The following is a 71,020-nucleotide window of genomic DNA, read 5'->3' on the forward strand; positions in this document are numbered from 1 at the left end:
ACACTTAGAATGCAATCATTCAATTCAATCCATAGAGTATATAGAAATTGAAATTTCCCAGCCATACAGGAACCACACATCAACCACAATCCAAGTCTCTAAGTTACTCTTATATGCACGTTGGGTGTGCTCTAAGGTTCTTTTACATAATCATATATATATATATATAGATATATACACTACATATAATTTGCTTGAATTGAAATTGAAAACGTTTCAGAAAAACCTATTTTGATTTTCACCCAATTTTGCTGCAGTTTTTGAGCGGAAGCGTAAAAACAACGTTTTGAATCTAAAACAAATCCTGTTGGTCTTCTGAATCTGTAACAATCTAGGTACTGAATCACATAAGAGACGTAAAGGTCTCATGCACTTCCGATCAAGTCTCCTCCCCATAATCAGAACTAAACGTTGTGAAAACACAACGGCTAAATTTCTGGGTTACTGTTCTTGAGTTCGGATCGGGTTGAGACCGGATCTGCGTGTTTGCAACTGGTTCGACCCGTAAAGCAAAAAACCTCTTTTTAAAAAAAAAAACCTTAAAACGATTTTTAGTTATGCAAACTGAAAATTTTTATGCTCATACAATTGCTCTGATGTCATATGTAAAACCAATTACATGTTATGAGTACAAAACCAAACATCATATGCATAACAATCTAATCGTAACTTTAGAGAATGAGAATAGCTTACCATCATCATGAACACCAACACCATGATCCATTGCTCCTTAGTCTGAGAATACAAAGTGCTAGGCAAGATCTTTTGTTAGTCACAACTCTCTGATTTCTCAATGGACAGAAACTTATGTAATAACTCGTAGTGATAACATAGACCTTTACCATCTATACATAGAGGATCAATAACCATAAGCATCCTTCCATTAAGGATTTCTTGCGAGTTAAGTCATCTTATTTAGATTCTTGATTCAATACTGATTTGTAGTCATTCTTCTAGACCTAGATTAGAATTCCTTACCATAATGATATAATACATGAAATCATTAGGAGCTAAATTTGATACTGTTTTTGTTTCCATGTAGAAATAGATTATGACATTAAACATGATTTTTTTATAATATATGATATGTCCAAAATTGATCTAACATAATATATATCAAACATGCATGTGCTTGATTCATATACTTCTACGTGTTAGTTGGGCTAATACTTTCAATTATTATTTATCAGGAAGTTGAGGATCTAGGAAGCAAGGAATCGCCGGTCTGCCTACGTTTCGCGCTCCCAGAGCGGGAGCGAAGCGGAATCGCCGTGGAAGTGCTCAGAAGCGCGATTTCGCGGAACGTAGTTTTGGAATCGCAAGGGGAGCGTACGATTCCTAACTGGAAGCGCGATTGTACTGAGGTTGGAAGCGGCAGTAAGAACGATTCAATTTTTGTGGGTTTTTGTTGTTCTTTATCTGGGTTTGAAGAAAGAACCTCCGACAACAAAAACATGCACGGTTCAATTCTTGATTCTTAGATGTGATTCAATTCCTCTGAATCGTCCATGACAATAAGAAATCTTCTTCCCTTCTAGATCTGATAATTTGGGACTTGGAAAAGTGAATTACAGACGGAGAGAAATTGAAGATCAAGAGGGGAAGGTTTCTGGAAAAATAGATATAGAAACTGTTAGATTCTTTTTGTTCTAAGATCAGTAGCTCTGGCCTCTGGGTTCATCTCCTTTGGCACCAACTCTTCGACCTCCATACATATTGGGATTTTCAGTTTTTTTTGTCCAAATATTGGGATATATAACAAGTTCACTTTTAATGATGAATATGAGTAATTGTTTTCTTATTTTTCCGTACATGGTTTAAATCTAATTATCTAGATATATGTTAAAACCTGATACATGTTGTCTGCTGGCTGCACATAATTATTTATATCTTCTACTCTCCTCAAATTATTATATATATATATATGATGCAGGATGAAATAATTGTGTATTATTGAATAATATGGGGGCCTATATATAGGCATTACAAAACCACAATCCCGTAGGATTCGGAGTCCTAATCTATTACGGAGATGCTAATCTATATCCTAACAGGAAACCTATTAGGCTAAGACACATACAAGGGTAGAATAGTAATTCTCCCGGAACACTCCCCCTTGTGTCGCATGCCTAGGTTGCATGGTGCACACATCGTTGCCTCGGTAAAAACCTTGTCAAGCAAAATAAAAACCTCTTGGGTAAAAACAAAAGCTTGATCGAAGGGAAAAAGAGCACAACGCACCGTCTACATTTGATAGCATCATGTCAGGTAGACTCCCCCTGAAGTCTACGAAACAACTCCCCTTGATTAGTGCCATAATCATGGAGTACAAAGAACAACGTATACAACGTTCATTACATGCTTCTCAAACGTAGTCTTGGGCTAATGATTAATTATTAATCTATCCACACATCCTTAGATCATACATGCTATACTTAGCCAAACTTAGATCTTAGGAAACAAGATTGCATAACAACTCAAAACAAGAGTTTGTAATGAAAATCAGATTCTCGGGTAGAAGGACCTTCACTCACTTAAACGGCCATAACTTCTTCGTCAAAATAGGTATCAGCGAACCGTAAAATGTTCTGAAAAGTAGACACCTGTGGCTTTCCAGTGACATAAGGTTCACAACCTCATCCGATCGGAGCAGTTCACAATGCTTTGTCGAAGTTGACTGACTTGCAAATTTCCGGACAGGACTGTCCTACTTTTCTAAAACGGCCATAACTCACTCAATATGATAGCTATGAATGAAAGGTTAATGTCCCTTCAAGGTAGACACATAGACCTTTCCAACGGTACTAATTTCACCATATTTCATCGAGCGAGCTGTCCTGTAGATCTCATTGAAGTTGACCTACGAAACTGGACAGATTCTGATTTGTCACTTTTAATGTGTCTTTCGCGAAAAGAATGGGGGAATGGACCAATGAAGGACTGATTTTGGTCCAAGACGAAACCGTACGCATCCTCTATGCTACCAATGTCGACTGCTACACCAAGGCGTACGTTGATATTGCTGGAGCTGCCGGCGGCGTTGGTGTGGATAGGATTTGTGTTGGTTCACTAAGTGTAGAACTAAACCCATGTCAAAGAAGCAATGCAAGTCCAATGACAATGCATAGGCGCATAGTTAATCACGTCATAATGAAAGCAATAGTGTCCCAACAACACTAGCATGCATGAATGTATAGCTCATTGAATCTCTTCATCATCTATACTTACACGGAATAGAGAATCAAGAATTAGCTTCATATGAACACATATGGGTATGAGTTCTTGCAACCGATTGTACTACGTTCTCTCAAACATCGCAATCTGATTACATAAGCTCTCCGTGGTCTGGAGGCATTTAAAGTCGCTCGGGCACTCTCATATCTGCGTCAAGATCCCTTTACAGATATTCTATGACCACTATCATATGCTGCAAATCAGTTTTCATGGACACTACTACTGATCAAGTAGCGGAAAGCAATTATGTCCATAACGAGAGAATATAACTCATCGTACTCAATACTAGGATAATGAGACAATCTTTGCGCCATAAGTCCTGCATATATTGCATGACTTCATCTTTCTCATTACAATTACGAACAACGACCAACATAACAAGTCTAGTTCATCCTGTATTGATTTTTTCCACTTCGGTCAAGTTGCTCATCGTTGATGTTTTACAACGGAATAAGAGCATAAGCGAAAACATCATCAATCATGGGAGATCAATCCATTACACACATGCGCGCGCTGTATACGATCAATTCGTGAGATTTCTATTCTTCTCTAACATTAACAAAATGAGTCTGTAGCGTCCCACATAAACTTAGTTGATACACATGTTTAGAGGATATCTCTTGATGATGGGCGAAATACGTGTGCCTACGCACTTCGCTTCTTTCTAGATTTGATTCTAGAGAATAATGGTCTCTCCCTCATCTAGGCAGGAGCCAAGACCGAAGCTATGACCCTTAGTAGTCCATCTTTGCGTTTGCCGCCCTTGTTTTGTGGTGCAATGCCACGAGCGCCGACAACACCACAGCGTACGATGGTGCCATCGCCGGCTTCCTTCCCACTGTCAGGGATGGTGCCAACAGTGCTAGGACCAGGTCATATGAAATTCTCTCATATTCTGAGAGTCCCAACCTTACCGGCACATCACAGCATTTATGTGCGATCTCGTCACTTTCGCAATATCGGTAAAGTCATTGAGCATCGAATCTTTGACTTTCTGGAGGTCGATAATGCGTTGCACATTTGCTCACTTTGAGTAGTGCGGGATCTTAATGAGACATAGTGCCACACCACGTCAATTCCTGGCGTTAAAAACCAGAATGGGAGCATTCCATATCTCCCCCTAACGACGGGAAGTATGTCTCATCAAAGTGACCGTCTGCTAATATCGCAGAATAGAGATCAACGGTTGTAGATTGGAAATAGCGGACAAGTGTTGGTGATTTATAAATCATAACCAACCAGAATACTTAATCGTTTCAAGTAGACCCATTGAGATAACTACAATAGAGGCACATAAACAACTTTAACCAAATAGGCATTTAAGGAAAAGAACGTTGGGATCGTATCCAGTAACCATTTGGTACGCACTAAACGCTTGGCAAGTTGTGGGTCTAAAACGAATAAGTGTCATTGCATGCAACATCATTACATATCTCCATGCAAAAATCGGCAGGTTAGTACCCATAACCAAGTCCGAGCTCTGCTAGATCGTGCAGTGAATGAACATGAGGAATACTATGTTCAACGACGATCCCAGTAGATATGCAAAACGAAATCATCAAAGGCGTGGAGGTGAACTCTCCAACGATATCCAATCAAATAGATTTGAGAGGATGGGAAGGGTGGTGAGCCCTTAGTATGATGATCATAGCTAAAAACTTTAGCGAATGCAGCGTTTCTTGTGGAAAGCAAAGCGACGTGTGACCAACGCGTCGATGCTCTTAACCTATATCATAAAAATACCGAAAAATGTCCGTATTCGGTTGGATAGGGTCCACTAATGTCACCTTAAATACTTTGTAAGAATGAAATGTTCTCGGTTGGAGCCTTAGCAAATAAGGACTTCCTTGAAATCTAGCAAAAGAACAAGCTTTGCAAAATGAGCGAATGACATCAGAGATTGTCATGGAGGCATTAGAAGACACGGGAGGCATCACAAGCTCCTGTGAAGGAGGGGATGCCGCCACCGACGGCCTTAATGCCATGGAGCCGCCAAAATAGGCAGGCTCGGCCTCACCGTGCATGGCACGGATAGGCTCGGCCTCACCGTGTGGAGCATGGGTGAGGTGGTCCTCCAATCGCTTCGTGAACATGAAAATAGATGATAATGTGAATTTCAAAGAACTCGAATCATCATATCTTGTTCAAAATGACCAAAAAACGATCATGTCAAAACCAAGAAGACAGTAAAACCGAACCCATGATTCAAAGAATCTTGAGTTACATAAAGCTACTGCTGCAGGCAAGCAAAACGATGTCTGCAGGCTAACAAAGCTACTGTCGAAGCTTGAAAAAGATATTGTCAATGAAATCTGACAGATTTATTCCTCTCCATTTTTAACACAAATATCAAGATGAAAATCCATCATTGGCATGTATGGCCTTTAAAACATAGCAAGGCACGAAGATATAGAACACAATCTCCGCACGAGATCCGTAAAACAACTACCTGCGCCGTAGGACAGTGTGGGTGGTTACGCAATTAGCAAGACACTCGATTTCACGGCGGGACATTCTCAAAATGAAGATTAAGAGAGTCAACGACGCGGTGAACTTCTCTACACAATACGCCGTAGGATATTGTAAGAGATGGGATTGAAACAAATGGCAATCCCATCGAATGTATCACATGGCAATAGAACTACATTCTTCAACTCAAGAGTTGGAAAAACATGGTATTGGAGCAGTTGAATACCAAACAATTTAGGTGGTAAAAACCATCCAATTGGTGCGGGTGGTCACCAATAATAATAAAATCATTTGAGCTATGAAACGACTTGGAGAAAACCGGAAAATTAACCGGAAAACCATGTCAAATTAACTCAAAACCGGGTGAATTTTGGACGAGGAAAACGGGGCAGCAGGGACTGCTGCAATATGCCGGAAAAATGATGAGAAACGACGGAAAAAATCGTCAAAAAACTCGTTGGAAAACCGGCGGCACCGATTGCCGGAAAACCGGCCGGCGGCGGTTGGAACTGGCCGGTATGGAGGCCGGAACTTCAGGTCCGACAGGGGACGCCGGCAGGAACTGGGTGGCGGTGCCGGAAACGCCGGGAAATGGCCGGAAGGCGGCGAATACGCCGGTAAAACATCAAAAAACGTTCTGGAAACGCCGGAACAGTAACCGGGAAAAACGATGTCAATATTGACGTTCCGAGGTCCGTTTTCCAAATTTCAAAGTCCAAAATCACAATGTAGTGCTATTGGGGTCCCATGTAACCCAAAAGCGGCCAATTTAAAAACCACGTAAGTTGCAAACGTTGACCATGCATGCTAAGCCAAGGCAAATAAAATTCTCACGAGTTCAAGAAAAACGAGAAATTTTATAGAATATGCCAATATTTAATACAACACAACCAAACTTCCAATTCCAATAGACGACTTAAGCTAAAGTCGAACAAGAAACATGGCAATGCCAACGTCATACTTGAAAAATAGTAAGTAGAAAACGTAGTCAAAATAGATTGACTAATCAAAGGTCCGTAGCAACAAAATCTTGCATATCGGATCGGGCGGAGCCTTAGCCTGAGGCTCAAAAATGTTTGCTTACTTGAGAATGGAAGAATGTTACTTTTCCATCTCCAAAATTCCCTCAAGAAATAGATACAGGTGCCAAAAATGGCATGCGTTTCTTGGATGTGGAGTATGCATCAAGGTCAACTCTGATAATATAACGTCATAGACGTTCATTAAATCACTTTTAAGTGTGTCCCATAGAATTCGTTATTTTTGGGATCTTTTGTCAGCAAATAGTGCTGCTTAAGAGTAATGAATTTCAACTCAAATAAATGAGTACGTAGACCTTGGGATTATCGTTTATAGACATGAGTTTAAGAAAACTCAAACATTCAAATAACAGTCATGGTGACGCATCCATAAGAAACGAGGGTTGTATAGGTTTCGAATAATCGAAACTATTCAAGTATGTAACCGGAATTAGAAGGGTTATGATGTATATGGTCACAAAATAATCGATGCATATCGGCGATTCTCATGATCGCACCCAAAACAGCGGTGCACTCAGGCGACCACACGAAATCGATATCTTCCTTTTTAAATAATAACGTGACTCCCCCAGGACCGTCACACGAAAAATGTCGACCAAGAGGGGAATCATATCCCTCTTTGGTCTCATCGGCGTTATAAGAAAGGCCGGAAAAGAAGACATGAAAAAAAGGCTAATAGCGCCCGATAATTTATATATATCTTCAAAAGCAGCAACTTTAAGAAAAACATACTTGTTGGTCTGCCAAATAGACCGCATATAATTAAATTGCACTGCAAATCGATTGTCATACATGAAGTTGCTTGATGAATTCCTTTTCGATCTTCGTCCGATGACATAAAATCTTGGGAGGATACGATCAAAATCGTATGTAGATGACAAAAGTACCATCCATCTCGGCATGAATGTCATCACCATAGTACGACGAGTGATCACTTTTCCTACGCAAGCACGTGAAACATAGTTAGAAAATGAAAACGTGCAAATAAACGATTTAATAAGCAATAGGAAAATAAAAAGGAAAAAAAAAGAAATAGTTTAAAGGCCCAAAAGGGTAGAGAAGACGGGAGTAGCTTCTCTTGAGCGAAGAGTTTGCTTGTGCAGTTCGCGTTCATTGCGTATATATGCGGGAGGAGCAATTTTGAATCCTCTGATGCGGGGTTTTTCGGGGCAAAAAGATGTTTTTGCAGAGCGAATGCGGAGGATACCCTGCGGGGCTGCGGAGGCTGCGTGCAGGGGCTGCATGCGGCTGCGATGCGGGGGCAGCAGGGGTGCGTGCAGGCGTGCGTGTGAGGCTGCGTGCGTGCGTGCAGGGCTGCGTTGCGGGGGCTGCAGGGCAGGGCAGCGTGCGGGGCTGCGGGGGCAGCATGCAGGGGCTGCGCGCGGGGCTGCGGGGGCAGCATGCAGGGGCTGCGCGCGGGGCTGCAGGGGCTGCGCGCGGGGCTGCGGGGTTAGCATGCAGGGGCTGCGTGCGGGGCTGCAGGGGGGGTTGCGGCAGCGATGCGGCGGCGACGATGCGGCGGCGAGCAGGAGGTGCGCCGGCGAGGAGATGCCGGAACTTGGAATCGACGGCGGCCGGCGGAGAAAAAAAAAATTTAGGGCTCTAAAAGTTCAGGATTTTAGGGCAAAGTGCGTGATAACGTGATGCAGGATGAAATAATTGTGTATTATTGAATGATATGGGGGCCTATATATAGGCATTACAAAACCACAATCCCGTAGGATTCGGAGTCCTAATCTATTACTGAGATGCTAATCTATCTCCTAACAAGAAACCTATTAGGCTAAGACACATACAAGGGTAGAATAGTAATTCTCCCGGAACAATATAAATATATTATATTATTTTGACGCTTTTCAAATCGCACCCGCTTCCGAAAAAATTTCAAAAAAAAAAAACGCTTCCGGATTTTCAAACGCTTTGCTTCCACGTACTCGCACCCGATTCCATGCAGATTAGTTGAGGATCAATCTTTGTTCAACCTATTCGATAATATACGATCGCTAGGTCGCATGCTAAATGAAACGGACTCTAGCTAGCTCTACCTAGTGTATAACGATATCGGTACGTAGTACGTAGAATGTGATATTCTTATAGATTACCTTTCTCGTGTCTTGCAATTGATCTTAATACTGTGGCCTTTTTCATTCTATCCACCTAGTTTCTGCAACATAGGAATCAGTACGTATGGAAAAACAATCTTGTACCACCAACTACGCAGCAGTTCGTAAAATTAAGCAAGATTGATTGCCTTGCATGTTGGTCCTTTCAAACTTGCTCTTCAAGAACTTTCCATGTTATTAACTAAGAATTGAACAAGTATAGACAAAGATCACACATATTCATTTAGCAATTTGAGTGTATATTGTGAAACCAATTACCAAGCAATTCATACTGCACGTTTGATCAAATAATCGAAACTCATAAGTTAATATTACCAAAAACGTGTTGAACAATATCAAGTTGTGACGGAAAGTGATCTCTTTAATTGCAGCGATACTAGGAGTGTTGAGCTGAGAAAAACTATATTGACCAAAAAAAGAGCTGAGAAAAACTATAAGAAAATGAATGATTTCCCTTGTAATCATCGATACTGCACACAAGCAAACAAAACTAAGAGTGACAATTACTTTTAATCTGTCAGTACTCTTGCATGCATATCAAGGACACGAACTATACATATAGGGAACTGTATCTAAGAAAATATGAACTCCTTCTACTCTTTTTGATTTGATCAATCAGAAAGAAAGGATGTGTTTGAATTTGAGATACAAAATATTCAAGAAGAAAAAGAATGATGATGCAGAAAGGAGTGATGGGGAAGAGGAAAGTAGGGGCTTGTTATGGAAGGCGATCGAAAGCTGGAAGAAGAAGCAAGAGATGCATAGTAATCATCAAGGAGATGCATCACCACAGCTCAATCTCAAATAGTCACCCTCAGCTTCATTCATTATTTTTGTTCTTCAAATTCGCCTCCATGAAATTTTCTTTTATACCATAAAAATTGCAAGTTTTCTTGGTCTATCGATCTAGTGTGATAAGTTTATCTAGTTCTGTTTCAGTGCAAAAGATTGTGGACTTCTGTGATATAATTGAGTCATGTGGAAACGAAGTATCTGGTTGTTTTTTTACTAGCGGATGATATTGTTGAGAATACACATCTCCTATTGAGAATTGATCGAGACCTAGTCTGTGGGTTTATAATGATTTGAACCACTTCATCTATTATCAATTAGTTTTGGATGTGAATCTCATATCACTTTATCATGGTATCAAAGTCAGGTTAGTCACATTCACGTGTGAAGCCCAAATGACCACACTGATTCTACGTCATCCAAAATATTGTCCACGTTTATGACTTGAAAATTTGCCACTTGTGGGGGCGTGTTGAGAATACACATTCCACATTGGGAATTGGAACTTAGCCGGTGAGTTTAAAGGGTTTGAACCACTCAATATATTGCTAATTGGTTTTGGATGTGAATCTCATATCACTTTTAGTGTTGAAAAAATCTTGATCGATGATAGTTGACTTTAGTTTGCCTGATTTCTCTTTATATGCTTTCCTTACCTTAATTTCTGCATCTTTCGATTCAATAATCCATGCATGGTTTCTAACAGAAACTACATAATTTTGATTTCAAGGCTCATTTCTAGTCTTTTGTAAAACTGCATTGGAGATGTCTATAGCCTAGAGTTTTCTCTCAGTACGTATCCTCCAATATATGATGGTTGTACTCATGATCTTGCAAATACACCTTCAGGTCCTTGGCAATGAAAGAGCTAGACCAGTTTTCTACGTTTTTTTGCCTAAAAATGATAGAATCTTGTTGAAGGTTAATTAGAAAAAGTGCTAAAATTTTTTGGTTCTTGTATCAAGAAATTGAAAGAGAAAAAAAGAGTATTTATAGTTTTATACTCAACCTGTTATACGTGACTCTAGTATTTATTATATTATTATAATTAGGGCAATTATACGTGACTATGCGCAGCAAGGTATACTCAAGTAGACTCCATGCTGCATAATTAAACCAAAGAGTCCTTGTACTTCTGTAGCATCATATGAACTCCATGCTTCATAATTAACCGAATATTGTTTTAGAATATTCTATTTTAGATATTGTAAGTGGGTGTTTTGAATTTGGTGTGACTAGGCCGAAAGCCAATCGAAGAACGATTCAAGATTGACCTTGTCGTGATGAACTTGACTATAACAGCAGCAAATTGACCTCGCCGTGACAAGTTTGACTGTAACAGCAGTAAATCAAACTTACAATGACAGAACATACAAAAGGCGTGGTAAGGGAACTTGATGCTTGTGAGTTCAGTAGAGATGAAATTGCATGATTTGGGTGAGAATTAAGGTAAGGTGGGTGATGGTTTGGGTATGAGAGATAAGGTCTGCTCTTTTGCTTGAAGCTACTAAGTTTTTATGGGTTGGGATGAGATGATCTACAACAACAACTACTGCCCTCTTTGTAGTGGAGCTGGTAGAGGGAGAAGAGTGTCAAGGACCGCTGGTTTCTGGGATTCTTCTTCATCTCGTCGGAGGGAGAGACTGGTATAGGGGCGACGGTGACACAGCAATAGGCCGATGTTGCTCATACTTTGGTTTTCTAAGTTCCTTAAATCACACTCTAAAAGATGAGAGGATTGGAAATTGGAGAGATCTTAAAGGGATTTGCGCGTGATTGCTTCTTCCGGATTTTCTGGTGCTGCCGGAATTAGTCAAGCACCAGTACCAGCTGCAAAAGAATTCAGCATGTTTTCCACAATGGGGAAGAAATAGCTGACTGGATATGGGTCATGGGTCATATGATGAGTTTTTGGGTTAGAAATGGGCTTGGGCTTCATTGAGTTGAAGATCTCTTTCTCTAATAGACCAATGTTGATTTAAAGCCACATAATGCATGAATTTTAGTTTCCAAGCCCAAAATTTGTTTACGTGATCTATTTCGACAATGGGCCTCACAAGCTTTGTTACCTTCCATACCATGACCCTCGTATAAGCTCCAAACATAGCTTGGGCCTACGTGAATCGCGTGTGGATTGCATGTAAAAAGTGTGGTCGCCGCGACAAATTACGGTCATGAATCGGATGAGTCTCCTTCTTTTAGGAAATCTTGGGCCGAATAAAGCCCAATGTATTACTCTAAGCTCCATGATTCACAAGCGCAAAGAAACGTGGAAATTTGGGTATCAACAGATATATATATATATATATATATATATATATATATATATATATCTTCCACCAAGGGATCTCTTTCTTTTTAAGGGATATGTCACTTAACCAACTTCTCGATCACATTTCAACATCTCAACCGTTCAACATTTAGAGTCTAATGTGTGGATCACCTCCACAAAATTTCAGCCAAAATGAAGGTGTTTAAGACATTCAAAACTGAGATTTAAACTTATATGCATGAACAATTCAAGTTTGATAGATTTTGTGTGTCCATTGCTTCACAAATTTTGATACTTTAACGATCATTATTTTGGCTGAAAATTTACTGAAATGATCACCACATTAGACCTTAAACGTTGAATGGTGGAGATGTGAAAATGTAATTGAAAAGTTGGTTAATGAGTTATCCCTTTAAAATACCAAAAAAATAGATTTCTCATATGAAATTGCATACCCGGACAAGTACTCTAAAAAATATTAAGTTTTCACTATATATTGCAGCGTAAATCTAAGCATGATTGCGATATCCCGGAAATTAACAATTAATTTCTAAAGACTTTTCAGAGATTATTATTTTGGTTGAGGTCCAATTATATAGTACGAGGGAGAAAACGAAAATGTTCACGTGAATAAGTACTTGGAAACGTTATCGTGAGGGGTCAAGAGTTGACTTTTTATTCATTTAGATTTTCAGAAAACTTCTTTCATGAAAGTCGTAGAGCTTATCGACATGATTTTGTGTACATGCGGCACGCGTAATTTAGAGATCATATGAAAAAGTTATAATTAACAAAAATTTCGAGTTTCAGAAATCTAAAATTTTCCCCTTTAGAATTTCATTATTATGCAGCAAATTTTCTTTCCCTTTTCTTTCTCTCCTGCGCACACCTTCACTATCAAAGAAACCCGAGTGACCTGACCCCGACCCGGCCGACCTGACTTTTCTGGTGAACTCTGGCCGACTAAGGCAACAGGACCAGTAGGAAATGCTTCGGCTTCTTCATCCGCCTTGCTTTGTTGTGGTGACTTGCGTCGTTTCTCACTGGTCTGCACACATCAAGGCTCGAAAGCCACGACAGCGACCCGGTTTTGACCTGGTTTCTCTCCAGCCATTTCTGGCGGTTGTTTGACGTGATGCTCCTCATTTATTGATATTCACATCCTCCTAGTCACGATTTTGTAAGTATTGAAGCTCAGTTTGAAGTGTGGAGTTACTGATTTGGAAACTTCTTTATGGCGGCAGTTTGGAGCTGAATCTGGCCAATTTCATGCTTCCTCAGATATGAAAGATGATTATCAAGTCATGATTGTCATGTTTAAGTGTTAGGACGTTGATATTTTTAGAGTTTTAGGGGGCGGGGCAGTCAGTGGAACCACACACTGCCTCTTGTGTCACCATGCGTGAACTCCTATGGAGCTTTCGGTGTTTCTGTAATCATGTGCTCATTAATACGAGTAATTTGACAGTTATTTGTGGCTTTTGGTTGCCGAATGGGTATATCAGAGTTTTTAATCAATCGGTTTCCCATTCTTAGGAATTCAAATTTGAATCAATGTATGTGTGATTAAAATAGATGGTCAAGTGCTCCATTGACCTTGGAGGGTCTCGGAGGAATGGTTGTCTCGAGTGACAAGTCTTCGGGTTAGGTTTTGAGGTTATAGTTCGAGTAAAGTCATTTCGCTTCCGATTATGATTAAGTTGAGATTTTGTTTTCTTAGGTGGTTAATATGTGTAAATTCGACTGCAATTCATTATGTTTGCAACATAGTAATTTTTAGGTAGTTGGAGACTTACTAGTCTCGAATGAAATTGTGTTTGTGGCCTAACTTCAATTTTAATTTAAATCGGAGAAGTAAGACTTTAATGGTTGTTTTAGTACCTCAAGTTTTATTGAGTTGTGACATTGATATAATTATGACTTGATGCTTCGTTTAGAGTGGTTTTCGATGATTAGTGCTCTTATACTTGTGTAGAAGACGCATCTAGATTTCAAGGTGAATAAACCTCATTTGTTACAAATTTAATTTTGATTTGTTAACAAATTTAAAATTATTCTAAAAATATGTTTTAGTTTTAAATCACGTGAATTTGATTGTCTACGGTTCATGCGTAAGTAAAATGATATTTTTAATAAATGATTTTAAAAGGTTTTGGTGATTATGGACTATGGTTAATGTTGAGAATAAAATTGGTTTATGCATGTTGTCATAGATATATTATGGTATATTTAATGGTAATACAATATACTTATACACGTTGCTATAATATATGCTATACTTTTTTATTGTTGTGTAAGTTGTTATTGTTGAAGGAATGGATCAGAATTAAAGAAAATGTACCTTCTGAAAATTTGGGTTATTGAATGCAGTTTATTAATGTTGGCAAAAGGGATCAAAATAGTAAAAAATGTATATTCCAGTAAATTGGGTTATTGGCATAGTTTTATTTATATTGGTGATGAGAATATGGAAGTTGTTACAAGAACTAGTTGTATTTGCTTGTTGGAAGTGAGTTGTTATTAAATTGATCTTCATCTTGTTAGTAGTGGTATATATGCAAATAGTTGAGAAAGATATGGGGTTGTGAAAGTCAAGTGAATTGGTATATGCGTTGGTTTGGTAAACAACGTTTTAAGTGTCGGTTTGGATCTCTCATATGTGGCGAAAGAGATATATGATGTGAGTTGTGTATGGTCTCTCCTAAGTGGTGAAAGAGACCTTCGATCCCTCCTTAATGGCGGAAGGGGATCATGATCCCTCCTTAGTGGCAAATGGGATCTTTAGGCATAAATGACTCACATCTTGGCCTGGTGAGTGGGTACAAACAGAGCTCTAATCCTATTGCCTAAGTGTTTTATGGGTAATGGCGTTGATCATTACGCATGAGTGTGCGTGATTTAGAAAGTGAGGTTAGAGATACCTCCTACTTGCCTAAGAGTTTACTAGTGTTGCAGAATACTTGTGTGCGTGTTTTAGGGGGAGAGTGTTTCCTCTGTTGATATTATTGTGGAACTGTTGCAATTCTCATTGTACAAAGTTGGTTTTGTTTAATCTCATAATTAGATGCAAACTTGTAAGGTTTTTGTTGTCTTTTAGTTTTCGGTTTACTCATACTGGTTTTATAGCTTACTGGGCTTGTTTTTACAACCCGATGCACCAATCTATGGTGCAGGATTTTGCAGGCAGGTAAGGATCATCAGGTTGCAGTGGGGGGATTATGGAGGCGCGTTGGGTTATGAATTTTGTTAATTTGAGAACTCTTTTGTAGTGAGCTCATTATAAACGTTAACTTTACTTGTTGCTCAAGTTGTGTGATAATATAAATGTAAATATTAAATTTGATTCCGAGTTATCACTCTTTTGGATTAATTTAAAAAAATTCGGGGCGTTACAACGATGATGATCATGAAGCTGTATTAAAAAAATAAAAAAAGTATGAAGATGATGAAAAAGAAAAGAGAAAAAAAATTATAAAATATAATTTTATGTAATAATTTAGAGCTGTTGGATTATTAAAAATAAAATTGTATTTTCTTTTAAGAATGACATAATGTGATAATTTAATTATTTATGTAAAAAGATAACGTTATATGCTATATAGGATTAAGACATTCAATTCAGCGCCGCCAAAATATTTTCCATCCAAGAGCAGTATAGCAATCAGTGATCTAGCATTCTAACTAGCTCGATTAACCCTAGTCTAAGACAAACAATAATACAACGAATCCATTAATACATCTTAAGTAATACATTTTATAAGCCAAATCGGAGGACACCTCGCAATCAACACCCATTTTACCCGAAACCTCTTCTTTTTCTTTATACACTTTAGAAGGATTCCCCCCGCCAAATTAACACTTCTGAAGAGTCCTCCTCGATATGATTAGCGTCTCTCGGCATTTTCTCCCTCCCTTTCTTTCTTGCGTGCTTTCTTTCTCCTTCTCGCTAGGACTTTAATAATTAATGAACTATGTTAGGGTCAACACAGTTCAAACTGACACGAGTATCTCGTATATTCATGTATATATTTAATCCCACCAATTTGTAGTGATGTAGTGGTACTAGCTAATTTTCATGCTATTGCGAATTTTTGCCACACCCTGTGCAGATTCAGTGATGCACTATGGGGAAGTCATCTCAGCACTAAGGGTTTTATGCCCTGTAGGTCTGTGACCACTGTCCTCTTCAGCCATCGCCAACATGTCAATAACATTTTATCCATTTTCTTTTTCTTGAGCATTTTCACTCTCATCGATCAACATCCTGAAATCCATTAATGGTTGACCCAATAACTAAATGGAGGAATGGAACACAGTCCGTGAAAGATTACCCAACTCATGATCTTGCGTTTCTTTTTCGAAGTAGAATCCCTACTCTGCCTTTGTCTGGTTATGAAGCTTGATTTCGATTTTTTGATTTTATTGCGAGTTTTGAGCAACTTATCTTTGGCTAAGCTTTCTTATAAGTATTTGTAGCATTCCTCGTTGATGGAAGCATTCCTGGTTAGCAGGTATGTCAAACTGGTTCTCATCATTCACATTTGATACCAAAAAAGTTGTAAAAACCATCTTTATATCGCTGTTCTCGATCATCAGTCCTTCCACGTAATGACGTTTGGTTTTGTTGGAAAATAGAAAAGGGCAAGTCCTACTTACCATCTTGAATCTGGACTGATCCTTGGACTGTATTACCACAAAGCATGTTGTACAGAATAGTTTGCCACAAAGCATGCATCTATGAGATCTACTTAGATCCCATTTGGCTACCATTATAAGTGGCAACTCTATTAATTAAACTATTAAAGTTCCCACACTTTCATTACTATAAGCATGTTAGTTCTACAACTAGACTCCAAAATCGAGTTGGCAAAGCCTGAATCTAACCAGTTCTGTAACCTACATACATTCATTCTTCCAGAGTTGTCATAGGGTTGAAACTTTGTCACAGCTCATAAATCTCATCATTACTAGTCAATTCTCTTTAAAAAAAAAAAGAGTTTCTAAGGTTCAAAGATGAACTTTGCCACTAATATATGGCGATGTTCATGTCTTTCACTTATAGTGGAAGTTCTGAGTTTCACATGGACGTAGAAAGAGACCAACAAATCACGATCTTCAAAACAAATCATATGGGTGCATTACCACCTATAACCAGATTGATTAAGATGGACCAAGGTACAACAAATGCGATTCTCTGCACGTAGCAGCACTAAATTTAAATACTTATATAAGCATAGTTATGAAGGAAGCACAGAGGCACCCACTCATAGAAACACAATTTCCTTTACAAATTTAAATACTACTTATATGCTTAATTTTGACGTACGTTTTGATTTATGGAACTAGAAGTTGTATGTTCCAGCTGCTATTGTTTATCTCAGTTGATGTCTTGTGAGTTAGATCAGATGGCAAGTAATCCAGAGATCCCTACATGCACTAAATCTAGCTTTGAATTCTGAGTTTCTGAGAGCGAAGTCTTTGAGAGCAGTTTTCCTCTCCTTAAATTGGATCGAACTCTATGCTTTCCAGAATCTGTTTATTTTTAAGGTTGGTTTCCGGAATCTATTTGTAACGCGCCTGGTGAATGATACTTATATATGATTGTACTACTCGATCTATGCATGCACCTGGTTTGGAAACAATCAACGAACTTCAGAATAAATCACAATCATACAGGTGGTCTCTGATCATAACATATGTAGAAATTCTCTTTACCCAAGCTAGACTGGCTACAAGATATCTAGCTAGCTGAAGATGGGAATTACATTAATCCATCTCAGCTCCAAAATGAACTTTGAATGGCTAAATCAAGCTCAAACATTGTGTTGCATATGTTGTTAATGAAAAGACAATAACTTTAAGTAGAAGATCAGTACGTGTAAACAGGAGGAACTTCACTTCACACACGACACAGCTATTTCTCACAATGACAAACCATTATTAATTTTTTTTTCCAGTTCCAAGACATTTTCTATATGGGACCCGAAGATAAATCCAGAAGAGGAAAACTCTCCAATGTTATACGGTGGTACACCGTTGCATATCGAAACGGAAAGACCAGTCTAGAAACCGGACATCAGGGTATCCCCACGGCCGAAGGTAATTCCTCTGGCATGAGACTAATTTCTGACGGGGCCTATGTGAAATGATTCCAACCCGGTAGTCCAAAAATCGGGTGCCTTGGCCACAGTAATGTCTTCAATGCCCCAACTCAGGCCCAGATAGAAACAAAGAGGTGTGTAATGCATCCGCCAACGATTGAACCTCTGACCAATGTCACATTTAAGCCCTAGTCAAAGAGTTGTCACGGTCAGAAACCACTACACCACACCCCGTGATTATGACCAACCATTATTAATAAAAGCACCGCCTCCCCAATTATCCTCTTATATTTTTTTTAATAAATAGTTGGTGTGGCTGCCCATATAGAAACTGTCGAATACAAAATGAGAACGTGAAGCCTAAACCTCCGATACAAAGACCTGAAAAATATTAGTAATTCTCACAAACAAGTACTCAACCAACCACCAACTAGTAAAGAGTATTACTTTAATAACGATTATATTTGCTTTGAAACAGTAGTGACATAATTGAAAACACAATAGATATATATAACCCTAATGATAAAGCATAGCCTACATATCCTAAAGTACAATTAACGTCCCGATTATGTTGTCATCGAAAAATAAATACGACGAGACTTATAAGATTTGAATAATGAATCGAGTAGTTCATATCCCAAGCAAGATCAATGCTTGAATAGCTACCATGCATCCTTCCCTTTGACGAAACTAGATACATTAATTAAGAGTATCGTAGTAGCAAAAATACACATATATGAAAGAGCATTGAAACAGCAATGGCCTATATTCTAGCTACTATATATAGGTTTAAAACAAAGACTTCTCTACAATTAGGTGTCACCCATAATATATAACATAATTTTTAATCATCACATTTCCGATGTGATCGAGATAGCTTCTCTATAATAAGTAATAATATAGAGCTAGAATAGTATCATATCATTTTTTCTTTCTTTCAGAAAGTACGTAAAATTAATAATAACATCGACATACTGCTAGGAAAGATAATCATCAAACACCGAACAAATTCTATATGAATTTACACAATTACATATGAAATATATATATATATATATATATATATATATATATGTTTGAATAGTATAATTCACATGCACGAATTCTCCTATGCAGAAATTAACAAATTAACATCAGAGTTGCCGCACCTTGCACTGTGATTAGTTAGTTACAGAAACTAGATATTACATTAAAGGGTACTTTAATTACCTTCATGGCTTCATCTAATAGCCATATATGTAAAGTTGGTTCATAATCCTTGTGATTTCGCTACATATGTCAATGGAGTTTCCAACATGCCAAATTAAGCGGACTCAGTTTAGTGACGATTAGTACTAATTAAGCTTTTAAAATAGGAAAGCTTCTTTAAATACAACAAAGAACAAACTTAGTGGGAAGTCAACTGCACATAAACAATCATCACCACCTCAATTATTGATTGGCACCTCCGAGATACCTGCTATCGATTTCGGTTTTGAAAAGTATGGATTCCCAGTGCCTTCTCCACCGATTCATATTTCATAATCTTTCGATTCTCATCAAAGTTATTCACCAAATATATGCCGAGTGGTGTTGATGAGGGCAAAACTGACTAACTGAGTGGTTCCAAAATTAGAGGATATTTACTATATACTAAGGCAGAGTTCGGGGCTATCCGGCTAATGAATAGTGTCGGCTTCAGCTGATCTATCCTGCGCATTCCCACTTTCTCCTTCTCTTCCACAATTAGTTTCGGCTCAAGCCTTCATGGTTCCTCTCATAGAACCTCCCTTCTGGCTCAGCGCGGCTCATGGAATTCCGAATATATCCTCATATATGTTAGTCGGCTTTCGTCTATGTTCTTCGTGTCCAGCACCGCGCGCCCCTCCATTGTGATTTAACAAGAAGCTGGGCATTTGTATAAGAGGAGCAAGTCTTACCCAACACCTCCATGGTAGGTTATTCTTTCAATTTTTTTCCATGTTTTCTGAGATTAGAAATCAGCGACATGTTTTTTTCTGACGGAAAAAGAAAGAATTGAACCAATTGATTTCGTGCAGCATGAAGGAAATTAAATCGATATTGAGGTGATTGATTGTGTGGTGATTGGAAGAATTTTGAGATTTGGTTTAATTGAATGGGTGAATCAATTCCAGACAGGCTGAGAGAAAGAGAGAGGGAAAGAACAAAGAGAGTAATTCGACAGACTTCTTGGGCGGGGTATCAGTTAGCAATTGCATGTTTGGTTTCTTTGAAGTTTTCATTTGTTTAATCATCCATCAACCAGCACCTCCATGATAGATTATGCTTTCATTAATGAATATCCTGAAGTTTCCCAATTGCATAAATTTTAAGATTTTATTAGATTCTTAGCGATTGATCAAGTATTCTGATTGTTTGGCTTTTCCAAATGATTTGGTTTCAGATTGACAAAACTTTCTGGTGCACCTCAAGGTGTTCTTCATGTACTTTTGCAATATAAATATAATCTAATTGTAGTTTATACAATTTCATTGTGTCATCATTTAGGCTATCTGATTTGAAATTTGTTCACTTGGTGAAAGGAGTTACACATGAAAAGCTGTCATAGTGTGAACGTGACAAAGTCCAAATTTTGGCTTTATAACTCCTTGAATCAGCTTGATGATGATGCCACTTTCCCTGCATCAGGTTATGAATTTTGCTCATTGTAATTATGAGATAACAGCATTCGAAGCTCTATGAAAAGGAGGAAGTCAGTGTCAACAAGAGATTGCATTGTTGCAGGACAAGTTGGTGAGCTTTTCATGGGCTTGCGTGAATAAAATCGAAAGAGTGGGAAGGATCATTTAATAGTTGATCATAACCCAAAATTCCAAATAGCATGTTGAATGGTAAAAAGAATTGGTTCTGAGATAGATTTGTTATTAGATTTTTCATATTTACAGTGTTGTTGTTTTGTTATTATATTTTTAACATAGATTGTTAATTGTTATGAAGATCTGAGATAAACATATTTTTGTATTGGTGGCCTGGTGGGTGTTTTTGATGGAGGGGTAATTCATTAATTGACACTAATTTTTCTCATTCTCTTCATCCTTATTTATTATGGAGTTTGGTGTTTCTAATTGGCTTTTCCTAAATTTGCGTTTGGTTGGGTGGTGATCTCTGGGTTTTTTTACCTTCTCTTTTCTTGCCGTTGTGTGTTCCTCTTCAGTCTGGGATGTGTGCTCTTTAATTAATCGATGTCGTCTGTTATTCTTATTCATGTTCATTGATGATGATCCTTCAAATTGAATTTATATATTTTGATGTTGCTTTACCACAATTGTCTGGATGATAGCTGAAGGTCCGGTGATGTATTGAGAATTATTATGATCATAATTCATGTCAATCACTTTTGTGTATTTGTACATATTTTCACCTGATGGGATTCATTGTTTTTCTCTTTGGTTCCCGCAGATTCCAGTCAGAGGCTAAGGAAACAGAAGATGAACTATCTGTTTGGATACGTTTTGGCACACTAACATCTTCATGACAGGTGCAACTGAAGTCAATGCTCTACATTTTTGGATGAAGTCCTAATACGACCGATCAAAAGGGGAGTTTTTTTTTTTTTTGTGGAAACTCCTCATCAACCTTTAATACACATAAGCAACTCTTTAATTTGAGTGCTCATGTATAGTAGTGTGCTTATATATTATAGTGTGGTAGTGGTACTATTTTGTGAGCATAATACCAATGAAGATGTAACTGAACCCTACTAATATGACATGTACAATAGTCTCCTTATGTACAACACTGTGGTACGGATTTCTAACATACTACGCTTATGTATAATATCTTCATGCTTTCATAATGTCGAACACCATAATTGAGAGCTAACCAACTTTACAAACTTCGACCGTCAATTAGCTATCGAAAAAAACATTTGACCATCAATAACTGCGCCTGGGCGCGGGCTCTCTATCTAGTTATAGAAAGGGTTTAGGGTTTAGGATTTCTATAATTGGTGGCTGATCGGGAAAAATAATTACCTTGAGCATGTATTGCCTCTCTCTTATACGTACGTAAATTAGTATATACTTCACAATTGATCGATCGAGCAGGTTTGTTTATATAAAAGTGTAAGTGTGTAATTATATGTCCGATCGATGTTTAATGAAAATGTTGTGAATTGATTTACAGTGATGAAGATAAATGAAAATGAAGTGTCACAAGTGAACTTCATCGAGAAGAAAAATGGTGCGAATGTTAGGAAAATTCTAGGGTGCGCTGCTGTATGTTATACAACAGATGTATACATCACACAATCATACTACCACCCCACGTGCATCATAATCTTCCCTCTCTATCCACCTCCAAATCTTGTTGTATGTTATACAGCAGCTGTACAACAGATGTACACAAATGTTAATGGAATTGGTACATACTACATAGTGGAAGAATCCGAATTTTCATGAGGGTTTTTTACCGTCCTCAGAGCTGGGTGAGTGGGAGCGCTTTATGAGTTCAGTAGATCTTAAAACAACTACTAAGTTCTGAACCATTGAATTCAACTTTTTGATGGGTTTATAAGGTCCTTCAACTCAATACACTTTGGCATCAAACTTTGCACATCTGCTAGTCCTGTCCTCCATCTTCTGAAAGCTAGGCATATATAGCAAGTTTTCAGGTTTCCCTGAAAACTTCACTCAACAATGTCCTCTTCAGCAGCTGCCGGCAGCGATGCTGAAAAGGCTAATTGGGTGCTCAACGCCCCCCGGCTGCCGGGTTCGTGGCGTGAGTCTGTAGAGTTCTCAGGTGAAGAAAGCCAGAAATATATATTCATCCTGCATGGTTCCCCCAAACACTTCAAACAATCAACCACTACTGATGCCTCATCTGAGGAGAAAATCCTTGACCTTGAGAAAAACAGTAGCAGTGTTGATATGTCACAATGGGTATTGAATGGTCCAGAACCCCCAGGTCTATGGCATGAGCTCATGGACTCTGTGAGGGAGACCATTTCTTACTTTGGGAACAAGTACTCATCCCTCAAGAGCCAGCCGATGCTCAAAAGCTTAATTTCAGTCCAGCAAGAGATATTTCCTATCCTTGTTTGGGGGCGTAACTATAGCATCTCGAAGTTCAAGCATGATTTAATGGCAGGTTTAACCATTGCCAGTCTCTGCATTCCTCAGGTAAGGAAAGCTTATGAACATGCATATACATTCGATCTGGTACAGAAAGATAATGTTGATTTGGCATGCATGCAAATGTTCCGCTACTTCAAATTATAGTCCCACAACACAATATGGCAGTGGTGACAACATCACATATTGGACTTCAATATATGAAATTATTCATGTATACATTAGAATTGAGTTAATTATATTGCTGTCTTAATGTGTGTTATATTCTTTGCAGAGCATTGGATATGCAACTTTAGCTAAGCTTGATCCTCAATATGGCCTTTGTAAGTAACCTATTTACTTAATTAGTCTTGTAATTGTTACCATCTTTTTTGTTTCAAAATTTATATGGGGCAACAACGTTGTTTGTGATCTTTTCAGATACTAGTGTTGTACCACCATATATATTCAGATATATATTCATCAGTCCAATTTGCTTGTGATCTTTTCAGATACTAGTGTTGTACCACCTCTCATATATGCTATAATGGGGACTTCAAGAGAGATAGCAATTGGACCTGTAGCTGTGGTTTCACTGCTCCTGCCCTCAATGCTTCAGAAGTTGCAAGGTCCTGGTGCTGATCCAATTGCTTACACCAAGCTTGTTTTGACTGCAACTTTCTTCACTGGTATCTTTCAAGCAGCCTTCGGGATCTTCAGGTAATACTATTACCCGTGGTCTATGGTCCAAAAATGTAGTTCATGTATCAGTACTAGCTTGATCCTAATAGTGGATATAGTTTGCATAGTACCTGAACTTTAGTCATATATAAAACTAAAATCTCTTTGGTTTTCATCAGATTGGGATTTCTTGTGGATTTCCTTTCCCATGCTGCAGTAGTAGGATTTGTGGCAGGAGCAGCCATTATAATTGGCCTTCAACAACTTAAAGGACTACTTGGAATTGCTCACTTTCCTACCAGTACCGATGTTATCTCTGTCATGGAAGCTGTTTGGTCCTCATTTCACCATCCTGTATATCTTTCCTGCTTTCTTTATGACCTAAGGGATATATAATGTTCCTCTTTGGAAGATCTCACATGTTATATACTTATATTACCACACACATTCAAACCAGTCCCTTTATTGAGTTTATTCCCTATAAATTGGTATACAATTATATATACATATAAGTCTGTGTAGATAATTTCATGATAATAATTCTTTTTTATTGTGAATGTGTGTTTCTTAACAGTGGAATCCTAATAATTTTATGCTTGGGTCCTCATTCCTGTGCTTCATCCTAATCTCAAGACTTGTGGTAACACTCTGAAGTCTTAACCTCAAGTGCTTTTTACTTGTTCCCTTACTTTCTCTTTCATTATTTTTGGTCATTTTATGATACTTGATGATCCTGACAGGGAAAAAAGAACAAAAACTTTTTCTGGTTGCCAGCCATTGCTCCTCTTCTATCTGTTATATTGTCAACTCTTATTGTTTATCTCACAAGGGGAGACAAGCATGGGATTAAGATTGTAAAACATATCAAAGATGGCTTGAATCCTAGCTCAGTTCATCTATTACAGCTCAATAGCCCTTATGTTGGAGATGTCGCTAAAGTTGGACTCATTATTGCAGTTGTTGCACTCACGGTTGTTACAAACTTTCCTTTAAAATTGAAGTACAATTTTTTTTGACTGAATTTATGGTCAATAATGAGTGAATTTGTCTAAGTGCAGGAAGCAATTGCAGTTGGAAAATCTTTTTCATCCCTCAAAGGGTACCACATCGATGGAAACAAAGAAATGATGTCAATGGGTTTCATGAACATAGTTGGATCTCTCACTTCTTCCTATGTTGCAACTGGTAAGTTCGATTTTGTATCTTCTTTTCCCATTATACTTGGGAGCTAAGTGCAACGTTTTCACCAATTTGCACAAGGCATTCACCTATTTATGCTGGCTTGAATTTTTGTTTTTGGTCAAAAAGGCTTGAACTCTTCATGCATATGTTCTTCTCATATTGTAGCGTTCTGTTATATACATGCTACCTTACACCAAGATACAATATATAGTTGAATTCCCTGTCATGTGAACAGGCTCATTCTCGCGTACTGCTGTAAACTTCAGTGCCGGCTGTGAAACTCCCATGTCAAACATTGTCATGGCCGTCACGGTGATCATATCACTGCAATTTATGACCAGGCTCTTGTATTTCACTCCAACTGCAATCCTTGCTTCAATAATTCTGTCTGCTCTTCCTGGACTAATCAACGTCAATGAAATCTACAACATTTGGAAGGCGGATAAGCTTGACTTCCTAGCATTTATAGGAGCCTTCTTTGGAGTGCTGTTTGCATCAGTAGAGATAGGCCTTCTAGTCGCGGTAACATATGAACTAATCACTCTTACTTAGTGTGCAATTAAGAAAACTGATGTCTAGTCTGAGGGGTTTGTAGTTCCAATAATAGAGTATTACGTTTATCTAAAGATAATGTATCTTTGTTGCAGGTAGCAATATCATTCACAAAGATAATACTCATCTCAATTCAACCTGGGACAGAAACTCTTGGAAAACTTCCAGGAACTGATATGTTCTGTGACACCGAACAATATCCTATGGCTGTCACAGTTCCTGGAATCATGATAGTTCGTGTCAAGTCTGCCTTGTTGTGTTTTGCAAATGCAAATTTCGTTAGAGAAAGGTACTAATATTATTTAGCACTCACAAATTTAATCTGAATGCAGAATATGTTTTCTTAACTATATTCGTATTTGTAAATGCAAGAATTATGAGATGGATAACTGCAAAGAAAGCAGAAGGTCTGAAAGAAAATAATACCAAAGATGCCATTCAAGTGGTCATTCTTGATATGTCTAGTAAGTGACTCAGAAAATCAAACGTACATGCAAAGAACTCTTAAAAGATTTATCACATTATCCTGTTGTTTTATATATTTCACAGTAATTTCTACTTATGGCAGATTTGATCAACATTGATACATCTGGAATAGCTACCTTAGACGACCTGCACAAGAATTTATTATCGGAGGGAATTGAGGTAAATGAGCTAGCTTCAAGTAATCAAATTGTTCTTTCATTCCATTTCCGTTCTCAATTTTTTTAAAAAAACCGGTGTACGTTCTTTCTCTGTCTCAGTTAGCAATTGCAAACCCTCAGTGGCAAGTGATTCACAAACTAAAGCTCTCCAACTTTGTGATAAAGATCGGAGGAAGGGTTTTCGTGACAGTTGCAGAAGCTGTGTCTGCAACTTTCACTGGAAAAATTGCTATCACTTGTTAATCATTTTCTTTGAAAATGAGTGTTGATCAGTATCGATGAATCTTATTTGAATTACTTGTTGCTGTGCTTGCCATTTGTGTGATACCACGATCTATAGTCCCAACCTACTTTTGTAAATACATGAAGATGGGACTTAAGTAGTGTGTTAATGATGGTTTTCACTGCAGTTTTAGACAACCAGCAAGGTGAGACGGAGAATAAATTGGTTGGCTACTTCTACGCCTAGAAATGTTTATATGTAATTGCAAATCTGTACTTTGTGAGTTTGTGGGAATTTTCTTTTCGAATAATTGGCTCTTGAAATTAAATCTGGCAGTAACTTACATGAGCAATAGCATAGCTGCATTATTGTTCTGCATTGAACTTTACGTTAGCATTGTGAAATCCAACTTATGGGGATTTCAAAGCGTCAATTAAATGGACAACAAATCAATAAATTTACTCGAAGATTATCAACAGCAAATTCCCCAGACCCCTAGTGTAAACAATTTTGACTAGGCATCTACCTGCACATGCATGTATTGATGTCCATTGGTTAGGTAATCATCATTAGCTTCTCTCCATCCTTTGCTTTGTAAATCGTCAGTTAATCACCGGAGTAGTGACGTAGAATGCTTCAATATGTTACTGAGGGGCTGGTTTCCTTGTGCTCTACACACTAGATTCTTTACCCTCTCTGTCACCTGTTTTAAAAATAAATGCATATTATCAACTGTCTAGCCACAGTCAGACATACTCGGTCTAAGTTACTACATTGTCTTCTAAATTAATTCTGATGTAGATTAACACAGCTGGTTAATTACTTGAGCAGAGGATGTAATAACCTTTTCCAAACTCCCCCTTGGTGCATACGGAACTGCTCTTTGATATCCAATGGAAGCAGTTGTTGGGGGAGATTTTCGGCTTGTTGTTTCATCTCGGCATGCCAATTTTCCATTACTTCTACTCCTAGTTGTAACTGTTGGAGAACTATGCCAGTTGCCATTTAACACGCTAGGAAGGCTTGATTCCTAGTAAATATCAGAGAGAGAAACTTAATTTTCACTTACTCATAAAAGAAAAATGATAATATAAGTTCCAATGAAAGTACCAGAAACAGCACAGTTGCACAATTCTTGAGGACCTCCAGGTTCATCCTAACATCTTCAAGGCTCCTGTTTCATTAATAAACATCAATAATGAATATTGTACACATCTCTAAATCTGATATCGCATTGGAGTATTTAGATAAAAATAATTTTTTTATATCAAGCAAATGTGATTCCTCCTCACCTGTGCTTTTGCTGCCCAAGCTTGAAGTAAGTTGCCAATGATGACATCTGAATATATACAGATCAAGTTAATATTAGTCTACAACCTTCTTGCAGGGGAAACATATAACAAAATGTGAGTATAAATCTCAAAGCACCAATATATAGTTCAAACTTTTCTTGTGACATACCTTCATATTGCCAGCTCTTCTGCCAAACTTCTCAGTCAATACCCCTAAAGAGTCTATCATCCCAACAGGCGTAGGTGCAGGCTTGCCAATGTCCGAAAACGCCTCCTTAATGCGAGCACAATCAAACCTTTGGATGTTATGACCTGCCCAAATTCTGCCATCTAAAATGCTGAATATCTTGTCTGCAACTTGCTCAAACAAGGGTGCATTTGCAACAACATCCTTAGTGATTCCGTCGCTTCGACCAGACCTTGAGGGTACAGCAGACAAGTCTGCTGGCCTAATAAGGGTGCTATAGCTGTCTAGCTCAACAAGCTTCTGAGGGCAAACAACAATTGCTCCAAATTCTAATACCCAGAACCTTTGTCCAACTCTATTGGGTACATTTGTTTCTATGTCAAAGAACACAATCTCTGTTGATGTGCTTTCTCTGCATGGTGAAGATGTAGAAGGGTTGTCCATTTTGGGTTATTTCTGGCTATTACTTCAATTGGATTTGTTAGGATTTTGGTAATTTTCATATCCATTATAGTTGCAGGTTATATAAACAGTTGAGGAAGATGGGAAAAGGAGAAAGGATAGAGAAGAAGAAAGGGAACTCCTCCTATTTGAGATTTGATTGACTTGTAATTTAAGTCAGGTTTTTAGGCTTTGGCTTTTGCTTGAGGAGTCCTTTAGTGCTTAGCTTGTTGAAGATGTCATAGAGAAAGCACTTCCAGGTGGACAGGAATGACTGTTCCTCTTTCTAATTCTCCTTTGCTTTTTGGGAACCTTAACTTTCTGAGAGGTTTTGAAGAATATGTAGCTGAATATGTTAGAACACGCGAATCAATTACGTTGGAACATGTTCCCTTATATCATGAACATGCTTTGTTCCCTTATATCATGAACATGCTTTCTCTCCTTCCTTTCTCTCCTCTTTTTCCCTTCTCCAGAGGAGATCTACCTCCTTTCTGACCTCCTATTGATGAATGGAAACTTAACAAGCCTTTTCAAATGATTCCTCGAAAACTTGCTTCTTGGCTAGATGCAGATTTACTTCATACAAGTCCATGGTTTCGTATCTTAAACAACAATTTGTCAAACCAACATTTTCGTTCTGTTTATCAAACCAGATAAGTACCAGTTGACGGATGCAATTGGATGCAATATTCCGCAGAATATTGCAAGTGTTAAGCGGAATAGATAATGTGGATTAACTAATGTGGGTTAATTAAAATTGTAAATGAGTCTGTCGAGCCACGCCAGGGGAAAGTGAAAACCAATGTGATCAAGCTAGGGTTGTAGGTTTATTAACAAGTTCGAGCTTCTCTCAAAAAAAAAAACAAGTTCGAGCTCAGCTACCCTCGTATTGAATTAAAAACAGATTCACCGTCGGTCAATGTAGTACCCACACTTATAAAACTACCACTGTGGTACCTAAACTCATTATGTCACAGCCCCGAAATTCGAATGATAAAAATTTGAATTCGAAGCCATGAAAACTCTAAAACAATCTCAAATATATTGAAATCATCTTATCATAACAGTGTATCGAAACTGAGTCCACAGCATGACTCAGTCGACTTGAATAGTACATAATCAGTTTATACTTCAGTATTATAACCAATGGAAATGTAAAATTCACTCAATTCTCACCACAAACATAAGAAAGAAATCTTCAGGGTAAACCCTCCGAATCTTCTAATCCCCACCTGCAGAACTATCTCATACACCATCGAATTGGTGCACCGGGTTTGTGTTTACAATCCCGGTAAGCTTTTCAGCCCGTATGAGTAAACCAACAGTAAACATACACCGCATACAAAGGAAATATGTCAAATAACACTTAAAGACAAACGTACTCATGTGACACTGGGCAACCCATCTGTTACCCAAAATCATTTAAACACATGGGTACTCATGAGACTCAGGCAACTCATTTGTTACCCCTCATGCAGTACACCGACAGGCACTGGACAACCCATATGGTTACCTAATATCATGTAAAACATGGCTACTCATGAGATCCAGGTACTCATATGTTGCCCCTCATGCAGTACACCGACAGACACTGGGCAGCCCATATGTACCCAATGTCACTAAAAACAATATGGGTACTCATGAGACCCAGACAACCTATATGTTACCCCTCATGCAGTACATCGGCAAACAGACTAGAGCTCTAACTAAATCGTAACTGTCACCCGGCCAAGGCTTGGTTCCGATACTGCCAACACGTCCGAAGACAGAAAACACGTCCGACCACAAAAAAAACATGTCCGAAGACAGAAAACGTTTTAACAAGACTCAATGTTAAAACCACGTACAATAACAATCTACTCATGTTATTATACTACAACAAAGCGACTCTTGCTTAAATAAAAAAAATATAGTTGCCACAGTATAATTCATTTGGAAATAAAAACGTGACAGTATATAATATAGCAACCCATATATATGTATCGTAATTACCATTTTATACACATACACAACCCATTATATCATATACATCTCCTAGTTTGATCTTTTACCAAAAATAAACGTAACTAGGAGTCACCGCCAAGGGTAGACTTGTCATAGTGAGATTTACTAACATTCATCATAGTCCATAATCACTAAAACCTTTTCAAAATCATTTATTAAAATAGCATTTCACTTACACATGAACCATAGACGATCAAGTTCACGAATTTAAACCAAAACATATATTTTTTTTAATAATTTATAACTAGTGATGCAACGACTATGGTAAGAACTCAAACTAAATTCAATAATGATAACACTAATTCGATCATGATGATCATTGTGAGGTTTACTCACCTTATTTCCCGCGTGCAACTTCCACGACACCGAAAATGATTCCCTCACTCGTTTCGTCGGTCATCTAATAGCATGATAAAATACTTAGAAAACGATACGTAAAATATCAAGTAACGATTTCTATACAGCTAAATGATGTTCATAAAACATTGTTCACAAAACATTGTTCATGTTTTACTGTTTACTAAACATTGTTCGGGTTACTGTTTCACAGAACCTGTTCACAATTACTGTTCATGAACCTTGTTCACAGTAACTGTTCATGTGGCGCCACTGTTTCCTGACCACCATAGCACCACAATCTAAATGACATTCTTAACAACTTTCTAATTAACTACAAAATCCAATTCTAAGCTTAAACACTTCAGTTTAACACAAACCGAAAAACCCCAATTTAAAACCTAGGATTTCTTTTCTTCGATTCTCCTAGCACACAAGGATTTGGGTTAAATTTTTTGGAGGGTTTGTAGTATGGAAAAAGACCTTCAAAATGGGACAAGAATCTCACCGATTGGTTGCCGGAGGAGGGAGATCCGACAAGTTGAAATTCTGCGAAATATGCATTTTCAGGGGAACTTCTGGGCTTCACCACTCCTAAACGGCGGCGAAATGGCGGGTGGTAATGCCACCAATCGATAGGGGACGCAACAAGCTTTCGAACGTGACTGGTGCGCCGCTCTATGGTGGCCGGAAGGCGGAGATCCGGCGGCCAAAAGTCGGCCGCTCGGGGAGAGAATTCTGGATTTTTTTCGTGGTGAACAGTGCCCATGAACAGTACCAATCCGAATTTCTCCTCATGTCCTCTTCTAACATGCTCCTCTCCCTCTCCAACCTCAATGCCTCCACTTTCGCCTCTAGCTCCACTGCGTGCTCCTTCAGCGCCTTCACCTCCTCCTCCGCCTTGTCGCGCTGCCTCTCGAACTTCCCCAACAAACTCCATATCCACCTCTTCGGTCTCGTCGTCCTGTCCCCTTATGTAATGCAGGTAGCTTTGCAATGTGTACTGTTCCACCGGGTTGGAACTGAGAAACACCTTGGAATTCTCATCAAGGTGGTCGTTGTAGCGAACGAGTTGGAACAACCATTAGAAGACAGCGAGGAGATTCAACCACTGATGCGAGTTCACGGTAGGGTTATGGATCATGCACTTGTTGAGGTTGAAAGGGCATTTTAGGGATTTGAGGATGATAGGGAAGTCGTCCTCGAGCTTCGGCAACGACCAATCAAGGCGGGAGACGAGGAACCGGAGAGCTTCGGTGATCTCTCAGCCTGAAGGGATGTGGGATTTGAGGAAGGCTTGGACAAAGTGAGCGGAGAGGTACGAGTTTATGGCGGAGAGGGTGGACTGCTGGTAGGAGCGGTGTTTGTAGAGGTCGATGTTGGAGATGGAGCCGCCGCCAATTCCGATGGAAAAGGGGCAGTTGCTAGCAAAGCTGGCATCAGAGTCGCGGTGGCGAAAGTGTTCGAATGGAGTTGATGGCGTGGAGGGCGTGGGTTCATCGACAGCTTGGGTCTGCGAGCACCTCACATATTGGCGGTGGAAGTTTTCGGGCGGATTTCTGATTGAATGGTGGAGATAGATACTTGGAGATTTTGTAATTAAAACCAAAAATAGAGAAAAGTCGTTGCTGTCCTTTTTTTAATGGGCACGTGAGCAAACTAACGGCTCCGTGCCGGAAAATTGCCTCCGGCCCCTCGTTGATAGCAAATAATTGAGTTTGAGTACCACAATGGTAGTTTTATAAGTCTAGTATCACATTGACCTTGACACCAGAGTTCAAATATTGATGGTGGATTTTTTTCATTGAATTAATCTTAAATTTGTCCAAGTAAAAATGTCAAATAATTATAAAAATGCAAATAAACATGACGCCCCTCTCCTCAGTCAGACCAAGCCTTTCACGTTCATTCATTGATTTACTTCTTCGACAAGACGGCGTATGTGACTAGGAATGTAAGAACAATTTGCAACTTCACAGTATACTAAACCTAATACAAATAATTAACCGTCAAGTACGAATACTGATCCTACAATACAGAGGGCTCTTCTAAAACTTATTTCATGGTTACAACTTTCAACTTTTAAATAAATATGATAACCATAAGTCCATAACAATGATGTTGCCCTTAATGGGATTCTACAACACCCATATTCCACAGAATGGATAGGAGTCCAAAATTCAGATTTTAACAAAATGTACACACCTTTATTTACATGAATAACTAATGAAACAGGACTGGAATCGTTATTATGGATGTCTTGATATTTGACTAAGGACAAAATCAAAAACAAATGCTAGAATACAGAATTTGGAGTCGCAAATTGAGCAATGGCAACATACCAGTGACATTTTGTTTAGATCAACTACGGGCAGCAGGCTTCAACACAATGAGTGACTTCTTGATTCTTTCCACAGCTGCCTGTAGAGTTTGGAGAGATGCTGCATAGGAGATTCGTATGCAGGTGTCATCTCCGAACGCATCCCCTGGCACTAGTGCGACCTGTAAATCAATAACAGAAAAAAAACCTGTGAGAAAACCGAATAACTCGATATGCCATCCACTTCATCATTAGCATTGTAGGGAATCATCAAGAGATACACAAACTATGGGCACCAGTAGGACTGTAGAAATATTGCTTTTCTGGAAAAAAAAAACAAAAATTAAAAAGTAGTAGTGCATTACACATACCTGACCCTTGTCGAGCAGGTATTTGCATAGGGACTCTGAATTCTCTATTTTACCAAACCCATCAGCCTCTGTTCCATAATAGCAGCTGACATCGAGGAAGAGATAGAAAGCTCCCTGAAAATTTGTAGAAAGGGGCAAAAAGTCAAGAGTCAAGAGAAGACAGAATTTGGATCCCGTAAAAAAACTAATTTTTGCCAAAAGGGGCAAAGAAAATAACAAAGTAAAAAGAAGAAACCCGAGCAAGCACCATGGGTTCTGAAATCTTGACACCAGCAAGTTCACCGAAGCTTTTCACCAAGAAATCCCGTCGCTCCCGGAATGCTTTCACCATGACAGAAACTGCCTCTCCACCAGCATAGCCAAGACCCAAGGCTGCAACTCCTGCTTTCTGTGCTATGCTACTAGCACCTGAGGTGGACTGTGACATGTTGCACAGGGATTAGCTGTATATGAACACAATGCACTACATTTACATACTTAAATGCGAAGTAATTGAAAATCACGAAACTTCCCTGCCATACTTGTTCAAATGTTGACCTCAGGTAACTGCTAATTCCTTAATATCCATGTAGGTTCCCTCCCTAATTCTATGTTTTTCTCATCGTCTTACCCTTATATGTTAATACATGATACAAGATAAAACAAGTTTTGATCTGGGATGCTGGACTTGCATATTAATTTCAGTTTGAAAATAATCTTTATTTATGATATGTCAATTGACATCAACCACATAGCATTCACTTGAAACTCATCTCAAATATCCAAAACAATAAAAAGTGAAAAAAAAAGACCAAAAAAATATAAAAAGCAAGCCCAGAAACCTCTCTTCTTTATAGTTTTGGACGTCAGAAAAGATAAACAGCCAAAATCCAGATTAGGAGAAACTTAAAATTCTCAACAGCTTGAGTGAACTCGATCTTTCATCAGCATATCAATGTTTTTAAATTCAATCTAGGAATAAATATTGGGTTTAGATATCAAGGAACATATATTCTGAATTGCTGAAAAGATAACACTAAAATCAAACTTTGCCTCTCACATAGCTATGACATTATCAGTTTTTCACCAGTAAGCAATTTCACAATACAGAATCAACAGAAGAAGAGCGAGAACCTACCTAACTTGTTGGCTCTTTATAACTACCCACGAAAACATAATTATCAGCAAATTCCAAATTCTAATAATTGCTAACAGAAGAAGCTAATAATGCAGAGAAATGTGGTTTCTCTAGGGAAGAATTATAAGAAAACACCAATTTCATATGAAGAGCAATATACATACTGAGGATACAGGATTAGTGAAGTTCAATATACCTGACTCTGGATCTTATTACATGCTGAGATAAAGTGTTTAGGACCAGCTATATATCCAAGCCGCCAACCAGTCATTGCAAAGGCCTACAAAGTACCACCTTCTATATGTCAGCTTCAGGTTCAGGCCTAACAATTTTTTCTTGTCTTTACAGTATATCTGAATAAAATATTCACTTTTGAGTGTAAAAACTACCTTAGAAAACCCATTGACTGTCAATGTCCTCTCCCACATGCCTGGCAAGGATGCAAAGCTCGTGTGAGTTGCTGGTGCGTAAATTATGTGTTCATAAATTTCATCAGACAGGACCTGAACAACACAAATTAGAATTCAATATTCAAAGGTCAAACAGGAGGTATCAAAATGCAGGTCTTTCAGTACAGGTAGAGTAAATTTACCAGAAGCCTGGGATGCCTCGCTACAATTTTAGCAATCTCCTCGAGCAATTTCTTGGGGTAAACAGACCCTGTCGGGTTGGATGGAGAGCAAAGAATCAACACTCTTGATTTATCAGTGAGCTTGGACTCAAGAACCTTGGGATCCAAGAGAAAATTCTCAGAGATGCTAGTAGGAATAATCACCGGAGTTGCATCAGCCTTCCTTGCAATTTCCGGGTAACTCACCCAAAATGGAGCCGGAATGATAACCTGTGATCACATATTTTCGCAGAAGCACGAGCCAAAGCATTCAATACAACCAATTGACAACAGATACTATATGACTATGCGAGCTACAAAAAGACACTCCATCATCAAACCAACAGCTAGATTCTTTTTGCACCGAAAAAAGTTACGAATTTCAAGTAAAGAAAAGACTGAAAACGCTAAATTTAAGCATCAACCTCATCTCCTGGAGCACAAACTGCCTGTACCGCTTGATCAATACTCTGCTTGGCTCCATTACTAACCAACACCTGATCAGGGGAATAAGATATCCCATTCTCCTCTGCACAAACCTCAATAATTACTCGCACGCCCAAAATACGCAACAAAAATTGCAGAATTGAAGACCTCCTAACCTTGTAGCTTACGACAAATCGCCTGCCGCAGCTCCAAAGTCCCTGCATTTGGTGTGTACCTAGTACACCCCTCTCGAATGGCATTGATCCCCGCCTTCAAATCAATCGCACCAATCAAAACCCGTAAATTTTCACACACACTTGAAATAAGGCGACGCAAATTACCTCAGCAATAACAGAAGGAGTATCGAAATCGGGCTCGCCGGCGGCTAACCGGATCACGGGGACGCCGGCCTGGACGAGAGCCGTGGCCTGGTCGGTGATTGCAACCGTCTTGGACGGCTTGATGGAGTTGACTCTGGGGCTGAGCGAAATGTCAAGCTCCATAGCTTGGTCAGTGCCGGTAACCGCGACTGCTCTGATGACCGTTCTGGATGCTCTGAGAGGAAGAGCCGTGAAGGAATAATGAGAAGGAAAGGATAGGGATTTCGGGTCGGGTGAGGAGAGTCGGGTTGTTGTTGAGAAGGTGAGGCGGCGGGCGATGGTGGAGGAGGAGTGGATGGAGGTGGCCATAGGGGGTTGGTGGTGGGAGAAGGGTAGGGGTTGGTGGATTGTGTCACTGTGAATGTGAAGTGGTTGTTGTATATAGCCGAGTGTTGGCGCTGCTTGCCCATTTTGGGGGTTGGTGGGAAAATTAGAGCAAAGCAAATTGAAATCTTTAGGGTTAGGTTACGTTTGTGGAAGTGGATGGGTAGCAATAAAAGCTAATAACTTTAGATGTGTGATAACTGGTTAGGAGTCCTAATCATTTACCATGAAGAAAAACCATACATGAAATTGAGGCTTTCTAGAATGTTAAGATCATATAACGTTCACATGAGTTTTCTGGGGTGCATGTCATACATACTACAATTGCACTTGTTTCTCTCAGAAAAAAAATCTTAGTGTAAGTAACTTGAACTTAGTTATATAGCCCGATGTAACTAACAAACTTGGTTACATTGTGATCCTATACATTAATTGCGAAGACTATGTAGGAGACCAGGTGATTTAACAGATAAAGTACGCCTTGTTCCTCTATTCAATCAATTTTCAATAATCGATTCAAAGAGAAATTGTCAATGAGATGTATACACAGTATGATCCTATCCGCTCAACTTTTACCTAATTATGGAGACTAATGCAAAGAGTGAAACCGTCAAATTCAATTTATGCAAACAACTGCTGCTTTTGTCTATACATGATCATTATTTCGCCTCAAACAGAAGAACAAAAATCTTTATCGAAATCACATAACTTTCCTCAAAACTTTCTAGGCTTAAAGAATACAGATTACAAGGGGATCATGTCTAAATGCTTCATCCTTAAGAAAATCACATAAGCTTGACCTATCTTTTATCTAATTTGCTTCCACAACCTGCAAGCCACCATAGCAGTTAATATACCACCAGCCGACACCGCGAGAACCATAGGCCAATTCAGCCTCCTCCACCCTAGTGGTTTTGATAGCTCACCAGCTTGAGCCACCACCCCTTCCTCTATTGTTGGCATTGGGGACAAACACGACGGACACAACTGATTTTCCTCTGAATATTTGACAATGCAATCTCCATGATAAAGATGATGGCAGGAGCAGGGCAAGCGAGTAATCACCAATTGCTGCTCATCACCTTCTTCTACACCCTCGAAGTGATCAAGCCTCTCTTTACAAATATTACATCGTAGAGTCTTAGCTTCCATACTAGCAAGCCTCACTTTCTCCAGACATGCTAAATTGACGACATTTGGTTTGAGATTGGACATGCTTGAAAAAAAGGATATCATCTAGAGGAATCCAACCGGTGCTGTGTGGCTAAATAGGGTTCATACTGGGATCTCTGTTTAATTGTTTATAAAGGACTACAGGCACAATACCATTGCACTCGATGGATCCTACTCTTATTGAGACTAGGATTGTTGGAAGATACAACCCTATTTAAACTAGGATACATAATTCTACACATATTTAGACTAAGGACACCGTTCCTACTAGGTTCTTTTGGCCAATTACTGGTCAGAGATTGCACCATTATGGTTGGTAATAAACCAGCATAAGGACTACACTTAACAACAGGATATACCCGAATAAGCGTGCCAGAATGGAATAGCACACCTCCTCTGCATTATATTCTGAAGCAACACAAAATAACCTTCATTTTATAGCCTAGCAATAGGAAAATGGTCAACCGAGTACAGATATTTGAAATGAAAGAATGAGCTAGTCAAATGTAGCAATTCCAATTAGCGCAACAGCAAATTTCTAGTTTTGCAAGATTACAGGGTCGGGGGGTCTGACAGATGTACCATGAATTGACACTTCAAGGAAGCAACAAGAGCAAGACTATATGAATGAATAAGCTAGTCAAAATTAGCAGTTCCAATTTAGCACGACAGCAATCTTTAGTTTTGCAAAACTACAGGGTCAGAGGGTCTGGAAGGTGTGCCATGAATTGAAACTTCAAGAATATAAAGGGAACGAAACTGATATATGATAGTTTCTTGTAAAATAAATGGTTTAGAGTTACAAGGCAACACGATTTATGTTAGATTCTGACACCAGGGTTGATCATCTGCTCAACCATGGCGCCTATTGGTGTGTTCAGTGCACATACGCACGCATATTTATAAGCTAATATGTAATATGCTATATGCAAAAGAAAACTAATCCATGTGTTGTTACTATTTACTAGTCTAGGATTTAGTAATACAATAATTCTCGCTTGAGCAACTTCTGTAAAATATGAGTGAACTGGTACTTGTCCAAAATTTCATCTTGCAACGTAAGACAAGATTGTTGACTGGTGCAAGGATAACATTTATACTAATGCAATTAGTAACCCAAGTGGTTGGAACTGTTAGGACAGAAGCTATGGTTGTTTTTTTTTTTTGTATAAATAAAACTGCTGAATTCTGTATCAGAATTCACCAGAGCCAATTGCTGTCAGTTAGTGAGTCAGTTGTTTCCGAGCAAATAATAATAATAATAATTCACGGGGCTCGCAAACAATGCTCATAACAAAACAAGCAACAAAATCAAGGGAAAAAAAACCCTTCTATGAGTATCATACTTCAAATAAATAAATAAACAAAAAGCTTATGTTCTTCTTTCCTACTTTACCTCTGTTTCACTATGCCCATTAGTGGTGAGCCTATGAAGAATTCCAATTCATTTAACAACGGTTACCCCTTAATCAAACTCCACCAGCAGCCTTCACCATAACCAAGTAATGAAATGCCTGTGATGTTAAACTGCATTGGTCCAATAGTTACTGTAACAGAGATAATTTGTCTTTTCTTTACTCAGAATAAGGTTGTTTGTTCAGAAACAAGTTTATGTGGAAGTTGACAACTACCAGTGCAGAAGATATCCCTTATGCAGGAGATCATAATTTAGAACAAATGAAAACTAAGTGTGTTTGAAGAATTGGTGCCTAGATATGTCGTTTCCAACTAAGTTCTCTCTCTCTCTCTCTCTCTCTCTCTCTCTCTCTCTCTCTCTCTCTCTCTCTCTCGTCTATCTCCAAACACCATTCTATTTCTGAAGTCTAAGCCCACTTTAGATATTATCCACGTTGAATGGTAGGCATAATTTTCTGTTCCTAGGAGAAGTACATACTAGATAAGTACGCGGCCATATTAAGACTAAAAAAACAAGTTGAGCGAACAATTAATCCCATCAGAAAACTATGTTTCTTTAAAACTGCCGAAAAACTTCACCAACTTATTACTTATCCTAAAAAAAATTATAGCGAAGTTAGCAAATATTGTAAGAAAACAAACATAGTATCAAATTGCTGTCAGAAGATTTATGGATCTAAACTAACAATTTCAAGTTTCAAATTTGAAGTAACGATGAATTAGAAGTTCAAAATAGCATGTATGAACCAATAAAATATACTCGATCATTAATATTTTCCACATTCATAAGACATCCAAAGAAGTGGGTGATTCCATCCCACCAAATTACACTTGTCAGCTCAGTCCTACCTCGAAATGCTCACTCATTTCTTCAACAATGCACAACTCAAAAAGATGCATAAATCCCAAACTAGAAATGCAAGAAGCTACCTGATATCAAATCCTCGTGGAAGCCGAGTCAAAATCATCCGGAGCAACCCTCGCAATCCAGCTACTAAGCGTCCTCTTAACATCCCCATGATTCACATACGCCAGCTCATACATGCTACACAAATTCACCACAAGCGTCTCGTTCAGCGCCACCGTCGGCACCCTCTCCAGCGCCTTGATCGAATCCGACAAGTCCCTCAAGTACATCAAACACAGCGCCTTGTTATTAATTGCGACGACATCACTTCCATCCCTCTCAATGCACTCTTCATACTCCCTCACCGCCGACACATAGTCCTTCCCCACCATATACACCAATGCCTTGTTCCTACTCACCAAATTCCTCATCTCAACTCCACCTCCCCCCTCCCTCTCCTCCACCAGCCCCTGCACCGCATTGAACGACGTTTTCGCTCCATCCAAGTCCCCCATTTGGATCTGAATGTAGCCGAGCTTCGACACGAGAACCGGATCAGTGTAATCCCTGTTTAACAAGTCTTTGATCAAGCTCAAACAAGCAGCTAGCTCCTTCGAATTCAAATGAATCCCTATGATCCCATTCATAACAAACACCTCTCTCCTCTTCCACACCTCCACACTCATCGCACTCTCCTTCTTATCCCTCACCTTGTTCTTTACAAACTCCAGTAGAACATAGAGCCGGTCGAGGCCGTCCTGCCGGCGGCCGAGTTTGATCGGGATCAGCGCGTGGAGCCAGCGGAGGGAGAAAGGGACCATGGAGCCGAGGCGGCGGGGTAGGAATCGTAGCGGTAGCGGGAGGAGTTGAGGTCGTCGAGGGAGTCGAGCTCGGCGGCGGCGGCGTCGGAGAAGCGGCGGAGCTTGGTGAGGGAGAGGACGTTGTAGGTGAAGTAGAGGAGGTGGTCGTGGGGGTTGGAGAGGAGGGAGAGGGATCGGGCGCGTGAGACTTTGTCGAGGATGGAGCGCCAGGAGCCGCGCGTGGCGAGGTTGTGGAGGGAGGCGAGCTCGTGGGAGAGGTCGTTGAGGGAGGAAAAGTGGGAGGTGAGGGGGTCGTCCGTGGTGGTGGTTAGGGATTCGGGTGAGGGTGAGTCCATTTTGGGTCGTCGGAGAAGTCGGGAGAGATCGGAGATTTGGTTTTGGGGGAAATGAGAAGGGAGAAGAGGAAGTGGGGTGATAGAGCGGTAAGTTTGAAGTTGTTCAACACGTGTACACTACAGAGCCCACCGTACAGAGGTTAACCGGTGCAATACATTTCTTTACCAACATCATCTGGAACTTTGCTCTAATTAGATACCAGATCAACATCATGAGGATAGTTTTGGATTGTCATAAAATGATGAGATCAAGTTGGGAAAATTTGTTCGATCTGGGGGTAAATTTGTAGTGGATCTACAACCAAATTGAGTTACGATTGAATTACCTCGCTGTCAAACTAGACTTCGATCAAATCCCGTGAAGGTCGATTTGGGCTTCGATTGAATCACTACACAATGAAATTTGGCTCTGCGTGGATCACCTTGTGGTCAAGAAGGTCACAGACAGATCATATCACGATCAAAGTACAAAAGAAGATGTCAAAAAGAAGAGGTCAATAAGTGGTGAATTGGGATTAAGAATCCACTCATGATTGACTTCCATATAACATACCACAACATGCAGTAATCATGGCACTCGACCAAGTTCCGCTATAAATATTGCTGGAAGCGAATGCTTATGAGGATAATGCCATAATCGAAGTAACAAACTAACAATCGTTGAATTATCGAAACCCTAAACAATATTTTCAAAAATCTTCTCCTCCAAACACTCAGTTTAACCCTAAAAGACCAAAACTATTATTAGATCCTACTTCCTTGATGAAAAACTCATTCATTGATAATCTATTTATAGGAGCATTTCCAACGGAAATGTCAAATGTTTTTGTGAAACTCAAAATTTGACATACAACATGACAAAATTTAACTTTCAAAAATTTGACTAATTTCATCTCCAATAAACTGTTAAATTTGAAACTTAAACAAACATTAAATAAGTATTAAAACTAAATATAATTGTGAAAACAATAAAAAGAAAAAGAGAGATAGAAAGAACAATAAAAATAATAATTGACATTGGGCGTTCTAGAATGCACCGAACCTCCCAGAGCTCAAAAGTGTTTTTGTTGACGTGTCGACATGCCGGTTATCTCTGTAGTTAGGTCTCATAGATGTCTATTAAACCTTTAGACGTTAGAGGAATGCGCAATTTTCAAATTGGTTTACGTCAGTGGTAGAGGGGGAGGAGGGGAGGAGGGGAGGGGAGGAATGGAGGATGAGATTGGGTTTGGAGGGGAGAGGGGAGAGGTTGGATTGGAGGAAGAGGAAGAGGAGACAGGGATGGAGGCGCGTGAGGTGGGGCTGGGGAGTTTGGCAGGGAGGACGGTAGTGGGACAAATTGGACAGAGGTGTTAATTAGGTGTTCGATCTCGTTGATGTCGGATTGGGAGGAGGGGTGGAGAGGGACTGCGAGTGTGATGTACTGTTGGCCAATGGCGGAAGACGACGCCGTTTAAAAAAACATTGCTTGGCTCTTGGAGGTCCGGTGATCGACAGACGAAGCCGTCTTTGAGATATGTCAAATTTGGCATAATTGGAAAAGTATGTGGATTTGTATATTGAGTTGGAAAGTTTTTTCTGTCAAATAATAGTTGTTAATCGAGTCTAGTTGACAAATTTTGCATAACTATTGGTGATAACTTCTTTTTTTGTTACAACTTAGAGTAGCATATTGCTCCACCATTTAGCAATATTTGAGAATAGCTACGAAACATTGACAAAGTTGTTAATTAATTTAGCAATAGTGGAGCAAAATGCTACTCTCAACTTAAGACCCTCAAATTGTTGTGGGACCCACATGAATAATAGACCCGCAGGCCAAATCATTTAGCCCGTGGACCTGAAAAGTCCGCGGAGGACCGCAAGTCCGACGGGCTTTTACCCAGCCCGGCCTGCGAGAAAGCCCGCCAAAGCCCGCTTCTGTGGGTAGAGGGCCAGGCTTAAATTAGATGTGTGAAACCCGGCCCGGCCCGTAACAGCCCGTCAAATAATAAAATATTATACATACATATTTTATTAGATTTAGAATAAAACTATTGCATTATGAAACAACTATATTAAGGAAACTTCTTGGGATCGATCGACACCAGTAGATATGATCGGTATATATATTTAGTAACCCTGTAAAAATTTCATCCAATTCGGAACTCGTTTGACCGTCGGAATTTCCAGTAAACCGAAAACAACACTAATATGTCATAAGGGAAGACCCATTACCAAAATGCGAACACCAAAAGTCGTTTGCATATCTGAAATCACCTAATTTTTGTCACCGATTGTGTGTGGTCGCACCAAGAAAACCAATTTGGCAAAGCCCCGATCAAAGAGGGTTTTAATATGTCAAAACGCCTTTCTCTTTGTTAACCGTAGGTACGGACGGTTAAACAATATCCAAAACGGACGAAATTTTTACGGGTTCCCTAAATATATATACCGATCACATCTACTAGTGTCGATCGACCATATTTTGAACTAGAGTTATTGATCGCCGAAGCGTCAACTAATGTATCATACCCTTTATATTATGTTTATATTAAAACTAACGCATTATGAAGCGACTATATAAAATAAACTTGTCGGGATCGATCGACACCAGCCGATGTGATTGGTATATATATTTAGTGACCCTGTAAAAATTTCATCTAATTCGGACTTCGTTTGACCGTTAGAATTTTTGGTAAATCGAAAACACCACTATTATGCCCTAAGGGAGGACCTATTACAAATATGTGAATGCTGAAAGCCGTTTACATATATGAAATCACCTAATTTTGGTTACCTATCGTGCGCAATCGAACTGAAGAAATCTATTTGGCAAAGCCCCGGTCAATGAGGTTTAAATATGTCAAAACGCCTCTTTTTTAGTTGACCGTTGGTACGGACGGTCAAACCATGTCCAAAACGAACAAATTTTTTACAGGTTCCCTAAATATATATACCAATCACATCTACTGGTGTCGATCGACCATATTTTGAATTTGAGTTGTCGATCGCCGAAGTGTCCACTAATGTATTATAACCTTACATTAGGTTTATAATAAAATTATCACATTATGAAGCGACTATATGAAGGAAACTTCTCGGAATCGATCGACACCATCCAACGTGATCAATATATATATATAATGATCATTTTAAAATTTCATGCAATTCGGACCTCATTTAACCGTCGGAATTTCCGGTAAACCAAAAACAACACTAATATGCCCTAAGGGGGGGACCAATTATCAAGATGCGAATGTGGAAATTTGTTTATATATTTGAAATCACCTAATTTTTGTTACCTATCGTGCGCAATCGAACTGAAGAAATCTATTTGGCAAAGCCCCGGTCAATGAGGTTTAAATATGTCAAAACGCCTCTTTTTTAGTTGACCGTTGGTACGGACGGTCAAACCATGTCCAAAACGGACGAAATTTTTACGGATTCCCTAAATATATATACCGATCACATCTACTGGTGTCGATCGATCATATTTTGAATTTGAGTTGTCGATCGCCAAAGTGTCCACTAATGTATTATAACTTTATATTAGGTTTATAATAAAACAATCACATTATGAAGCGACTATATGAAGGAAACTTCTCGAAATCAATCGACACCATCCGATGTGATCAATATATATATTTAATGATCATTTTAAAATTTCATGCAATTTGGACCTCGTTTAACCGTTGGAATTTCCGGTAAACCAAAAACAACACTAATATGCCCTAAGGGGGGACCAATTACCAAGATGCAAATGTGGAAATTTGTTTACATATTTGAAATCACCTAATTTTTGTTACCTATCGTGCACGGTTGAACTGAAGAAATCTATTTGGCAAAGCCCCGGTCAAAGAGGTTTAAATATGTCAAAACGCCTCTTTTTTAGTTGACCGTTGGTACGAACGGTCAAACCATGTCCAAAACGTACGAAATTTTTTCTGGTTCCCTAAATATATATACCGATCACATATACTGGTGTCGATCGACCATATTTTGAATTTGAGTTGTCGATCGCCGAAGTTTCCACTAATGTATTATAACCTTATATTAGGTTTATAATAAAACTATCACATTATGAAGCGACTATATGAAAGAAACTTCTCGGAATCGATCGATACCATCCGATGTGATCAATATATATATATTTAATGATTATTTTAAAATTTCATGCAATTCGGACCTCATTTAACCGTCGGAATTTCCGGTAAACCAAAAACAACACTAATATGCCCTAAGGGGGGACCAATTACCAAGATGCGAATGTGGAAATTTGTTTATATATTTGAAATCACCTAATTTTTGTTATCTATCGTGCGCGGTCGAACTGAAGAAATCTATTTGGCAAAGTCCCGGTCAATGAGATTTTATTATGTGAAAACGCCTATTTTTTTTGTTGACCGAAAATTCCGACGGTTAAACGAGGTCCGAATTGGATGAAATTTTTACACGGTCCCTAAATATATATATCGATCACATCTATTGGTGTCGATCGATAATATTTCGAAACTAGAATTTATTTGTGACTTTTGTTTTAGAATGTTTTCTAACAATTCTTTTATTGTTTCAAACCCTTAAATTAGAGTATTATATTGTTTTTCTAATACAAGCCCGTAAGACCCGGCCCGTAAAAGCCCGCAAGGCCCGGCCCGGCCCGGCCCTGCTCGCAAAAGCCTGCAATGCCCCACATTAGGTGGGCGGACTTGGATCTTCGTATTTTTGAAAATACCCGACCCGGCCCGCCACTTATTTAAATTTATTAAGGCCCGTCCCGTTGACGAGTCCTATTTGGCCCTTCCCTTCTGTCCCAATTCTAATTGATGAACTTCAATGTTGATGGACTTGCAATTTAAATTGTTAGGCTCATAGCATTTATATGTGATGTATTCCAAATCTAAATTATCAAGTCATGCAAGTCCTAGCTTAATTAGCCTTGATGGTCTGTGCAAGTTTTCATCATATCATCAGAAATCACAGCCTGACAGCCTTCAATATATCATCTATCAACTACCGCCGTCCGACTATGCATTGCAATTAAATATCTCAACTTCATACTTTGATTTGTTCAAATGTGACCTTCTAATTAAAAGAACCAAATATAAATGGGTGATTCTAAATGTACCCAATAAATATCTAAATAAACCCAACAACATGAATTTTGTTTCTAGCTTTCCAATTCGACCCCTTATTTAAAACAAATCATGAAATAAAAAAAAATCTTCTGCCCAGTTTTTTCATTGCTCATTGTCATTCGATTCAATGAATATTTTGATGGGCACTCTCTAATCTTCTCAAAGGCCTCGCACATAAATTTATGTTCTGAATTGCATATTCTTGTTTTTTACGGGAATTGATGATTTGGCTAATTTTGAAAGGTTTTGAGATTTTAACAATGGCAAATTGGCATATATAATTGATTCCCAGGAGGAAGTATTCATCAATATTATTAATTGGTAAAATCAGAATTGACCGACATCTGGAAGTGCAACAATTCAAATTGATGAAACGTGTTAGCCTCGTTGCATCACTAATCCATAGATCGAGAGAATTCCTTCTTATACTTCCAATTATATTGCTACTGGGTTCTATACTTCTAAAACATTTATAAACAATCTACTGTTACACACCAATTGTACAAAAGGAGGAACAAAACATCAGTTGGAGATTTATCAAACAGATTTGTCTGATCACGAAGAATGATTGGTTGCATAATTTGATGCTTAGTTTGAAGGCAGTAGAGATAGAAATAGGGGTAAAGTTGGAAATATGACTAAAAAAATTTCATGCCTAGTCTAATTTATACTTCTTGGATACATTTAGTAACACCCAGTATAAAGACACATGATGATCCTGGTTAAGGGTGGACACGAGTCAATACGGTTCGGTTTTGAACAAAACTCATAACCCAACCTAAATTTTAAATTCGGTTCGGTTTGGTTCAGTTTTTCTATTTTAGAGACTGTGACCCACAACCCAACCCAACTCCTACGGATCGGTTTTTTCGGTTTTATCCGTATGTAAAATATGTAATATTATATATTAATTTTAAACTACAAAATTTAACATAAAGATGAAAAACAAATGGTCTAATGATTATTCCATACCTAATTGACTCTAACATCTCCACAGTACATATTTAGCTAAAGTACACAAAACTCTACTGCATTAAAATCAGAGAAGAACAAAAATGTTTGCACTCTCTATGAATTTAGGTAATTGAACCTCGCTAAGTACGTCATGTAGGTCATCTGGTATGTCCAAGTCTTTTTCATGTCTCATGTGAGCCGTTATTGATACTTATTCGTTTAGGATATGAAACATTAATAAAATCATTGATTAGAGAATTCAATTTTTAGAGTCACGGTACAAAAAGAATCGACATAAAATGGAGATTGAAGGAGGAGAGATAAGGGAGGAGTTATATGGACTAGTTTTGCGAAATGAAGTGAACTTTTAATATAACGCTAAACTAAAGAGTGAAGATTTAGAAATATAGATGGTCATAAGTTTTTTTATATTTGAGATGAGAAAAACCGCAAGATTGATTAGATCAATTAAGTTTATGTTAGTTTTAGTTTTACTTTTTCTAAAATAATAAAAGTAGAAATATACCAAAATGATGATGTTGACCGTTGACTTCAGATTATTTAAGTCGGTTCAGTTTCATTCGGTTTATGAGGGACTAAACTCAAAACTCAACCTAAACATAATCGATTCGGTTTAATTTTTTTTTCGATTTTTAGTTTCTTTAAATTTAATTTAAATTCGGATATTTTTTTTTCGATTTTCGGGTTTACACGTGCACTCCTAGTCCTGGGATCCAAGTCATCCAACAACCTTCACATGCATGCAGGGTGGTGCAGCCATGAATTCATCATCAGTCATCACGTCTCGTCCTCCAGAAAATTAAGAAGGAAACATTCTTGCTGGGGGAACTTTGATTTCTCAGCGAATTATATACCAATATATGGTAGTTCTTCGCGAGTTCGCGTGCCGCTTGACACAGTCTTGGGCAGAGATGGAGTACGTAGTCCTTTTAGACCATTTCTGAGACACCCATATAGGTCTGACAAATCTCATTCATCATTGCTTCAGGTTTTAGGTTTCGGTAGGTAGACTAGAGTGTACCTATTGCTTTATTACGATAGCTTAGGAAATGATCAATGTATCAAATTCTAGAAATTAGATATATTACTGTAGCACTGAACAAAGATGAAGTCTAGCTCATGAACTCGATCGATTAAAAAGACCAACGATCATGTTCCTAGAAAAATAACCTCATACCAATCTGAGAAAACATAGAAACACTTCGAAAATTATCACCATAATTGTGGTCGAAATACTCCAATTGAACTCGATTGAGACCAACAATCCAAGCAAACTAATTTCATACCAATCGGAAAAAATTAAACCAAAAAGGAAATTATCACCATAATGACAGTCGAAAAATAATCGAAATAACGCGTTGCAACATTGCAAGTGTAATTGTTTAACATCACGGAGAGAGACTATCACGGGTGATCCACACATGGACAATATAATATAGTTACCCCTATAACTTTTATTACACCTATAACTTGACCTATAACTTGCTAGTATAGTTTGGCACGTCTCACTTTGACCTAGTACACCTATAATTTTTATTAGCACGTGATATTATGATATATAGCCTAGAAGCAGATAGTTTCTGAACAATTTCCATCAAACAATTAAGTAATTGCGTTCGACCATTCAAATCAATTAGTAAGTCAAGGGATTTATTGACAAACATAATAATTTGATTCTGTCAATTTCGCATGGGGTATACTATTTCTTGGAAGCAAATTAGCGTAAGAGTGAAATGGATAGAAATGTCATCGAACATGCACGGTGTAAGCCAAAAATTTGACTCCTTATTTAGCATATTTTCCAATTATCCCCAAGAAATAAACATGCATTGAGCACCTTTTTGGTTCGATTCCGGCGACAGCATGCCGCAACGATGCGATGGAATAGCACAGCCGCACTACCCACCTCAAGGCGATCTCGTCTGTGCCGGCTGGAGCTTTATGGGCGACCCACGGCGGCCGGAATCTGCAAAAATCAAGTTTATGAGTAGATTCCGGCGATTTCGCGATTTCGGCCGCCGTGGGTCGCCGATGGAGCTCCGACCGGCATAAACGGGACCGCCGGAAGGTGGGGAATGCGGCTGTCGTGATCTGCTCCGCGATGCGGCATGGCGGGCATGCTGTCGCCGGAATCGGCGAATCCGTACAGCAACTGAAAATTCTCCTATATATATATAGTTCCTAGTTAGGCCCTGCGAGAATGGGAGAGTGCTGAGCTAGCAAATTAAGCTCGTCTTATTTGCTACTTGTCACAATGTTATTACTATAATAAAAGATCATTAAGCAGAACATCTTAATCAAAAGTTAGTACGATCGAATCCGCGTAAAAACTTAGGCTGCCTTGGACCGAGTATTCATGGACGGAGTAGCCAAGACTCCAAGAGCTGTAGACAAGTTTCTCGTTTTTGCCTCCTGAGAAGGCAATTTCACCAGTTAAATATATGATTGACCGGAGACTTCTCAACTCCCTAAAAATTCATCTTCATTCTAAATTTTCCAAGTAGAGGGGTACTTTCTGGGAAAGTACGTATCATTGCTATCTGATCTGCTTTGCTTTTGAGATATATAGCTCCATTAGCCGCCAAAACATGACCAAGACTTTTAGTGTGTTCGGTCAAAAACTGGATCTCCTATATAAATAAATGCATGGAATCCATTTTCAATCAGAAAATAATAACGAGCTCCCAATATATTTCTAATTAGACATGGTTCAGCTAAGCACGAGCTGCATTTTAAAATTTCTGGGATTGTGTTTGCTTTTCTGTTTGGTTAAGGTAGTTCCAGCAGTGGAGGGTAAGATTAGACATTACAAATGGGAGGTGAAGTATGAGTACAAGTCCCTTGATTGCTTCAAGAAGCTTGTTATCACCATCAATGGCGGAACTCCAGGACCAACCATACTTGCTCAGCAGGGAGACACCATCGTCGTCGAGCTCAAGAATAGCTTGTTAACAGAAAATGTAGCCATACATTGGCATGGCATCAGACAGGTACGCCAACATATGCTTAATTTCAATCATTTTGTATCTGATTTCTTCTATCAATGGTGTTTACTGATCAGTATCTAATTTGTTTCTGTTACATGTTTCAGATTGGAACACCATGGAGTGATGGAACCGAAGGAGTGACTCAATGTCCAATATTGCCTGGAGACACTTTCAAATATCAGTTTGTTGTTGATAGGGTAAGTTTTGGTACTTCCTGCATTAAACATTAGGAGCTCTGTTTATGAGTTATCCACCTTGAAAGTGCTTGATAGGACTGCTGAAGTGCTTAAGAAAATTCAGAAGTGCTTTTGTATTTCTTCCTCATAGAGCACTTCTAAGTGAATACGAAGGAAGCATTCGTCTTTACAAGATGTTTTTCGCTTTTGAGAAAAGTGCTTCTGATAAAATGAATAATATTCAGATAAGCACTCTCAAAACCAAAATAAGCCCCTTATAAATTACATTCTTTCATGAGGAACATCTTCATTAGGTGCTAGCTTCTCCCATAAGCAATCCCAAATTATGTGTATATTTGCAGACCACTAGAAAAAAACTACTTAAGAAACAATCAAATTGTATGTAGTATACTGATCTCTAAATGACTTGCCTTTTTGTAGCCTGGAACTTATCTGTACCATGCTCACTATGGCATGCAAAGAGAAGCTGGTTTATATGGATCAATCAGAGTAGCAGTTCCTGAAGGAGAATCCGAGCCCTTTTTGTACGATTATGATCGAAGCATCATTCTCAATGATTGGTACCACAAGAGCACTTATGAACATGCAGCAGGACTAGCTTCCAAATCTTTTGTCTGGGTTGGGGAACCTAAGGTAATTTCCCCCTACACTTTTGGTAATAAATTTAGCTACTATTTCCCATTGTAACTTCGGTTACTAATCAGTTTTCTATTTCTTGTACATTTCAGTCACTTTTGATACAAGGAAAAGGAAGATTCAACTGCTCTAGCATCGCCACTCCAAGCTTAGAAGCCGGTGCTTGTAACACATCTAGTCCTGATTGCTCTCCTTATGCAGTGACTGTAATCCCAGGCAAAACTTATCGGCTACGGATTGCTAGCTTGACTGCTCTATCAGCCCTCAGTTTCCAAATAGAGGTAATTAAATCATGTATATTCATGTACACTTTGACAATGGAACGTAATAGTCTGGTAGAAAATATAGTTTGTATTTTTCATACCAAAAGCATACAATTAACATCGAAACTCTGATACAGGGTCATAATATGACAGTAGTTGAAGCAGATGGGCATTATGTGGAGCCATTTGTTGTAAAGAATCTGTTCATATATTCTGGCGAGACGTACTCTGTTCTAATAAAAGCAGATCAAGACCCTTCACGAAACTATTGGATGACAACACACATTGTTAGCCGAAATGCCACCTTCACCACCCCACCTGGTTTAGCCTTCTTGAATTACTATCCTAACCATCCTAGGAGATCCCCTCCGACAGTACCGCCAGCAGGTCCGGCCTGGAACGATGTTAAGTCCCGGCTAAATCAAAGTCTTGCCATTAAGGCACACCGAGATTTCATCCATAGCCCTCCCCAAACCCCTGATAGAGTCATTGTTTTCCTCAACACCCAAAACATGATAGATGGCTACGTTCGCTGGTCAGTGAATAATGTCTCATTCAATCTTCCTCACACACCTTACCTCATTGCACTTAAAGAAAACCTCACCGAGGCATTTGATCAAACACCTCCGCCGGAAGGGTATGACTATGTGAACTATGACATTTACATAAAGCCCAACAACACCAATGCTACTACCAGTGATGGGATTTACAGACTCGAGTTCAACACTACAGTGGACGTAATCCTGCAAAATGCAAACACCATGAATTTGAACAACAGCGAGACGCATCCGTGGCATTTGCATGGTCACGATTTTTGGGTACTTGGATATGGGGAAGGCAAATTTGACATCAACAATGATCCAAAGAACTACAACTTGGTGAATCCCATCATGAAGAACACGGTTCCTGTTCATACATACGGTTGGACAGCTTTGAGGTTCAGGGCAGATAACCCAGGTGTGTGGGCTTTCCATTGTCATATAGAGTCACATTTCTATATGGGGATGGGTGTGGTGTTTGCAGAAGGAATAGACAGGATTGCTGATTTGCCTTCATCTATAATGGGGTGTGGTGAAACCAAAGGAGTAACGCACAGACCATGAGAATTGTCGAGGGCTTCACTCTTTACACGTACATTGTAGTACATACTCAATTCATTTATTCTTTACAGTTTACGGTATATATTTTTCTTTAGATACCACAAGATTAGAATCAGATCTTTGATTTTCTAGTCAGTTTTAGTCTCTATTTTTAATTGTTCCATAGGCATATGTATATTTACTTTATACCAATTGTTTGAATCATTCAACAAATTGGAAAGTCATTGTTAGATACTGCTTTCTAAATAATTAATTGTTCACACTACAAGCAACCATTGACCAAGACGCATCTTCAAGTCTTGCAATTAATGCAGATGGTCCAAGTTTCAATCTCCCACTTGGAATCTTCAGCCTGATATATTATACAAGTGCAAGTAGTCAAACCTGCATCCAGTAGACTATATGTTATCTAGTCCTAGAAATAATGAAGATTATATTATGTGACATGCACTATTCCGAGTTGAATAAGCGTCTATAATTTGAAATATGTTTTTTTGTTAATACATGACCAAAACCAAAAAGTTGACCCACTTTACAACAAGCACGATTCAAATGACCAATTTTAGTTTTTTTTTAAATGAATTAATTATGGTGTCAGGAACAGACAAAGTGAAGGGTAACAAACTAAACAAAGTAACAAATAGCCAATACGAAGTAAAGTGAGGAGCGGTCTGACTTTGTTTAGAGTAATAGTTTAAACTTAATAATCACTAGTTATCCTATTTAATAATAAGTTATATATCTTTTTCATTTTCATACACAGAAGAATATCCAGAGTGGACATGATATATGGAACTACTCCATCTTTTTCAATTCCTTTTGGTGAAGGTTCTAAAAAGAAGATCATGTTTACTCATAAGAACCATCAGAATTTGATTACGAATAGGAATAATAACAACTGTTACTCTTGATCAAGTTTTAAGCTCATTATACTTATATAAAATGGTTTAATAATTTACATTTTTCTCATCTTCCCAAAGATAATCCAATCAAAATGTTTTTTTTCCTCATTCTCACCTTAACACCTGTACATGTAGTCGTGTACGTAATTAGGATCATTTGATCGAAAAACGTCGTCGCACAGAAAATACATTCACCATTGACCAAAAAAAAAAGGAAAAATACATTCACTACACGAAAATGAATCAAAAGCACCAAGAGAAGAACATACATAATTATGGAAAATTCTACAGTACTAGTGGGTTTCAGAACTGGGGTTTAAGCATAATGAGAATTTTAGTATTAAAAATAGAGCAAATAACTCAAAAGTATCATACAACAATTTAGTTTACAAATAACTCACTATTTAATTTGATAGAGAAAATAAATAACAAAATTTACAAATAATGACCAAATGATGACAATTTGCCACATGTCATAAAATATTTTACTTTTATCCCTCTTTGACCCATACTGTTTGCTACAATTAATGAACATGTTATTTGCTACTGTCGATTATAAAAAACTAACTGCTGCTGTCGACTATAAAAATTAACTGCTACTGTCGAATGAAAAACCAGCTGCTACTGTCAACTTGGAAGGTACCTGCTACTGTCAACTATAAATCTAGTTGCTATTGTCGACTGAGAAACTAACTACTACTGTGGTTTTTGGTGAGTAAAATTCATAATTTCAAAATTTCTCAAAACATATGCAATATGGTACTTAAATGAAAGCCCATGGCATAAGAAACAACTTTATATATTGGCTCACCTCCAAATTGCCGGTGGTTTGGCCGGAAAACTTAAATTTGCCGGAAAAAAAAACTAAAAAGTGAGGAAAGATAAATTTGTTATATCTATGAGTAGCATTTGGTAATTTTCACGAAAATAATGGTATTTTAGATATTTTTATATTAATTAATCAATCAGTTTTGTTATTCTTATTCTTTGAGTTTGAGCTTATGTCCTAATTTGTATAATAAATATGAAAATGAGTTTTTAGTTAAGTCAAATACAATCTAGTACCAATAAATAATTTTCCCCTTAAAAGTAAGGTATGTTTAATGACACAATTGGAGTATAAGTAATATGTACATGCATATATTTTATGTAACTAGCTACTCAATATGTAGTAGATGTCTTAACATAAGTTCTATTCTTTACTTTAATATCATGATAGCAGGATCTCACTGGCAAAGGTAAAAGAAAGATTGATGAGGTTGAAGGAAACAATTCGTGGTGGAATGATGCCCTTCTATGGCCAAGATTTTGTCCTCTGAAGACCATGATTAAATTTTCGGGTCATCTGATCCTTTTGCTTGTGCTATTTTTTGTTTTATTGTTTACAAAATGATCTCCTTGCTTGTTATTCAACTCTGATACTTTTGGGTGAATAATTTTTATGTTTTGAGTTTTTATCTCAAGACTAATAAACCCTGCACCTTTACCCTATATAATTTTCATATTCATCTTTCATCTATTGTTTTTGTTGCGAGTACTGATGGTAGGGATAATTCTTAGAGGATTGTTGATGAGTTCATTAGCCATGCAACAATGACAATAGAGAATATATTAATGGATCATGATCATGTTGTTATGCCTAGTTAGATCGACCATTTAACTCTTGCCCTTACTTTAAGGAATTCAAATAGCTTACAATGAGGGGTTTTGAGAACTTGAGGTTGAGTGTGGCCGATGCTTAACTTGCATTTTGTGAATTTGATCCAAGGCAATGATTTACTAATAATGAATTATTGATTATATGACTACACGGACAGATAGGGTCAATCCTTCCTTAATGGAGGTGAGAGAACTATGTGATGTTTACATGAGTAAATCAAACACATCTATTGCTCTGGTGACTCATTAATTGATAGAGTTGATTTTGTTGAAACTTGGTGCAGCCTTTATTGAAGGTAAGAAACAACTCTACAACCTTATGGTGGTTGGTGGCTGATTTGTTTGACAAAAGAAAGAAGAATGCATTGATGAGTATGCCAACATTGAGCATGAATCAAGGAAGAACATTGACTTTGATTTCATGCATGTTACATGCAAATGCATGAATTGCACAAAGATGTTTGCCTATATAAAGGCATGAGAAATGATGCAATAAATATAAAAGAACAATAAGGGAGATATCATCTTGTGTGTGATCAAGAGTGAGAGATAGAGAGAACTCCAAGTAGAGAGTTTTGTGTGTGTAGCAAAATAAAGTGTGTGAGAGTGTATCCCTGCAAGTGTGAGTCTTGAAGTAGTGTTTCTCTCGGTGTAACCTTTCTTCGTATAGTGAGGGTTATTTATTGTTGCTACCCGTGGACGTATGCACTTTTCCGAACCACGTTAAATCTCGGTGTTCTCTACCATTTTTATTTTTCGCTTGTGGTTGTGAGTTATTTCGATTTACATTCTACAATTCATTCTTCCGCATTCCCCAACAGTGGTATCAGAGCTCTTGGTTCTGACTGGGAGCTGCTAGGATGGAAGGATCACGTAGTACCATGATCAGACTCAACCACTCCAACTGGATTACCTAGAAGCCGATAATGGAGGATATTCTCTATTGCAAAGATTTGCATGAGCTGATCGATGGAGATGATGCTAAGCCAAGTGAGATTTCACCAGCAATTTGGACGAAGATGAACCGCAAAGCCATCGGTCATATTCGTGAATGGGTGGACGATAGTGTGTTTCACCATGTTGCTAATGAAACCAACGCGCATGAGCTTTGGTTGAAGCTGGAGTCCTTATTTGAGAAAACGACTACTGCCAAGAAAGATTTTCTCATTAAAAAGCTCGTCAACATGAAGTATCAGGGAGGTGTTCGAGTGACCAAGCACCTCAATAACTTTCAGAGTGTACTCAATCAATTAGCTACGATGAGCATAAATATTGATGATGAGTTACAAGCGCTGCTGCTGCTTGGGTCGTTACTAGATAGCTGGGAAACATTTGTTGTCATTGTAAGTAACTTTGAATCCTAATGGTGTATTATCTATGGAAAATATTAAAGATAATATGTTGAACGAAGAAACAAGAAAGAGTTCTTCATCAAGTTCAGAAAATGGTCAATTCTTCGTTGCGGAGAGGAGAGGAAGGAACAAGAGCAAATGACCCATAGGTCATGAAAGGAGTATGAGCAAATCCAAAACAAGATTCAACAGAAAGTGTCATCATTGTGGTCTTCTAGGCTACATTAAGAAAAATTGTAACAAATTAAAGCGAGAGAAGACGCTACTCATCAACAAAATGAGGACACAAACAATGTTGCTGCTACGGTGTCTCATGATGAGTGTGAGCACCTGTCACTTGGACGTGAATGTCTACTAGTAGATAATCCTGAAGTTTAATGGATCGTTGATTCCGGAGCCTCGTTTCATGCCGCCTCTCATGTAGAGTTCTTCACTACGTACAAAACAGGTGACTTTGGTAAAGTGAAGATGAGCAATGATAGCTACTCCAATATTGCTGGGATTAGAGATATTTGCTTGTAGACAGATGTGGGCTGACATTTATTATTGAAAGATGTGAGACATATTCATGGTCTACGTCTCAATATTATGTCAACTGGTATACTTGATCGACAAGGCTTTCATCATCATGGTGGTGATGGAAAGTGGAAGCTTACCAAGGGATCTCTTGTAGTTGCCAGAGGGAAAATGTGTTGCACACTCTACAAGACCCATGGAAAGATATGAAGAGTGAGCTAAATGCAGTCGAGGAATCTTCTTCAAGTTTGTGGCATAGACGTCTTGGCCACATGAGTGAAAAAGAACTACAGTTGTTGGCAAAGAAGTCGCTAATTCTTGTTGCCAAAGATAACTCACTAGACTTGTGATTATTGTTTATTTGGTAAGCACAAGAAAATTAGTTTTTCAAAGACTTTCACTAGGAAAGAAAATATTCTAGATCTTGTACATTCAGATGTGTGTGGCCCGATGGAAGAAGAATCATTAGGTATGCATAAGTATTTTGTTACTTATATTGATGATGTTTCACAAAACGTTTGGGTTTATTTGTTGAAATCCAAAGACTAGGTGTTCCAGACGTTTACAATTTTTCACGCAATGGTGGAAAGGGAGACTGGAAGAAAATTGAAGTGCATTCGTAGTGATAATAGAAGAGAGTACATAGCGCATGAATTTAGAGATTATTGTACAAAGCATGACATCAGACATGAGAAGACAGTTCCTAGCACCCCTTAACATAATGGCGTAGCAGAGAGGATGAAATGTACCATTATGGAGAAAGTCAGATGCATGTTAAAGATGAAAAAATTATCAAAAGAATTTTGGGGAGAAGCTGTGAAGACTGCGTGCTACCTAATTAATAGAGCACCGTGTGTACCTTTGGAATTTAAGACTCCAAATGAAGTCTGGACCGGGAAAGATGCATCATACTCACATTTGAGAGTATTTGGATGTAAAGCATCCGCACTTGTATCCAAGGAGCAGAGAAAAAAGCTGGAGGACAAGGCAACACCATGCATATTTGTCGGCTATGGTGAAGAAGAGTTTGGCTACCGGTTGTGGAATCCAAAGACTAAGAAATTCATAAGAAGCAGAGATGTGGTGTTCCATGAAGACCAATCTATTGCAGATTTTGACAAAGATGTACTACCAAATGCAACAAGTGATAGTCGTATTTATGATTCACCCTTGCAGTAGGAATCCAATGTTGGGCTGCAAGGTGATAGAGTTGAAAATGTACCTGACACGGGAGATGCTGAAGTCGAAGATGAAATGGAGCTTGATAAGGGGGAGCAACATGTGAATAATCAAGTAGTTGTCCGTAAAAGTACCATGAGGTAGATTCAATCCACCAAGTATCCATCATCTCAATATATTTTGGTGACTAATGATGGAGATGATCCTTATACAAATTACATCATTTTGACCAGTGATGGAGAACCTGAAAGTTACAGGGAAGCAAAGATTCATCAAGATCACAACAAATGGAGTCTGAGATGGAGTCTTTACTAAAAGAACTACACCTATGAGTTGGTGAAGCTTCCTAATGGACGAAAAGTACTCAAGAACAAGTGGGTATTCAAGTTAAAGCGATATGAGAATGAGAAAATGACAAAGTTCAAGGCTCGCTTAGTTGTCAAAGGATTCAGCTAAAAAGAAGGAACTAATTTTGATGAGATTTTCTCACCTGTTGTCAAGATGACTTTGATTAGAGTCATTTTAGGCATGGCTGCGAGCATGAATCTAGAGGTGGAGCAGATGGACGTGAAGACTACATATTTTCATGGTGATTTAGATGAAGAAATATATATGGAGCAACCAGAAGGCTTCGAAGTCAATGGAAAGGAGCATATGGTTTGCAAGTTGAAGAAAAACATGTACGGATTGAAGCAAGCACAAAGACAATGGTATAAGAAGTTTGACTACTTCATGGTGAGTCATGGGTGCAAGAGAACGTCAGCAAATCCGTGTGTTTATATTCAAAAACCCGTTGGAGGTAATTTTATCATCTTACTACTTCTTTATGTAGAAGATATGTTAATTTTTGGCAAAGATACTGCTATGATTCAGCAGTTAAAGACAGATTTATCAAAGTCTTTTGATATGAAGGATTTAGGACCAGCCAAACAGATTTTGGGCATGTAGATTGCCCGTGATCGTGGGAACAAGAAATTGTGATTATCACTAGAAAAGTACATTGAGAAGGTACTAGAGCGTTTCTACATGGAGAAAAAAAATCAGTTCCTACTCCACTTGCTAGTCACATGAAGCTCAGCTCAAAGCAGAGTCCTATGAGTCAAAAGGAGAAGGAAGAAATGGCAATAGTGTCCTATGCCTCAGCAGTAGGGAGCTTGATGTACGCGATGGTTTGTACTAGACCAGACATAACATATGCAGTTGGTGTTGTTAGCAGATTCTTATCTAATCCAAGCAAGGAGCACTTGAATGCTATCAAGTGGATTCTGAGATAGTTGTGAGGAACTTCAAAGATGAGTCTATGCTTTGGAAGTGGCAAGTCTGAACTAGTTGGCTATACAGATGCAGATATGGTCGGGGATATTGACACGAGAAAGTCCACATCCGGATACCTGATCATGTTTTCAAGGGAAGTTGTCTCGTGACAATCAAAGCTACAAAAATGTGTTGCTTTGTCAACTACAGAAGCAGAGTATATTGCAGCTACGGAAGCGTGCAAAGATATTTTGTGGTTGAAGAGATTCCTACAAGAATTGGGTCATATACAACAAGAGTTTGTCTTGCATTGTGACAGTCAGAGCGCGATTCACTTGAGCAAAAATTTGAGTTTTCACTTGAGGTCAAAGCACAATGATGTGAGGTATCACTGGATACGTGATGTGCTGGAAGCTAAGGAAATGTTGTTGAAAAAAATTCATACAGACAATAACAGTTCGGATACGATGATGAAGTATTTACCGAAGAAAAAGTTCGAGTATGCAGAAGCGCGTTTGGAATGGCACATCCCTCCATCTAAGTCGGGAGGGGGAGATTGATAGGGTCAATCCCTCTTTAATGGAGGTGAGTAAACTATGTGATGTTCACATGAGTAAATCAAGCACACTTATTACTTTGGCGACCTATTAATTAATGGAGTTGATTTTGTTGAAACTTGGAGCAGCCTTTGTTGAAGGTAAGAAACAAATCTACAACCTTATGGTGGTAGGTGGCTGATTTGTTTGACAAAAGAAAGAAGAATGCATTGATGAGCATGAATCAAGGAAGAAGATTGACTTTGCTTCCATGCATGTTACATGCAAATGCATGAATTGTACAAAGATGTTTGCATATATAAAGACATGAGAAATGGTGCAATAAATATAGAAGAACAATAAGGGAGATATCATCTTATGTGTGATCAAGAGTGAGAGATAGAGAGAAAACTCAAAGTAGAGAGTTTTGTGTGTGTAGCAAAATAAAGTGTGTGAGAGTGTATTCCTTCAAGTGTGAGTCTTGAAATAGTGTTTCTCTTGGTGTAACATTTCTTCGTATAATAGAGGTTCTTTATTGTTGCTACCCGTGAACGTAGGCATTTTGCCGAACCACGTTAAATCTCGGTGTTCTCTATCAGTTTTAGTTTCCGCTTGTAATTGTGAATTATTTCGATTTTCATTCTACAGTTCATTTTTCTGCATTCCTCAACAGTCAACACAGACTACCTATATGTCACATTCCAATTAATTAAGGAGTTGCAACCATGTTGCTCATAATTAACTTGAAGGATATAATTTGTTCTCTTGGGAAAATATTCGATAATATGGCTCAAAGATGAAGAACCATAATTTTGATCGACCATCTTTTTCTTCATGGTTAGTGGTACAGTTTTTCCAGTCTCTTTGTCCCAATCATTGGTGTTTTTGTTTTTTCCTACAAAGATTTGAATTTTGATAAGCTAACTCTTTAACTACATCTCTAACCCAAAAGGTATGTATATTGTAAATACTCATTTCCAACCCAATATCTAAAATAAATATACATACGGTTACTTGAAAATGCAAACCTATTTGTTTAATTATGGGTTTAGGAAACCTAAATTGTGAACTTAGGTTTGTGTTTAAGGCTTAACATTGGAGATGCTTTTTTTTTTGGTCCAAACATTGGAGATGCTTTAAAAAGGAGCTAGCTCTATCTTTCCCAATGAGTAACATTAAAGATTTTCTAATTAATCATTGATTAGACCCACTATTTAAAGTTAGGAGAGGGAGCGAAATGCTTTTCCATCTACAGGGATATAGGATCCAAATGAATCAACAAAGAGGTAGGCAAAATATTTTGTGTAAATATTTAAAACTTTATCATTATAATTTTCTGTACATATTTACCTAAAATCCTCTCACCTCGTCTCCGCAAACCGTTTGACCTTGATTTGCTTTGGCTTCTATTGTTGAGTGAGATTTTTTTTTTATCAACTAAGATTTTTAGTTAATTGAAAACTCAGTTTTCGATTGATGGAATCATAGTTTAATTTTATGGACAAAGTACTGATAATATGTGACCTTTTTTTGATCGAGAACCACTAGATAGAGGAATAGTTGGACACACTTTTGTTTTGTTTTTTGTTTTTTGTTTTTTGTTTTTTTTTGAAATTTTCTTGAGCATGTACAAATTGGAACAAGTTATTAATTTCTCTTATCCCAAGCAGGCAGGCATTCTAACCACCACTCCTCGTTCCCCCTTAAATCAAGTGTTGGCATATTTGCGAAGCCACACAAACCCGCAAAGCTCCAGATGATAGCATTAGCTATACACCCAACAATGACACTCTCTGCTCTCACTATTGCTCCAAAGCTTCACCCCCACATTCCCAAAACCTCATTCCCTCCTTCTTCTTCTTATTCTTCTTCCTGTTCATGCTCTTGTTCCTCATCAACTGAAAACAATGCTAGAGTGAGTTTGGAACCAAATGCTGTGAGTAAAAGGAATGTGCTCAATGTGGGTATTGGGTTGTTAGCAGCTTCAGTTATGGCATTGTCACCTTTGGAAGCTAATGCCACGAGAATTGAGTACTACGCCACCGTGGGCGAGCCTCTGTGTGAGATGAACTTTGCTCGTTCTGGCCTTGGTTTCTGTGATTTGTCTGTCGGGTCGGGTGTGCAACCTCCACGTGGCGAGCTCATCAATGTGAGTTTCTAATCTTTTGTTTGGTTAAGTTTTAGTTCCGAAGGAAATCTCTTCTGGGTTTGGTTTTTGAAATGGATAGTCTAGAAATCTTGAAGCTTTGTTGTAACTGAGAGACCTTATGTAAGAAAGCTATAAACTCCGGGTTACTAAACTAATGGGAAATTCTAGGTGAAATTTATAGCATAGAATGAATTGTAACCAAACTGCATCTAGAAGGTAGAAGGAGGATAGGTTGCAATGGGATTTTGCTTCTGATCACGACATTAAAGACATGATTTGGGTTTTTGATCCCGTGTAAAGATGTTGGGATTTCCCTGATTCTATAAAATCATGTCATTCCAGTCAGTAGGTTTAAATATATTATCATGACCCCTTAGTAGTGTTGCTCAATTTGTTCGACTCAGTTCTTTAGTTATATCATTCTTGGTGGTTTAATACGGTTCGATTAGAGACACTTAATTGGTCTGAGAGAAACTCAATAAGTTTTGTTTAGCTCAATCTATAACCAGTTACCAGCTTAATTTCTTATTCATATACCTTCAATTTCGGGGATACTGAAATGGCATTGCAACTACCACGGATTGGGATCAATAGACTAACAATTTTGAGAAATCTCCATTACTTAGAATCCCAGAAAGAGGACCAAATGAATGATCTATTCCTTCGCCTGGGCCTCTCTAAGACTTTCAGTCAGTTAGATAATTCCTTCAGTGTTTGCAAAATAACTTCATTACACACTAACCTGTTCACCCGTTTTCAGATCCACTACACTGCAAGATTCAGTGATGGGACAGTCTTTGACAGCACCTACAAACGTGGAAGACCTCTCACTATGCGTATTGGTGTTGGCAAGGTATGAAGTTGCTATCAGAAATTTATTAAGGCTGACCTTATAACTAGACTGCTAGGCATTAGTCTCTCTTTTTCCATTTGACATTAACATGCTTGAAGATTTAGATGTGGGAACATGGAATACAGAGTACAGACCACGGACAAAATCTTAACCGGAGTATATAGTTATTAGCGTATTTTGTCTTCTTATCACATAAACTACTTACATCATGTAGGTGATTTTGGTGAATCGATGAGTCTCTACCTTCTGTTTTTCTTAGTTGAGATGCATTTTTGTTGATATAAAAAGAAGAATGCATTTTTGGTAGATAAGTTGAAAACTCACAGGAAAATAGTATGTGGATTCTAGCTACTTCAACTTGTACTTTGAAAGCAACTGAAGTTGGGCAATTCAACATCTCAGGAAGGGATTTTCACATCGTACTGAAGTGATTAGACCACTGTTAGAAATCCAGAAAATGAATAGACAATGAACACTGATATCTGTTCTTTTTTCTTGCATTATCTTGTTTTGTTTTCCTGCTACTTGTGATTCGTATGACATCATATTTTATATTCTTTTGATTTGACCTTGACCAAGTGATCCATGTTCCTTTTCGTTTTAAAGACTTCTTCTAAGGTTAAAGACATGATTGATTGAGGATTATGGTTGATATATTTCATACCCGTAAATCCTTGGATCTCTTATTAAGTTCATATTTAGTAATAGATAACAGTGCTGAGGCTGAGAAAATGAGGTAGGAGAAAGACTGCTTTAGTACCAACCTGATAGTAGGCATATAAAAAAAGAGAGAAAGGGATATGGAATAGAGAGGAGAGGCAAGAAGAAGAACTAAATTACAGTGAATTTCAGATCAAAGAAGTTAGGTCTTCTAACCAATAATCATCATGTAATTATTCAAAGAAAAAAAAATCATCAAGTACTTAAGAGGTTTCTGAAGTATGTGACGCTTAGGTCATGACAAATCCAGCAGTCAAGAGTGGGTGCACATGAATTCAAATCATTTTCTTGCATCTGTTATCCTTTTTCCACTATTGGACTAAACTCAAATCCAATATCTCAATTTTATGGTACAAACTGCATTAGTATTTTCTCAAGATCTTCCATAATGTTTAGGCATCATCATCAAAGATTAAGGTTCTCAATTTCCAGCCACTTTTAAATGACAGGTGAATCACATACCAATAGTTGAGGCATTTAGTAAATTTAGAACTCCGCACGTGATGTTTATCATGAAGTGATTGAATCCTTATATGCTGGTTTCCTCTTTCAAGAGATTCTAGAGTATATCTTTCTTTTAGTGTAAAAGCTTCTCTACATTGCATGATGTCTACATCACACGCTTCAACTCTTGCAGAAACCCAACAGTCTTCACTGCTGCAGTGTCAATAGTAATCTACTCAAAACGATTTTCTGCCCTTCTTTGTGGTTCAGCTATATTGTTTAGGCAAGCTTAGTTTGAGTTTCTGATAGTATCTTGCCATCCTTATACTCATAGCGAATACCAATTACTTAGGACATTTACATTCTTATTGATTTTCATAGTTATCAAAATAAAGCCAACTCATTTTAAATTCTAGCATATAAATACTTGGCACCTAATTCTAATTCTCAAATAAACTATTTTATTTTCCTAAATCTCAAGCATGGTATCAGCCTCTAGATGTGATTGTCAACAGCTTTTTTCATCTTGTATACATATCTATGCAGAGAAATGAATATACAGGGATATCGAAATGTGCTTAGTTCAGATTATCAGTAAATCAATGTTTATCACCTTATAGTATGCTTATATAAGTGTATCATATATATTACGGTGTCCAGGTCATTAAAGGCTTGGATCAAGGAATTTTTGGTGGTGAAGGTGTGCCTCCGATGCAAGTAGGTAAGGTTATCTGAATATTTGTCTATTTGTTTTTTCTCATCTGCATAAAAAGGAAAACAAGTCTCACCCAATAAAATATTGCACAGGTGGGAAACGGAAACTTCACATTCCTTCAAATTTAGCATATGGGCCAGAACCTGCCGGATGCTTTGCAGGTGAAGTTCTACAATCATGAAAATTCTTGCGTCTATAGTTTTTGGGTCAGGCCGCCATGGTATCTTGACCCTTGTCATCATCCAAATCATGTTAGTGTTAAGGCCATAAAAGCATTTATAAATACTATTCAAAACAATTACAACCCTTTTATCAGCCTTTTGTAATGTTATTGTTATGAAGTTGATACTTTTAATTCGTATATCGATTGTAAACTTAATGTATAAAATGATTTATTGCCATGCTTTCTTACAGTGTGACATTATTGAATTTTTCACCGGAGAGTGAGGAGAAATGAGGTCATACACCATCAACTATCATGACAACTGTTTTGAGAAACTGATATATCATATATGTATATTTCTCTTCTAGGTGACTGCAATATACCTGGAAATGCTATTCTTGACTACGATATTAATGTTGTTGGCATCTACTCGGGAAATAGACCATTACCTACAAGCCTACTTGGGAAGTAAAGCATTGCCTATTGAGTGCATGTCCTGATTTTCCATGAGGTAAAGCACAATTTGAGACAGGAATGGAATAAGATCACCTTTTTTCACGCTGGGCTTGCAGATCAAAGATCCACACTCCTTTGATGAAAGATAGCCTCAGCATTCTATGTTGCGAAACCGGTAGCACCCCGACTCTTAGCTATATCTTTTTAAATTCTGGATAGTGTATATAGCATTCATTACCTTTGTGGTCTATATAATAACACACTGAAACTTTTCACCCCCAAATATTACATGAATAAAAATTTATCTTCTGTGATTTGTGTACAGCTGCTAAGCATAAAAGATAAGCTACCTAAGTTATTTTCTCTCATAGGGTATCAAATCCCATTCTCAGTCCAAAATATAGGGCACATAGGGCATCAGTGAAAGAACATACACCAGAAGGTGTTAGGCTACCTCTATTCTAATACCTAGATTTAGTGCTAGAGTTCATGTGTTTCTTTTCGTTCTAAGATAGAACCTTGCCTTAATTGGATGCATAATTGGGTAGTACTGTGGGATCATGCATGAAAAGCTAAAATATCAATGGTCCTGCTTTCTTATATATTCTTTTGGGTCTTATTCTTAGTAATGGGATTCATGTGGTTGGTTTGATATATGGCCTACGACACAAACCACCAATATATTTCACCATCAATTCTCCCAAAAGGTATCACGAAATGCATGCCTGTGGGAGATGAGTATTGTGATGCAGTAAGAGATCCGTAATCAAACATTTGAGATTTCTTGTATGTTACGTATGATGCTTACTGAGACCTGGCTTTTTTTTAGAATCTCTAGAATTGCTTTTACGGGCTAAGTCTGAATGTTGGAGGCCTCACTGCTTGGGTACTGCCTCATTTGACATTGTTCTGGTCAGCTTTATGTAAAGGGCAGCAGGCCCCTGTATGTAACAGCTGACATTGCTTCTGGTTTGAGCTTTGCGTTTATTTGTTTCATTTTCTTCTGAGAGATTATAGTCCTGAGACCAAAGACATAAAATACTTTGGAAAACTTAGACCATAAATATCGAATTTTCTTTGGAATTTGGCTACTTGGTCAATGCACAACAAATTAATCAGATTAGTTTTTTTTTTATGGTGTATGAATCAGATTAGTTTTATTTTTTTTGGATATAATCAGATTAATTAGTACTTCTGCTTACTCTAAATCGTAATTGAGCTTAGTGATTCCATTTACTGCCACATAATAGTAACTTAAAGTGTGATTAGACTAAAGATGCTTGTGGTTTCTGTCTAGGGAGTATATAATAATAAGATCCTTACTGTTTCAATCCTCAGGATTATAGGTGGGTCACTATGTTTTACTATGAGATTATATGGTGGGTTTTAGCCTTTGTGCGCAGATGTTCCTTTCAGAACTCTAGGTATGCATAGTAAAACGTATTTACGCTTCCTCTGGATCACAGAAAAAATGCAGAAAAGTAACGTGAAAAAAGCTTAAAGGGAAAAGAAAGCTGATTCTTTAGTTCATGTTTGGTGGAGTAACTAAAAAGAAGGATTTGCTTTTGCCTTGGCAATTTCCTTGCCTCTTTCGATTCTGGAACCAAAATGGTTTTGAATGATTAGCTTTGGTGCCAATGATTATGAATTCTAGGCTATCCCCTTGGACCTTTAACACATGAGGGCTAGGACGTTGGTTTTCACACATCTCTGTGAAGCACATATAAGCGAGGCTGCGTAGAGCACCTTGTTGCACATAGATGGTATGGCTCCTCATTAGAATTACAGCATGTTACTTGGTTCTAGCCGAAATACGCTTACTACTGAACGGAAAAATCGCAAAAGTACTCTCACACGGCCACACCCGCTCCCTGCTAGTAGCTCCTTGGTTTGTTGTGTCATCGACACTACTCGGCGTTCCCACTGAATACTTTCTTGTGTTTCCGAAGTCATTGCATTTTGAATGCATGATATCATTTGCACCAAATGTGATATGAGCTTTAGTCACTTGAAATCTACAGAGATCTTTCAGTGTCACACGTTGAAGATGTAATATTTAGCAAGTACTAGCAAGTATTGCAGTTTGAACTAGGACCACTCTTTCCTTGCCATGAATGTTAGTTTTGCTTATGAAATGGCAATAGCTACCCCCATAAGGTCCTATAATCTCTACATACATATGTTACAGCCAGCTTGCTCTAACTTGTTTAGAGTGAAGATACAGCTGTGGAAGCAAAAGTCACTAGAGGTAACAGTAGCATTCATGAAATATGAACGATGGACAACACAAGATAGAGAGCTCTGATAGGTACCTCATACCAACCCACCTAGATTCTCCAATCACCCAAAACACTGTTCTTCAGCTTTTGAAAAGTACGCTGCTGATTTTGAACATAATATACAGTGGGTCTGGTACATTGTTTACACATTTCCTTGTAATATAAAATCTCGAACCTCCCCACTTAATAGTTAGTACTTAATACCCCATTCCATTTGGTTGATTTTGGATTTGTCTTCTCCAACTATTGGATATCACATTATCACCCACCAATTCCAAAATCATATAATACGCAAAGTTTTGAAATCATAAGCAAAGTTGGGTTAACGTCTCTATCGTACCGTAATATTGTGTTGTTTTCGGATTAACCTAAACGATTTGCGGATAAAAGTTACTAATATGATAAGAGTAATACGTGTATTTCGATTACTAATGTGTATGGACTATGGAGCTTGTTGAACTGTTGTTTGCTTCTTTTAATTGGAATAGAGGCATATCATATGTCGTGTTAGAGATCATCACCCCCAACAAATCAGTAACTCACATTCTCATATATGAGGGAATCCCACACAAAGTTACAAACTTGGGGGAAAAAATTGAAGGAAAAAATTTACCCTACATTCAAAATATTACAGAGGCTTGGAGACTAGAGACTGATCAGAGCAGACAAGGCAGAAAATCTTTGGCTGATAGCTAGCTACATGATAGAGCAGGCATTGGGGTTTTCATCACTGAACATGGCTGTGTAGGGGTCTTCATATCGTGTCATGGTGCCAGTTGTTCCGGTGTTCTCCACTTTCCTGACATAACCAGGAGGTGCCTTCTTGTCATAAGCTTGAGCCATGTAGGGCTGAGCCACTAGATTGTAAGGCACATAAGGCCATATCTCTACCCTCTTCCCTGTAGACTTTGCCTTCTTCAGCACCTTGTTGGGTTCAACATACCCAGTAACACTCACCTTCTGTTGCTTTCTGTTAATCTCCACAGATTTAACTCCTGAAAAAACACCCAGTATTCTGATCAGCCTAAAATTTTACCAGTAATGAGTAATGACAGACCTAAGAAAAAAAATGAAGCAAGGAGAGTTTGACATACCACTTAAAGAAGAGAGAGCCTTCTTGACCTTAAGCTCACAACCATCACAGTCCATTCTGACTTTGAGCTCCACAGTCTGTAATTGCTTCTTCTTCTTGTGTTTATGGCCACCACTGCCCATTAGATCAGTCAAGTACTCCAAAGTTCCTCCAACTCCCATTTTCAGCTTCTAAGGTCTTACACAGAAAACTGTGTCTGAAAGATTGATGAATACTTTGTTGCTTGAAGAGTTTATATATATGGAAGGATAGAAGATGATTGGCTGTGTCTGAACTTCCTGGTGAACAAAACAAGGTATTCTTCTCTTCTAATACAGAAAGACTAAGGCTTCTAAATAATGCTGCTCTGTGAGCTTTCTTTTACTTGCTATGAGATCTTTCTTTAACACACAGGCTCCTTATATAGGATTTTCTGTCCTCTTTTCAGATTCAAACAGAAGAAAGGTAGTGGACCCCTAAAAACAGTAGACAACAGCTTTAAGAACCCAGATATTTTTTGTTCTGCAGGTTGTTTTGGAACTTAAATATAATTATGGGTGGTTTATTTTAATTTGTTGTTTCTCATTAGAGAAAGCTTCATGCTTGGTGATGAAGAAAGAATACAAATAAAAGGCTCCACTTTTGCATTTGTACCCCTACATCTGTTACTATTTGCATGGGCATACGCATCTTGAAGAAAACTTGCTTTGATCATGCACGTACTCATTGTTGCATGTATGATGTATATAGAAATGCCACAATTGAAACTTCATGTATATGTTTAGAGTTTAATAATTGTTGATTTTATACATTTTCGATAAGAAATTACATTTCATTGGCCTAATTCAGGAATATATGTTATTGTAAAAAACTTAATTTGGAGAAAATTAGCGTTCCTAAATGCATAACTCAATATTTGTGTTGCTAAACGAAAACGTAGAACTGTTGAATTGGATAATTGAGTACTAATTGTACGGTTGTTACCTTGCTTGGATATCAACTAGATCCAAAGAAGGGTATACTTAGGCAAACTATCATCAAATTGATGGACTAATGAGAAAAACAAATAACCCTCCAAGGCTCCAAAGATTCGAATAGAAGTAGAAAAGGGATGTTTGAAAGCAATGTTTGATGTGAAAAGAGACTTGCTGAAAGGAGAAAGCTGCAAGAGCCGATGTTTACATTGCTTTCAGTCTCATAATGCTTAATAATATTGAATGGATCATTCACTCATTAAAATAATGGTTATGAAAATGAAAGCAGCTTCCACGTTCGAACAGAACAACACCAGGCACCATTCGAAGAACGATCCCAGGGTGCTGTGAAGACAGATGGCAAGAATCAGAAGGTGGAGTTGAGTGATCACACGGTAGGGTCATGAGCCGGCTGGCTGCCTCCGAATGTGGGTGGTTTGTTTATTCCAATATTAGTCGTCGTCGTCGTCTGGCTGGGTTCGCTTAATTCTGAGCTGTTTGGGGCCTTGGTTGGTCACATGAGCGTTTGCTTAACCTGATGATCGATTCACGAACCTTCAAATTAAGCGTGTAGGAATCCTAACGTGCATGATATGGGGATGAGGTTCCCCAAATATGGAACTTGTTTGGTGTGTGTTGTTTGTATAATGGAATGCTAGCTAGGTCAATCTTCGGTGCATTAATGTATCCAATCACAATGCATTAATGTAATGTATATATCAATGCTAAGTAGGTCAATCTTCGGAGCATTAATGTGTAGATATAGATAAAATAGATTGATTTTAAGTGAAAAGAATCATATCAGCTACATTTAGTGATGAACGAATTAGTATCTACCCACGAAGTTTTTGAGGAAAATTGCAAGATACATTAATGGATCAATATGCATAATAAAAAAAACAATTTTACGTAAGAATAACCTACATGTAGCATGTATAGTCGTATAAATGACCAATTAAGCTAGTAATACTAAGACCATTACACGGGACAATTCAAGTACTTTAGCACCTTTCTTCTCGTTTATTTAGATTAATTTCCACATGGTTTCGCAGAATCATTTATATATATATGCACGAGGGAAACTATTTCTTGCATGTTAAATTTCCCTTGAAAGGATGAATTATATTCCTCATCAAAAAGTCTTGCCGATATGTATATCCGAAAGAAATAAAAGATATCAGTAAAGGAGTTATTAGTGTGCATGAACTGTTCGCTTAGCATGCTAGTTTAACTTCATGAACACAATAACCTTGCACAAATTAAACGCGTCTGGCTACGAACATAGCTGGCGGGACCAAAGTTGATATCTATTATACAAATCAAAGCAAATAAAAAACTTATCAAACCAGTCCAAAAGAAAAAAGATTAAAAAAAACCCCCTCAAGAAAGTGTCCCTAGTTCAATATGTACGTTGGGAGCTTCTTAGGTCCTTCTGTTGTACCAGCCCAGCTTATCCTCTTTTTAAAGTTCATTTTATTAAATTTTCAAGAGAATATAATTGTTCCAAGTGTATAAACAATGTCTCCCAACAACTAGGTTTGTGTGTTTTTTTGTATGCATGTATAATGTTGGTCATTATATTTAGGACTACTCAACTTTGGAATAATTTGGAGCCAGCTAGCTACCAATTAATCAACTAATTCCCTTTTTGAGGGTAACGTTACTTACAAAGTTACAATGACGACTTCTGCATGCTCGACTGCGTCTATGGTTTTGCATCTACGAGCTTCTGCT

The 71,020-nt window shown here is 38.2% G+C and overlaps 7 protein-coding genes and 1 long non-coding RNA gene across 9 annotated transcripts; 4 read left to right on the forward strand and 4 right to left on the reverse strand.

The window, feature by feature from the left end:
• The first annotated feature begins 20,083 nt into the window (after positions 1 to 20,083).
• On the forward strand, positions 20,084 to 21,799 carry LOC126795911 (uncharacterized). Its single transcript, XR_007672270.1, has 3 exons — positions 20,084 to 20,230; positions 20,681 to 20,883; positions 21,452 to 21,799. It is a non-coding gene; the product is annotated as an uncharacterized LOC126795911 (long non-coding RNA).
• Positions 21,800 to 22,590: 791 nt separating this feature from the next.
• LOC126795808 (sulfate transporter 2.1) lies at positions 22,591 to 26,676 on the forward strand. The gene is made up of 12 exons (XM_050522560.1): positions 22,591 to 23,172; positions 23,399 to 23,447; positions 23,616 to 23,823; positions 23,964 to 24,138; positions 24,359 to 24,424; positions 24,525 to 24,755; positions 24,843 to 24,969; positions 25,202 to 25,488; positions 25,614 to 25,807; positions 25,891 to 25,982; positions 26,087 to 26,163; positions 26,262 to 26,676. The coding sequence occupies exons 1-12, from the start codon at positions 22,690 to 22,692 to the stop codon at positions 26,403 to 26,405; spliced, it is 2,133 nt and encodes a 710-aa protein (XP_050378517.1). The 5' UTR covers positions 22,591 to 22,689; the 3' UTR covers positions 26,406 to 26,676.
• A 175-nt stretch (positions 26,677 to 26,851) lies between these two features.
• On the reverse strand, positions 26,852 to 28,720 carry LOC126795854 (protein NEN4). Its single transcript, XM_050522594.1, has 5 exons — positions 27,847 to 28,720; positions 27,678 to 27,724; positions 27,496 to 27,559; positions 27,230 to 27,415; positions 26,852 to 27,088 (listed from the first exon to the last, which is right to left on the reverse strand). The coding sequence occupies exons 1-5, from the start codon at positions 28,306 to 28,308 to the stop codon at positions 26,996 to 26,998; spliced, it is 852 nt and encodes a 283-aa protein (XP_050378551.1). The 5' UTR covers positions 28,309 to 28,720; the 3' UTR covers positions 26,852 to 26,995.
• A 4,128-nt stretch (positions 28,721 to 32,848) lies between these two features.
• On the reverse strand, positions 32,849 to 36,236 carry LOC126795834 (bifunctional aspartate aminotransferase and glutamate/aspartate-prephenate aminotransferase). Its single transcript, XM_050522582.1, has 9 exons — positions 35,834 to 36,236; positions 35,669 to 35,762; positions 35,492 to 35,595; positions 35,049 to 35,297; positions 34,846 to 34,959; positions 34,653 to 34,736; positions 33,587 to 33,757; positions 33,340 to 33,453; positions 32,849 to 33,150 (listed from the first exon to the last, which is right to left on the reverse strand). Exons 1-9 carry the CDS (start codon positions 36,179 to 36,181, stop codon positions 33,010 to 33,012), a joined length of 1,419 nt encoding a protein of 472 aa, XP_050378539.1. The 5' UTR covers positions 36,182 to 36,236; the 3' UTR covers positions 32,849 to 33,009.
• Positions 36,237 to 39,518: 3,282 nt separating this feature from the next.
• Positions 39,519 to 40,867, reverse strand: LOC126795845 (uncharacterized). The gene is given in 2 exon segments (XM_050522587.1): positions 39,519 to 40,467; positions 40,470 to 40,867. Coding segments are annotated over 2 exon segments (1,065 nt in total). The 5' UTR covers positions 40,789 to 40,867; the 3' UTR covers positions 39,519 to 39,721.
• Positions 40,868 to 49,535: 8,668 nt separating this feature from the next.
• On the forward strand, positions 49,536 to 52,297 carry LOC126795818 (L-ascorbate oxidase). The gene is made up of 5 exons (XM_050522566.1): positions 49,536 to 49,870; positions 49,972 to 50,064; positions 50,485 to 50,697; positions 50,793 to 50,981; positions 51,101 to 52,297. The coding sequence occupies exons 1-5, from the start codon at positions 49,586 to 49,588 to the stop codon at positions 52,064 to 52,066; spliced, it is 1,746 nt and encodes a 581-aa protein (XP_050378523.1). The 5' UTR covers positions 49,536 to 49,585; the 3' UTR covers positions 52,067 to 52,297.
• Positions 52,298 to 61,169: 8,872 nt separating this feature from the next.
• LOC126795864 (photosynthetic NDH subunit of lumenal location 4, chloroplastic) lies at positions 61,170 to 65,230 on the forward strand. 2 transcript variants are annotated; one of them, XM_050522600.1, is made up of 5 exons: positions 61,170 to 61,610; positions 62,371 to 62,463; positions 64,288 to 64,348; positions 64,435 to 64,503; positions 64,874 to 65,230. In XM_050522600.1, the coding sequence occupies exons 1-5, from the start codon at positions 61,218 to 61,220 to the stop codon at positions 64,975 to 64,977; spliced, it is 720 nt and encodes a 239-aa protein (XP_050378557.1). In that variant the 5' UTR covers positions 61,170 to 61,217; the 3' UTR covers positions 64,978 to 65,230. The 2 variants fall into 2 exon arrangements, with proteins under 2 accessions (XP_050378557.1, XP_050378565.1); XM_050522608.1 differs by having other exon boundaries at positions 64,288 to 64,344.
• Positions 65,231 to 67,775: 2,545 nt separating this feature from the next.
• Positions 67,776 to 68,705, reverse strand: LOC126787916 (heavy metal-associated isoprenylated plant protein 23). Its single transcript, XM_050513839.1, has 2 exons — positions 68,335 to 68,705; positions 67,776 to 68,235 (listed from the first exon to the last, which is right to left on the reverse strand). The coding sequence occupies exons 1-2, from the start codon at positions 68,492 to 68,494 to the stop codon at positions 67,937 to 67,939; spliced, it is 459 nt and encodes a 152-aa protein (XP_050369796.1). The 5' UTR covers positions 68,495 to 68,705; the 3' UTR covers positions 67,776 to 67,936.
• Between the last annotated feature and the right edge of the window lie 2,315 nt (positions 68,706 to 71,020).

The sequence above is a fragment of the Argentina anserina genome, chromosome 1 (assembly GCF_933775445.1).
Source record: "Argentina anserina chromosome 1, drPotAnse1.1, whole genome shotgun sequence".
Classification (NCBI taxonomy): Eukaryota; Viridiplantae; Streptophyta; class Magnoliopsida; order Rosales; family Rosaceae; genus Argentina; species Argentina anserina.

Bases quoted from the DNA above. Each gene is read 5' to 3' on its own strand.
- LOC126795808 (XM_050522560.1), top strand. From the start codon at position 22,690: ATGTCCTCTTCAGCAGCTGCCGGCAGCGATGCTGAAAAGGCTAATTGG. The intron at 24,425-24,524 runs GTAACACTCTGA...TGATCCTGACAG, and splicing joins TCCTAATCTCAAGACTTGTG to GGAAAAAAGAACAAAAACTT. The intron at 25,983-26,086 runs GTAAGTGACTCA...TACTTATGGCAG, and splicing joins GGTCATTCTTGATATGTCTA to ATTTGATCAACATTGATACA.
- LOC126795854 (XM_050522594.1), bottom strand. From the start codon at position 28,308: ATGGACAACCCTTCTACATCTTCACCATGCAGAGAAAGCACATCAACA. The intron at 27,416-27,495 runs GTACTTTCATTG...GATATTTACTAG, and splicing joins GTGCAACTGTGCTGTTTCTG to GAATCAAGCCTTCCTAGCGT. The intron at 27,089-27,229 runs GTTATTACATCC...TTTTTAAAACAG, and splicing joins CAAGGGGGAGTTTGGAAAAG to GTGACAGAGAGGGTAAAGAA.
- LOC126795834 (XM_050522582.1), bottom strand. From the start codon at position 36,181: ATGGCCACCTCCATCCACTCCTCCTCCACCATCGCCCGCCGCCTCACC. The intron at 35,763-35,833 runs GTAATTTGCGTC...ATTGATTTGAAG, and splicing joins CTCCTTCTGTTATTGCTGAG to GCGGGGATCAATGCCATTCG. The intron at 35,298-35,491 runs GTTGATGCTTAA...ATGTGATCACAG, and splicing joins TTTGTGCTCCAGGAGATGAG to GTTATCATTCCGGCTCCATT.
- LOC126795818 (XM_050522566.1), top strand. From the start codon at position 49,586: ATGGTTCAGCTAAGCACGAGCTGCATTTTAAAATTTCTGGGATTGTGT. The intron at 49,871-49,971 runs GTACGCCAACAT...TACATGTTTCAG, and splicing joins ATTGGCATGGCATCAGACAG to ATTGGAACACCATGGAGTGA. The intron at 50,698-50,792 runs GTAATTTCCCCC...TGTACATTTCAG, and splicing joins TCTGGGTTGGGGAACCTAAG to TCACTTTTGATACAAGGAAA.
- LOC126795864 (XM_050522600.1), top strand. From the start codon at position 61,218: ATGATAGCATTAGCTATACACCCAACAATGACACTCTCTGCTCTCACT. The intron at 61,611-62,370 runs GTGAGTTTCTAA...ACCCGTTTTCAG, and splicing joins CACGTGGCGAGCTCATCAAT to ATCCACTACACTGCAAGATT. The intron at 64,349-64,434 runs GTAAGGTTATCT...AATATTGCACAG, and splicing joins TGTGCCTCCGATGCAAGTAG to GTGGGAAACGGAAACTTCAC.
- LOC126787916 (XM_050513839.1), bottom strand. From the start codon at position 68,494: ATGGGAGTTGGAGGAACTTTGGAGTACTTGACTGATCTAATGGGCAGT. The intron at 68,236-68,334 runs GTATGTCAAACT...GTGTTTTTTCAG, and splicing joins GGCTCTCTCTTCTTTAAGTG to GAGTTAAATCTGTGGAGATT.